Raw genomic sequence first — 62,894 nt, forward strand, 5'->3', positions numbered from 1 at the left:
GTAGGAACAGTACGCATGGAACTCCCTAGGAGGCTTCTAGAGGCTATTATCAGCTCTAAATGCAACCTTGATTGCTTGGGATCTATCAGATATATTTAGTAGCCCTTCTTGTGGTGTCACATGGAGTCTCAGATTTGTAAAGAAGAAGGACCATGACTCCATACTCTTAGACTTAAAAATAGCGAAGGCCACAGGGAGGATGTTACTGTTATCATCATGTGCAACTATAATTAGCAACACTCCACCATATTTTTGATACAAGTGCATGCCGTATATGGAGACGAATGGCTTACAATGCTTGAAAGCTTCAATTTAGGGAGGGTATGACCAGAACACCTTATTGAACTGACCGCAGTCGTGCACCATCAAATAGTCATCATAGTACGACATCGCACTGATGTTACATATCGTGCCAGGAAGACCATTCTACAATTCTTGGAGCAACTGTGGCACCTTGTACGACTCATCCTAATCATCATATATCTGTGCAATTGCTTTTTGTTTTACCATCCAAACCTTTCTGTACGACGACTTAAAGTGATAGCTCTATTTCACTGTACTCTGTAGAACAGGGATGATAACTGATGGATTGGACTGTATGACTGGCATGATGATTTTGCATACGAGGTTGCTGTCTAATTGTCGATGATTCTATGAGATAGTGGGGCTAGGAACATGTGTGGTCCGCCGAATTTACGCACCTCCCTAACCATTTTAAATATAGTTGAATTAAAATGTAACCACAATAACAACGACAAAGAAGACAAGAAACTAAGATACTATAACACTCACCAATATCCCAGATTCTGTCGAAATGCGACATGGAGACTCCAAGGACAACCATCCATAAATTATCGGCAACGTAAGTGGTGGTTTAATTGATCAGACTCGACAACTCGATACTTGGCACTTCTCCAAATGCGGTAATTCTTCACGCTTTGCATCACTGCCTCTTTGCTTCTGAATCTGTGGCCAACCCGAAACTCCACACCACTTTCGGTGTTGTAATCGTCGGCCCCCATATTTGAATACAGAGTTTCCTCGTGCATCGCATCAAATCCAATGTATGGTAGTGGTTGGGCATAGATGATAACTCTGGAATTGGACTCGGAGCTGGCAAAAGGTATGGAACTGATCCACCAACAAGAGTCTCTGGTATGAACTCATCATCGTTGTCATCATTAGAGGAACTACTTTCATGGCTATCGACAACGTACTCTTCGTCAGATTCATCATCCTTAACTTCTATGTCCTGCACTGGACTAGCAGAGTGCAACGGTCGTGGTGTCAGAGGAGGGTCATCCGGTACAAAGTTCGATCAGCCAGAACCACCACCACCAACATCACAAACCTCTGCAGAAAACTCCATCACTTGTTCAACCATAATTCTCCCGTGCACGTCAAACATTAGGCACACATGCTCATTGCCATCGAGCCAGAACGGACGAAACCGAAATACCCCATTTTACATCAGTGCTAACATCTTATACCCAACTCTACCAATCTCTTTTTTCTTCCCATTGCCGGCATGAGTCAATATCATACTCTTTAACTTGGACAATGAATTTGCTCTTCGAGTTCGGAATAGCGCAAGACTCTCACACTAAAATATAACCCTACTGTGACTGTTTCTCATCTAACAGTTTGGATATACCATCATGACAAAGAAACCACTGCCACTAGACATTTTTCCTAAGTTTTTCAAAGAAAAAAGGAAGAGAAAAAAATTGAGAGATTTATGAGGAATACCATCGGTTTCTTGATCCTTTTATGATTTTTGTTGTATTGTATCTTATTTATTGCGTAAACGTTTTACATTACCACGTATCTCATTTATACTATAAATGAGATAAATCACTTAATGAAAATTAGTAAATACTCTCAAAATAACGTATATTCGTAATTAAAATATTTATTTAAAAAAATCCTAAAACTGATAAATGAAATTAGATATTTTTGAAATTCTTTTTTTGGTGTCTAGATATTTTTGAAGATGCTATGAAAGAAATTGTCTTGACCAAAACATTAATTCTTTTTTGGTTCTCACGGTATCCCTGACCCGACAGGTTAAGGACTAATCCGTTGCGGATTTGAGCTCTATTTAAGAGTTTGACCAAAACATTCTTTTAATAGTAGAAAAATCGAAAAGAATTGTAGGCCGAAGCCCGAGTCTGAGCCGTATAAGAAAGGCCCATGGGCCAACAGTCTAATGCCAAAAACGATTCGAATACCAAAAAAGAAAATCCAAGTTTCTATTCAGTACTTCTTCGTTGTTCACTTGTTCCTCTTTCCACTTTCCACCACTCTCCCGAATCCTTGAGACGCTTCCCGAATCCTTCACGCGCTTGCCACACGAATAAGTACCCCCAACCCCTTCGCGTTCCCAAAAACCCTCTTCTTCATTCTGTTCGTGAATTTTAGAACCCTATTCGAAGTTTTCCCTCTTTTCTTGTCTTCTACCCTTTCTTCAATCGAGCAACAATGGCAAAAGAAGGACCTAACTGGGATGGATTACTCAAATGGAGCATTGCTAACTCCGATGGAACTCGCCCCACTCGCAATTTAAGGTACTTTCAATCTCTTCTTTTCTCTCTAAATATGTTCTTCTAGTTGAGTTGGCTCGTTATAGTAAGTTTTTCCCCCTTTGATGCAAAAAGGGAAGTCCATGTTTCAATATTATTAATTTATTTTTGCATGTTTTAATAGTATTGTTAATTTTTGCTTAATGGAGTAAAGTAGGGTTTTATGCTTTTAATCAATATGAAGTTGGAGAGCCTGAAGACTGAAGTTAAGAATCAATCAATCTATTCTGATTCTTTCATTGAATAATTTAGAAGCTTAGGGTGCCTTTCTTTAGGGTTTTTTATTTTCTGTTAGAATTTTGCCAAGACAAAAGAGTAAACAGGAGATGAAAACAGAAACAGAAAATGCTGAAAATAAAAATAGAAAATAAAAATGCATCACACCTTTATCTTTTCCGTGGCTTTTTTTTTCCTGCAAAGTCACGTACTTTTATCAATGAAGAGATTGATATTGATATTCAGCGGATTAGGGTGTGAGTTTCTTGATGTTATGAATATGTTTCTGTTGTTGAGAGGTATCAAGGTTTCATGTTTTGTAGCTATGGTTTATAACATGCATTGTTGTATTGAAAATTCTAGTATAAATGAAAGGGATACATTTATCTTTTGGAAGTTGAATATGGATGGGGATGGACCCAAATATTATGGTTTGCTATGTTGGTTTTGTAATTTTGAAATTAGAGGAATATTAGCATACGGTTGTAGACAAAGTTGTATCTCCTTTGTGAAAATTTAGTTAGTTTGGTATATTTTAAGAGGAAATTGTTGTTCTCACCTTATATGAATGAAGAGGTAAATTTGGGCGATAAGGGTCATAGTGTAGTCTATCTCGCAGGATCTCGGTGAAACCCAAGCAACACCAACCCCCCCCCCCCCCCCCCCCCCCCCCAAAAAAAAAAAGCAACTTCTGCGATGGTTTAAAAGGGGTATATGGGTAGTTTCACTCGAGATGATGATTGATCGTTGACATCTTAAATTAGGAATTATGACTTGGTGAGTTTATTACTATGATTCTTCATACATGGTTTATTTTTTCCCCTTTTTCAAAATAAAAAATAAAATTATATACAATAGGCATGCTATATATATCATAGGATTTCCCTCTAACGTTGTTCAAATGCCAGCCATCCCATGTCCTGGGATCCCAACATCCCAGTTTAGGTGATGTCCGGGGTGTGACGAGATCTGGGATTGGCTAGTATTACCAGGGTCTGATTTTGTTAATTTCTGTACTGTGTAGTGAAGAGGATCGGAGATGGTTTATGGAAGCGATGCAAGCACAGACCATTGATGTTGTAAAACGTATGAAAGAGATTACCCTTGTAATGCAGACTCCAGAGCAAGTCTTGGAATCTCAGGGTGTTACCCCTGCAGACATTGAAGGTATCTAACATGTGAAAGCTACATAAAAAATAAAATAAAATTTACATTTAACATTTTAGTGAGTCATTTTCTTTCTTTTTAAATCTTGTACTGACTTGGGGTTTATCTCTATCTAACTTTTTTTTTTTGACAGATTTGTTAGATGAGTTGCAAGAGCATGTTGAGTCGATTGATATGGCCAATGGTGAGTCTTTAGGATGCTTATAAACTTGGTCTGTTGTGTTGAAGAGTATAATGACACTGCTTAAGTGATTATTAATGTGTGAAGTACTTGACATGTGTCAGCTTATGCTTGATGTTCATATATCATCTTCTATGCATTATTCGCTGTATGATGCAGTGTCTCTCTTAAAATTTGGGCAATGAAGGGTCAATGGTAATTGGTAATCCGTTATTTGAGTTGTACTGGCTTTGCAAAAATAAATGTATTGAGTTTATATTCACGGTGTCATGACTCATGTTGTTTTCAGTTGATGTGGTTTTTGTTACGCTTCTGCAGAAAAATATTGTTTGTCCTCGTATTTTTCTATGTGAAGGCACTGCTGAAGTACCATTCTTCTGTTGTTAACCTTAACATCATTCCTTTTCTATGATTTTTGGTGCCTGTCTTATCTACGGCTGAATAATATGGCTCTATGTTTCTGATTGAAAGAAATGTATGTCTCACTTATTTTCCTGGTTTGGACATATTTCCCAGATCTCCATTCAATTGGTGGGTTGGTTCCGCTTCTTGGTTACCTCAAGAACTCCCATCCCAATATTCGTGCAAAGGCTGCTGATGTTGTAACCACGATAGTCCAGAATAATCCTCGTAGTCAGCAACTTGTTATGGAAGCAAATGGCTTTGAACCTCTTATTTCCAATTTCACTTCAGATCCTGATGTGAATGTTAGGACTCAGGCACTTGGAGCAATCTCTTGTATGTAGTATTTTTTCTTTTTAATTTTCTTTTCCCAGTTTTAGCATATTCCTTGTAATCTTCATTACGTGTTTTTGTGGATTACTTGACAGCACTGATTCGGCACAACAAATCTGGCATAGCTGCCTTTCGTCTTGCAAATGGTTATGCAGCCTTAAAAGATGCTCTAACTTCTGAAAATGTGAGGTTTCAAAGGTAATTAAGGTTTTTCCTGATGAGTTTGTTTGTATATAAATTTGTAATTTACCATATGATATCCATATTATTGGTCTGTAATTACAAAATGGAATAAATCTATACTGAAGTGTCTGACAGATTTTTGTTTCAACACTTTAGTACTTTAAATTCATACACTTCAACTTTTGGGAGATTTTCATCTTGAGACTTGAGTAAAAAGATTTAATGCATACATTTTAGTCCTTGAAAGATCAAATGCATGCAATTTGTCCTGAAAAGAGGATTTTTGTATGAGGACTGAAGTGTATGTAATTTAATGTTAGCGTTAGTTAAAATAGTTTTAGGGGTTAAGGTGTATGTATTTAATCTTTAAAGAACTAAAATGTTAAAGAAAAATGTTACAGGGGCTTTTCAAAGACCCAAGTGTCAAAACAAAAACTCTTGAACTACAGTGTTGATGTGCTCTTCTTTTACTTATTGACTATGCTTTTTTGATGCTCATTACTTGTGATGGAATCTAATACCTAGTCTTGGTCAATTTTCAATTTTATAGGAAGGCTCTCAACTTGATCCATTACCTTTTGAATGAGAATACTTCAGATTGCAGCATTGTAAATGAGCTAGGATTTCCACGGATACTGATGCACCTTGCCGCTAGTGAAGATTCAGATGTCCGAGAAGCGGCCCTCCGAGGACTTCTTGAGCTTACTCGTGACAAAAAAGAAGTTAAAAATGAAGCTTCCGCAGAAGATGATGAGAAAATGAAGCAACTTCTTCAAGAACGAATAAATGGAATCAGTTTGATGTCAGCTGAAGACCTTGGGGCGGCCAGGGAGGAGAGGCAGCTTGTGGATTCCCTCTGGAGCACTTGCTTCAACGAGCCGTCATCTCTTCGAGAAAAGGGTCTTCTTGTTTTGCCTGGAGAAGATAATGCAGCTGCCCCTCCTGATGTTGCCAGCAAATTTTTCGAGCCACCACTTCGATCTTCAGCCGCAAACCCCAATTCCAAGAGAGAATCCAAAAATGAAAAGAAGGAGGCTCCTTTGCTTATAGGGCCAGGGCCGCCTCCTCGGAACAGCGACAATCAAGGTAGTTAGAGTAATGCAAGTTTTTCAGATGGATACTTGTAAATGAAGCTTTTGTCCACTCATTTTTCATTGTCTTCTACACATTCATAGGCTTTAGATTAAGTAGTGACTTCCCTTTTCTCACCCAGATTCTCCTTTCATGGGGTGTTCTAAGTTGATAAGTTATTATTCTCCCTCAATTTGATTTGTGAGTTGTTGCGCCATCTTGCTGTATGAGTATTGACACATTCCGAAATTTTACTCATCTTTCTCTTGTCAGGGTTTCACCTGATCCGAGGAAAAATACAAGAACCAATGGAATGAAAACTAAACTTTATGTTATATACAAATATTTTTACATATTCTGTAAATCCAAAGTATTACATATTGGACCCATATTTTCTTTTTCAGATATTGATTTAGAAATATTTCAATATATGAACTTACTTGGATAGTATACAAAAAGTTTCTTCTTTACATACTTAGCATTGGCAGTAAATATTTTGAGGGTTTATTTGTTTAAATATTTTGGAGTTATTTTTGTTAATAACGTAAATTTTTAGATATTATTTTAATAGTTTAATTTATTATTTTATTTTTGTTTTTACAGTCATGTTACACACTCAAACACATGCGTTTCCAAGGCGCTTCCTCACCATTAAGAACGACTCTTCTTCTTTCTCGATAAAAATCATAACTGTCATTTTTTCTTCGCGTTTCTCTTCTTCATCTTTCTTCTTCTTTTTTTTTTTGTATTTTTCTTCTTTTTTTTTTCGCGTGTTTCATCTTTATCATTGTGTTTCTCCTCTTTCTTCTTTTAATTTTGTAACATTATGTATTTTTTCTTTGATTTTTTCCTCTAAAAAAAAATTATGAAAATATGAAATAAGATGATAAAGAACAACAGAAGATGAAGAGGAGGAAGATGAAGGGTTCTAAATTATGCAAATTAGAATAAAAATACACCCAAATATCTTCGTTTTACATCTAAATATCTTTGTGTTACACTAAAATATCTTTGTTTTACACCCAAATTTGCTATAAATACAGAAATAAGTTATATTACATGTACATTAAAATCAACCACCAAAGTCAGCCATCAATATAAAATACATACTGAAATACAAATAATACATCGATATAAATTTAAAATTAGATTTAGATGTTAATTAATACATGAAGTTATATTAGATATTTTAATTTTAATAAACATAAATTATCTTTAAAAAATTTCGCTTTAAATAATTTTAAAATTAATTTTATTTTTTAAAAGATACAATCACATACACATAATTTTTTTATTTATTAAACACAATTAAAAAGTTTGTACCTTTTTAAAAATACAACCACCTTTTCAAAAAGTTAGCTTAATTTGCAAGAGTTGTATTACCAAAAACTAATGTTTGGTTTGATAAAATTTTTTAAAGAGATACATGTATTTTTTAAAAGTATAAACTCCTCATTTTATGTTTATTTGGTAAATAAAAAAAATTATGTGCTTATGGTTGTAACTTTTAAAAGATTAAAATATTTTTGAAAGCAACTAAAGTAGAGCTTTTTAAAGTTGTCTTAAATTTTTAAGAGAAGTGCTAGGGTCAGCAACTTTTGTGATTTGTAGCCATCAAGTAGCTATTAATAATGTTTTTAATGGTGTGAGATTTCATCCAATAGTGTAGAATTACTCATTTTTCTTTTGTTAGTTACATGCTATTCAGAATTTAATAAAGCTGTTAGCCCTTAGACTTTTCCAATTTTCAAATTTAACGCTTAAATTTATGTCTTTTATAGTGTTTTTAAATTTTAAAAATTATTTTATCAAACATAATTGTTATTATTTGTGTTTATTAAAAATTATTTTTAATTTAATTTTTAAATATAAATACTATATTTTTTAAAAAATTATTTTTTATAAACTCTTTTATAACAGCACAGGTCCCAGGTGTAAGCGTGTCACCATACGTTTCTTCGTTTATTGCTGTTTGACAGTGACAAATGTGATATCATCCGTCACTTCAACACACTCACCATAATTATCTATTAATCATAATATTTTTCTCAAACATGAATCAGAATCACACTTGTTATAGTCATAGTAGTAGTTTTCTTTTTTTCTTTTTCAATATATACATTTTTGCAGCTTCTCCAGGGACGAACCATGGTGGTTCATTCTTCTCCCCTCTCTTTTCAAGTACTGTTTCTTGTTCTCACGATTTTGCTGCAGATAGAATCTCATCAGATTGAAGATGTTGCTGCAAAAGTTGAACACCTTCCTGGTTTTGATGGCCCACTCCCCTTTCACCTTGAAACTGGGTACGATCACCACTTTTGTGTAATTTTGATATACTTTTATTCTTTTGTTTATTATTTTTTATGAAAAATAACTAGAAATTCTAATTCATTCTTTAAAAAATTTAATTTTGATGTGTAAAATTGTTTTATATAGTTACTTATGTAAAAATAATCACTTTTTATATTGATTATGTGAAGGATCATTTAAAAAAAATGTGATTGGATAATTATGTATATGATTTGACATTATTAATGTATTAAAATTAATTTTTTTTTAATTGAAATTTTTTATTTTTATGTGTTAAAAATATATATTTTGAAATTTTCACTCATTTAAATATTGATAGGATATTTTTTTTGAATCAAAGAACTCAAGATAATATGATAGAGAAAAAAGAACATCAAGATATAAATAAAAAGGTTAATGATCAAATTAGTTCTTAAAAAATAAGTTTTTTTAAATTTGTCTTTGAATTATTTTATCAATCGAATTGGTTCTTTAAATATTACAAAATAATCACATCTGTCATTCCATTACTCTATTAATAATTTCTATCAATGATTGGTGATGCAAAATGTTAATTGACAGCATACATGATACCTAGCATGTCCAATTAGACGCCGACAAAATATGTTTATGAAAATTTATCTATAATTTCTATGTTATATTAGGATTAGGATTTATGTAATTGAAAAATAAACTAAATCGATAAACTTTTATAAACATATTTTGTTAGTGTCCAATTAGACATGTCAAATATCATGTATGTTGTTTCACATCATCAATAATTAGCAAAAATTATTAATAAAGTGAGAGGAAAACAAAATGTGGTGAATTTATAATCTTTGGATGAATAATTTGATTGATAAAATTTTTCATAAATGAATTTTAAAAAAATTCCATTTTTCAAGGACTAATTTGATCATTAACACTAATTTAATACAGATTCAACTTTCAATACGAGGTTTATGTTTTTTACAGGTACGTGGGATTGGGGGACACAGATGATGACTTGCAAGTATTTTACTATTTTATCAAGTCAGAAAATGATCCTAAAAATGATCCTCTTATGCTATGGCTAACTGGTGGTCCTGGTTGTTCTTCATTTTCTGGCCTTGTCTACCAAATTGGTAATACCACTCTTCATTCTTATACCTTTTCTTAAACTTTACACGTTTATGCATGTCTTCTTTAATCTCTATTTAGCCGAAATTTATCTGTAACGGTTTTATACTCAACACAAAATGTGCTAATCCAAACAAGATATTCACTGTCCTTATACTTAAGCAAAAATCTAGTGTGGATGATGCTGCATTTGAAATATGTGTCACTTGATCAAATTCAATCATATAAATATATAATAATTGTAGGTACTAATTTCTCATAAACAAAGTTTTGGGTTTTAGGTCTCGTGAATGGAAAAATAGTTTTGTGATTTCATTGTTTTACCCTGTTTGGTACAGGTCCGATAAAATTTAAAATTGAGGAATACAATGGGAGCTTACCTAATTTGGTCTTGAGGCCACAGTCATGGACAAAGGTAATGCAATTTATCCTCGAGAGTTATTGCATTTTTTTCTTGAACTATATCCAAATTTTGCAATGGTAATTTCTGTTCATTATTTAAGCATGTTGTTGTAAAATCTATGTATTAATTAATGTTGGTAGTGGATATAATATTTAGACAACTCCTAAAAGTTGTCTCTTTTATTTGGTAACTAATTCAAATAGTTTATAACTTTAGTTTGAAAGGTTTAACCAACCAAGAAGATTTATAACATTTTTGAAAGAATTCGTCTATAGACTTCACACCTGAGTTGCTCACAAACAAAGTTGTCCAACAAATAAAACAACCCCAAATAGTTGTTCACATCCTTTTTATGTGATTTTTTCTTTTACAAAAGAAAATGTTGTTGGAAAGTGTTGTTTTGCTAATCATTTCAATGTTTTTATTTTAGGTCTCTAGCATTATTTTTGCTGATTTGCCATTTGGAACAGGCTTCTCTTATGCCAAGAATGTCACCGCACATCGCAGTCATTCGAAATTAATTAACCATACCCATCAATTTATTAGGAAGGTAAAGTCTCTATGCTTGTGTTCATGTTAATTAACAGCTTAATGCTTCTTTTTTTTTCTTTTTGAGTAAAGTATCATTTTTATGGGATAAGTTTTATTTGTATCTCTAATGTTTAAATTGTTCTATTTGTATAAGTAATTCAATGTTATCCTGCCATTAATTATACTAATAGATCAGATTGTATTTTTCGATTATTCTCACATATTCATTCTCAATTAAGTCTCATTAAATGTATTCAATTTTAATATTGTATCCAAAATTTGTATTCATGTTCAATTATATCCTTAAAACAGTGAATTATATACATGTTGCAACGATTAGTTTCAATTTTTAATGAGTTATTATCCGGAGTGGATAATCAGTTTTGACCTAAACATTTGTATTCTAACTTCAAGAAGAGATTTTTAAAGCTCCAGCTAAAGTTCATAATGTGTAATTGACGGCAGGATAATATTGAATCACTTTTACCAACGTTAGGGATACAAATAAGATGATTTAAATATTAGGGACACAAATAGGACTTATCCTAAACATTGCTCTTTCTTTCTTGATTGTTGATAATGTAGTGTACTTTGAGCTTTATTTGGGAGATTCTTTATTATTAAGTTGTCATTACTTATGATGCTGCCCTTCTTAATGGTTGTAGTGGCTTCTGGAACACCCGGAATTTCTTTCAAAAAAATTTTACATGGGAGCTGATTCATATTCCGGTATTCCTGCCCCGGGTGTTGTTCAAGAAATTTTAAATGGTATAAATTTTTTATTGGCTCAAGTAATTACTATAAGAAATGGCTAATATCTTAATAATTTATTATAATCATCATGCTGAAAATGTTTCTTAATCATTTTAATTATCACTAATATTACTAATTATCTGTTGTTTTTCTTTTCCAAGTCATGATTGGTGTGTTTTTCTTTTGGACATTATAAGCTGGTTCACACTTCACACGCCTCAAGTTTTGCAAAACATGAGTCCTTTTACCTTATCTTTCATATAGGATATAGCTTCATTGGTTCTATATAATTAATACCAAAATAATATAATAATTCATAATAATCTTCTCTTAGAAGGTTTTATGAAATATCTTTTAGATAAGCTTAATTTTTTTTACCATTCATACACATATAAAGCTTTATTAACTCACACGATTTTGATTAAAGAACTGTTATTCAATTTCCTTGATTAACAGGAAATGATCAAGGTCTTCAACCCTGGATAAATCTCCAGGTTTGTCATCAGTTTGTTTGACCATTTTTTTATTGATGTTTTTTGTTATTGATAAATTAATATAAAAAGTGTGTTTTCACCATTAAAGATTGCCTAACATATAACTAAAATCTTTGGCCTTTTTACCTTAGTCTTTTAACATGGATTGAACATCCTTCAATTCTAGGCATTACAAACTCACCCGCCCCATATTCACACACACAATACCTAAGGATTTCATCCATTACTTGGCTAGCCAAGTATCGAGCCTGGTATACTTGTTGCAAGGCATATATGATGACCACTAGACCAATTCCTTGGGTGCGGTTAAGTGAGTTCTTAATGATAATCCTGATGCAAGTGGTTCAATTGAGTCCAAAAAAAAAAAAAACCCTTTTTTATTTTTATTTTATTTTTTTTATTTATTTTTTTTTTAAAAATTCATTTTGAATGCGGTGTGTTTGACAATATTTTTATTGGATTTGGTTAGTGTCCTTAAAACACATAGACACATACACAAATACACAAAAATACATAAACATAAAGATACACAAATTTTGTAATGTGTTTGGTAATAATGTACAAGACACGCATGTATAAATCAAATGTCAATTTTATCCTCTGTATCTTATACATTGGTAATTTTAAAAATAATTAGAGATGAAAAAGTCAAATTTTGTGTCATATGCATTGTGTCTCCCGTCTCAACTCTAAGGAGGAACACTAAATACATGTATTTTGTGTGTATGTATACTTCCGTGTCTATATAAATCCTTGTTTTGCCAAACAAACGCTGAACGTATACTGTCGTGTCTAACAATTAGTATCCATCTCAACAAATGAACACAACCTTATATAAACTATGAAGACTAATTAATTGGCTTAATTTTTCACAGGGTTATCTATTAGGAAACCCGATTACCACTGGAAAAGAGTCAAATGATAAGATGCAATATACTCATGGAATGGCACTTATTTCCGATGAACTCTATTTGGTAATATAGTTTAATTATTAAGTATTCAATGTTCATATAGTTATTTTTGTAATGTCCATTTAACAAAAATGTTCCAAGGAAACTCCAATGATCTCTAATTTTCTGTAATCTATGGACAGTCTTTGCAGAGAAATTGTAAAGGGGAGTATATTGATATAGATGCCAAAAATGAATTGTGTTTAAGAGACATGCAATACTATCAAGAGGCAAGTATTAATAATTATCCAAACTTTTTATTATTTTATTCACTTTTTTCCCTTTTTGTTTTAAAATAATTGTCGTTTTTACTTTCTATGTCAAAATACATTGATTTTCCAATGAAAACTAAAAATTAATTTAAAAGTTAAAACAAAGGAATACAACACGATTTTTGTTAAACTCATTAGAATGTTTTGGTAAACATTTTTTTTTATGTTCAGTGCCTTTCGGGGATTAATCCATCGTACATTTTGGGTGAAGATTGCAAAGTTGATTTTCTTATGGATGATGAAGGGACACAGGGGAGACTTTTGACTCAGAAGTTGGAGGGTCCTCTTAGTTCATATCTAACTGTGCCAACAGTGATCTGCCAAGTACTTTTGTCAATCATGTATATAGCTTATTTTTTTGAAAAGTTTTCAAGTATATTGGTATTTTAGTAATTTTTAACCGTTAATCTTAGTTATATATATTATATATATTTTTTATAATTAAGATGAACAGTTAAAAATTATTACACCAGTACACTTGAAAGTTTTTTATGCTCCAGTTGTGTGTATCACAAAAAGATGAAAACAGGAGATGTTATTTACACTGTTGTAGATTTAAAAAATCCAAGGCATGGGTTTTTTTACATTGTTTAACTTTTTTAACAAAAAATAACAAATTGAATGCTCTGATTTGCGATTTTAAAAATTAAAATTTTTTTTAACATTAAAATTGGATCCAATTTTTGTTTTCAAAAATAAAAAATTTAAAAATTAAAATCGAACCTTTCGATTTGTAGTAAATTGGATTATCTGATTCGATTAATATCAATTTTAAAAAAATTTTATATAAAAAAAACCTAAATTTTCAATAACAATATACTACACACATTTATTTTTTTTATTGTCCATGATATCCATCAATCCAACAGGCTAAATCCATATAAAAAAATTACTCCATACACGTTTTGAGTCCATTTTGATTTGAATCTGATTTTTCTGTGTTTTCTTTTGTAGAATTATTTTCTTACCACCCAATGGGCCAACTCCCAGAGTGTTCGCAAGGCATTGCATGTGAGAGAGGTATGCATGTGTAGTGTTTATGATCCAATAATAAATCTGCATTAACTTTCTTTGATATTATTGGATCAAACACTACTAAGGTAATTTCATTTCATAATTAACTAGTGTAAAGTAGTGTAAAGCAGCCGTGTACATAATCTATTTTACTATATTTTTTTATAATTTATTTATAAAAAGATTAATATATATCATTAATGGTTGAGAGAAACTGTTAATGAAGTAATAAAAAGACAAAAATAATAAATTTATAATCTTTAAAAAGCTAATTTAATTGATAAAATTTTTTAAGAATAAATTTGAAAAATAATTTAAAGTTAAATATTTTTCACATTGAATTAGTAGATTTTAATAATAATAAGTTAAGAATGACATATTAATATAGAAATAACGTAGCTTAGATCAGTGGCGGAGCTTGAAACAAAATTTTGGGGGGCCAGATAGAAGATATTTGTCAAGATACTTTTGATATGGATTTCATTTAAGATAAGCTCGCTTAATCTCATCTCTCTGATTTGGGTAATATTGCCAAATTTGAAGCCATTTTTCAGGGTATCGTTCTAAAGAATTAAGGTCAAACTTAACAGATGTAATTCTTTAAACTTTTGAAGGTCGTATCTTATTTTCTTTGTGATTTATTAAAGTAGAAGAACTATCTACAAGTGTTGATATTGTAAAAGTGATATGTTTTCCTTCTTGAATATTAGCCTTCTTCTTAAAAAATGCATCATCAACTCTTTGATTTTTTATGACTATTTTATATAAAAATTTGAATATATATCCGGTAAAATATGTAAAAAAGAAATTAGAAGGACAAATATTAAAATTTATAATATTTATTGAATTTTTTTATCAATTTATACAAATACAATAATATCAATACTTATTGAATATTCTAATATTTTTTATCATATAAAAAATTAAATTAAATAAACAGTAAAATATAAAATAAAATTAAATTACATAAATAAAAAATACCTAATTTTTTATATTTGAACTCAAAGGTAGAGTGAGTGTTGCTTATTGAATAGAGAGCTGCGAAGTGCGAATACAGTCAATTCAGTCCAAATCCAATATATTTTGAATGTTTAAAACAAAAAATTATTGTGCAATAAAAGCAAGAGATGAAGATTAAACTTTGGTATTTTAAGTCTGTTCATACCCTGGCCCAATAATAAAGGCCCAGGTCCAAAGGAAAAGCTTAATCCAGAAGATTGAGCCTTACTACGCACCGACTTGGTGTCAAGAAGTCAGTATTGACTACGATTTGTCTTAAAGAAGTCGGGCACGAGATTAGCTGGCAGGTAAACACTCATTCAAATGAGTAACCGCCCCTAAAATCTCTCTAACCACTTCTTCGAAACCATATCTTAACCTCCCTAAGATAAAGGGACGGTTAGCATCCTAAAAATATGGCACTACTCCAACGGTGGTTATTGGCTCACCACTATAAATACACTGACACCCCTCAGGTATCTCTAAGCCCAATACTCTCTAGACCTGCTCACACCCTTGCTAACTTAGGCATCGGAGTGTCTTTGCAGGTACCACCCCCCATTCACTCACGAACACAAGTCGGAAGGAGGTTCCAACGTGCAAACCAGCTCGGAAGCCACCATCCGCGGGCGATTGGGCCAACAAAAGCCATCTATCTTATTAATCTCCGGTTACCCACCGTAACATTGGCGCCGTTGCCGGGGAACCGAGAGATCATCCATCGATGGCGGATAGATCCCACGAAGAAGGCCATGTGGAGACAGATTCTGAACAAGAGAATCTGGACATAGGCAACAACGATGTGGAAATCGATAATCAACACAGGGAAGGTACTTCTGGAGTAAAGAACCCGAAAGTAAACTCCTCAGAAGGACACGAGTCAGAAAAAGAAGGACCACCCCATGTAAATGAACTTATGGGATTAGTCCACAGCCGCCTAGAGCAGTTAGAGCAGGAGCGAGAGCGGCAAAAGGAAACTGAAAAGAGCTTAAAAGAGGAGATAGAACGACGAAAAGAGTTAGAAAGAAAACTCTTAAAGTTGGAATCCTCCCTCAAAAGTCGCAACTCCCGCGACGAACAAGAAGAACCACCCTTAGGTGGGGAGGATCCCTTCAGTGAGGACATAATGAGGGCTAAAGTCCCGAGAAATTTCAAAAGCCTTGATATGGACCTCTATGACGGAACCACGGATCCTAAGCATCATCTAAGCAACTTCAAAAGTCGGATGTATCTAGCTGATGCTTCCGACGCTACACGATGCAAAGCTTTCCCGACCACTCTATCGAAAGCAGCGATGAAGTGGTTCGATAGCCTCCCCCCGAGGTCGGTTACTAGTTTTGAAGACCTCTCGAGGAAGTTTTTGATGAGGTTCTCAATCCAGAAAGACAAAGTGAAACATGCACCGAGCCTCCTGGGAATAAAACAAGAGGTCGGAGAATCTTTACAAACCTATATGGAAAGGTTCAACAAAGCATGTTTGGAGATTCAAGACCTACCCACCGAAGTAGTAATAATGGGGTTAGTCAATGGACTTAGAGAAGGTCCTTTCTCGCAGTCCATATCCAAAAGACACCCCACCTCCTTGAGTGATGTACAGGAAAGAGCTGAAAAGTACATCAACATGGAGGAAAACGCCAAATTAAGAGATCTGAGTTGGCGACCGGGGTCCCCTCCCTCAACAAAAGAGAGGGAAAGGGAAGCCAAGAAAAAGGAAGAACTCGGTCTCGAAAGGCCAAGAAAATATCACTCTTATACTCCTCTGAAAGTTTCTATAGTGGACGTATATAGAGAGATTTGTAACACAGAGAGATTGCCACCCCCTAGACCCATTAAAAATAAAAAAGGGGGAAGCCGCGACGACTACTGCGAGTACCATAAAATATATGGTCACTCCACAAACGATTGTTATGACCTTAAAAATGTGATAGAAAAACTGGCTAGAGAAGGTCGGCTTGATAGATATCTCATAGAAAGGTCGGACGGTCACGGAAAGAGAAAGCGAGACGACATGGATAGAAGAGACCCACCACCGCAAACTCCAGAAAGACATATCCATATGATCTCAGGAGGGTTCGCGGGAGGAGGACTTACCAAATCCTCTCGCAAAAGACATCTCAAAAGAGTTTATCAGGTCGGAGAAGAGTCATCCGACCTCCCTACCATTTCATTCACAAAAGAAGATGGGCAAGGAATAATCCCTGGACATGATGATCCAGTAGTGATAACCATGATCCTAGCAAATGCCCATCTCCACAGAACCCTAGTAGATCAAGGAAGCTCGGCGGACATCCTTTTTAAGCCCGCTTTCGACAAGCTAGGGTTAGATTAGAAAGAATTAAGAGCCTACCCCGACACCCTATACGGATTAGGGGACACGCCAATAAAACCACTAGAATTTTTGCCCCTTCACACTACTTTTGGAAAAGGGGAAAAATCAAAGACTCTGAGTATAGACTTCATAGTCATTGATGTAGGGTCAGCATATAATGCTTTAATCGGCAGAGCTACCCTCAATCGGCTCGGAGCAGTGGTATCTACCCCTCACCTCTGCATGAAATTCCCGACCTCAGCGGGAATAGCAACGGTAAGGGGAGATCAAAAGTTGGCAAGAAAGTGCTACAATGAAAGCCTAAATCTGAGAGGAAAAGGCAGAGAAGTTCACACGATAGAACTCGGGGGCGCAAGGGCCAAAGAAGAGCTGCGACCACAACCGGGAGGAAAAACCGAGGAAATACAGGTCGGTAAAGAGGAAGGGAAAAATACTCATATAGGAGCCCATCTAGGGGAAACCCTAAAACAAGGATTGGCTAAGCTCCTAAAAGATAACTCCGACCTCTTCGCTTGGAAAGCTTCGGACATGCCTGGGATAGATCCCGAGCTCATGTCCCACAAACTCTCGGTTTATCCAGGATCCCGACCTGTGCAGCAAAGAAGACGGAAGCTCGGCCCAGAACAAACCCTAATAGTAGAAGAACAAGTACAGGCACTCCTGGAAGCTGGCTTCATCAGAGAAGTCAAGTACCCAACATGTCTAGCCAATACAGTGTTAGTCAAAAAACAGAATGGCAAATGGAGAATGTGTGTCGACTACACCGACTTAAATAAGGCATGTCCCAAGGACCCTTATCCCCTACCAAATATTGATACCCTAGTGGATTCCAGCTCAGGTATCAATACTTATCGTTCATGGATGCCTACTCGGGATATAATCAAATCCCGATGTACGAGCCCGACCAGGAGAAAACATCATTCATCACACCCAGAGCTAACTTCTGCTACGTGGTCATGCCATTCGGATTAAAGAATGCAGGGGCCACATATCAAAGGTTGATGAATAAAGTGTTTTCCCCTCATCTGGGGAGTCTAATGGAAGTATACGTCGACGACATGCTGGTAAAGACCAAGAAGGAAGTCGACCTCTTGTCAGACCTCTCTCAAGTCTTTGACACCATAAGGCTGCACGGGATGAGACTAAACCCCGCAAAGTGCGCCTTCGCGGTGGAAGCAGGGAAATTTCTAGGGTTTATGCTAACACAAAGAGGGATCGAAGCTAACCCCGACAAGTGTAGAGCCATCCTAGAAATGAAAAGTCCGACTTGTTTGAGAGAAGTCCAGCAGCTAAACGGCCGACTTGCAGCTCTCTCCAGATTTTTGGCAGGCTCGGCATTGAAATCCCTGCCACTATTCTCCTTATTAAGAAAGGGATGCCAGTTTGAATGGACTCCTGAATGCGAGGAGGCATTCCAGGAGTTCAAAAAGTTTTTAAGCCAACCTCCTATTCTAACCCGACCAGTACCTGAGAAAGACCTCGTCCTGTACTTATCCGTAGCAAACAAGGCTGTCTCATCAGCCCTGATAAAAGAAGACGAGGTCGGACAACATCCAGTCTACTTCAACAGTAAAGTTCTACAAGGCCCTGAACTAAGGTACCACAAACTAGAAAAGTTTGCCTACTCCTTAGTAATAGCCTCACGAAGGCTACGACCCTACTTTCAGGCCCATACAATAAGAGTCCGTATGAACCAACCCATGAAGCAAATCCTCCAAAAGACGGATGTTGCAGGGAGAATGGTCCAATGGGCAATAGAGCTTTCCGAGTTCGACTTAAGATATGAAACTCGGACAGCGATCAAAGCTCAATGCCTCGCCGACTTCGTTGCAGAATACGCAGGGGAACAAGAGGAAAAACCAACTACATGGAAACTCTATGTAGATGGATCCTCCAACAAAACGGGAAGCGGCGCAGGCATAATATTGGTAGATGAAAGAGGAACCCAGATAGAGGTTTCTCTAAAATTTGAATTTCCAGCCTCAAATAATCAGGCAGAATATGAAGCCTTGATTGCTGGACTAAAACTAGCAGAAGAATCGGTGCTACAAAGGTGATGATACAGCGACTCGCAAGTGGTGACCAATAAGTGGAGAGTATCAGGAGGACCCAAATAGAAGAGGTACTTAAAAACTTTGGAATACCTTGGGCTTTGTAGAAACCGAGGTCAAACACATAACTCGGGATCTGAACAGCAGAGCAGACGCCCTATCTAAGTTAGCAAGTACCAAACCAGGAGGAATAACAGAAGCCTGATCCAAGAAACCTTCAGGAAGAAGGGGGATATCAACACCACTATTAAAGTGTGTACCGACCTCAAGAACTGACGAGGTGTTGGAGGAAGTACATAATGGAATCTGCGGAAACCATCTCGGAGCAAGGTCACTAGCCAGGAAAGTAATCCGAGCTGGGTTCTATTGGCCGACCTTGCAGAAAGATGCCACAGAATTTGTGAAAAAATGTCAACCATGTCAGATGCATGCAAATTTCCACGTGGCTCCACCAGAAGAGCTCATGTGTATCACTTCTCCATGGCCTTTTGCAAAATGGGGAATGGATTTGCTAGGTCCTTTTCCCCAAGCGCCAGAACAAGTCAAATACCTGATCGTGGGAATAGATTATTTCACAAAGTGATAGAAGCAGAACCATTGGCCACCATCACGCCCAAAGAAGTCGGAGGTTCCTCTACAAAAATATCATCACAAGATATGGGATACCTTATTCCATTACTACAGATAATGGACCCAATTCACCGACGCTACCTTCAGAAGCCTAGTAGCCAGTATGAAAATCAAACATCAGTTCACCTCGGTGGAGCACCCACAAGCCAATGGCAAGCCAAGGCAGCCACAAAGTCTACTGGCAGGGCTAAAGAAGAGATTGCAGGAAGCAAAAGGAGCTTGGGCTGAAGAGCTTCCTCAAGTGCTATGGGCTTACAGGACAACCCCCCAATCCGCCACTGGAGAAACGCCCTTCCGACTAGTCTATGGCGTGGAAGCAATGATACCAATAGAAATCAATGAGCAAAGCCCAAGGGTAATTCTCCACGATGAGATCGGAAATATACAGGGGCACAAAGAGGAGCTCGATCTGCTCCCCGAAGTTCGAGAAGATGCCCAGATAAGAGAAGCAGCATTAAAGCAGAGGATAACTACAAGGTACAACAAAAAAGTCATTCGAAGAACATTTGCCCCGGATGACTTGGTACTAATCAGAAACAACATTGGAGTCAACAAATCAGGAGAAGGAAAGCTCGCCGCAAATTGGAAGGGACCATACAAAGTCAACGAAGTTTTAGGAAAATGTTATTATAAATTAACCGACCTGAATGGTACCGAGTTCCCGAGGTCGTGGCATGCTTGTAACATGAAAATGTACTATAGTTAAAAGCGAACTCTACTCCCTGATGTACTCTTTTCCCAACTTCGTGATTTTTTCCCAAAAGGGTTTTTTCTGAAGAAGGGTTTTTAACGAGGCATCATAGTAGAGGCTAAGGGAAAATAGGCCATTAAAACCCTTAGTAGCAAGAAGGTACCTCCCCAATTAATAAAGATCTTTTCTCATCTACAATATCTCTTATAAATTTCTTTCTATTTTTTCTAAGTCTTTCTACGAAACGCGCCGACTTAAGCTTGACAAAACGTGAAAATCCCATGAACCGACCTAGATGGTCGTCAGGATAAAACGACGAGGTACAAGTCGGTGTAAAGAGGTTATATGAGTTGATCGTAAAAAACTCGGGAACAATCCGATTCATAAGTCGAAACGAGAACCCGAGTAGAAAAACTCGGAAATACTTCGACCCGTAAATCGGAATGAAGGACCGAGTAGAAGAAAAAACGCATCGCAAAAATAACCTAAGTCATAAAAACTCACTAAAGCAAAGTTGAGTACAAGGGATGATGAAAAGAGATTGAAAAACCTAGGAAAAAGTTTAAAGGCTGCCCCAAAAGTCCTTAAACAAAAGGCTCAGAAAAACAACAGCCAAGGGTTTCGAAAAGATCAAGGGGACTTCGAAAAATCCAGAAAAGCATACACGCATAAAGGTAACTTAAACCCTTATCCAAAAAAGGGTACTCATTTCGCTAACTTAGAAATCCCTTATTAAAAAAGGGTACTTATAAAATATTTTGTTTACGGCCTTAAAAGGCCAAAAGAAATTGTTCAACCAACCAACAAGAAATAAAAGAGCTTAAAAAAGGGGGGACTCACAGGCCGAGCCCCCATATAGCCATAAAAAAGTTATTTTTTCAGAGGAGTAGGCGGATCACCACCGCCAGAGTCGGGAAGAGCGCCATCAGGACCAGGAAGAGAGGCAGCCACAAAAGATGAAGAGGAAATCGGAGGAACAACTGAAGAACTCGGAGCGTCCTTAGAACGAGGAGGGGACTCAATGATCCTCTGCCCCCGAGTCTTCAATTCTGACTCGGAAACGATCACGGGGGCAGGAGGATCCACGATAGCACCATCAATAACAACTTTGTCAGGATGTAAAGGAGAAAGATCTAAGTCGGGAGCAATAACTCTGACTTGCTCCAGAAAAATCCTCCAAGACTCCTCGGCACCATCAGCAATAGAGTCCTCCAACTCGGCGTACGCGTTCCGAGAATTCAGCAAATCCTTTTTCACAGACACAAGATCTTGAAATAAACTCTGATAACTCTCCTGTGCTGTCTTCCTCAAGTTCGCCTCCATGTTACATTGGGCCCGCAGCTTGCTCTCCTTCTCCCGAAGGCTATCTCTCTCCGCCCTCAGTTTAGCTACCTCCTCCTTCAACTCCCTCTCCTGATCCTGGTAAGAAAGAAGCCTCCCCTCCAACTCTTCAACCTTTGAGGTTACCCCCAAAGAGCTGAGAGGAGTCTTCTCAAAAATGTCCAAAAGCTTCCCACAAACACCCGCCGCCCTAAAACTCTCCTCAGCCAGAGCGGTGAGGTGGTTTCGAACAGAAACATCATCCATACTTATGTGAGGATAGATGTTCTTTCGGACGAATGCGAGAGCATTCGCCTTAACCCCACCGTCAAAAGAAGAGCCAGACTCTAAAGTCTTGCGCTTCTTCTTCTCCAGCTCAGGAAGAAGTCGGGCGGAAGGGAGTGGTCGAGACAAAGTTGAAGAAATCACAATGGGCTGAGAGGGAGTCCCCACGTTTTGAGGAGGAGGAGGAGGAGGAGGAGGAGGAGGAGAGATGATTGCCCTGGCACCACCTGCCCTGGCCCGGGACTTCGCCTTAGCCTCCTGAACTCTCTGGTAAGATTCCTGAGCATTCTTCCTTGTCATGTCTGCAAAAGAAACAAATAGCAAAGATTACAAGTCGGCAAACCGAAAGTCGGCAGACATAAGTCGGAAATAAGAAATACATATACTACCTAGTTGCGACTGAACAAAGGTCGGCGATCCCTGGAGGAATTTCCTAGTGTCCAAGTATGGGGCCCTCCCCCACACTTCTCGGAAAAACCCCACAATGGCCGCCTCCACCTCGTCCAGGTCGTCTAGGCTGTACTTTTCACAAGGAGAAGCCTCTAGCCAGTATAAAGGAAAGCGAGGAGAGGAGTTGTCGTCCAGAAAAAAGGAATGGTGACCCTCTACAGCTTGCACTTTGAAAAAGTAATTTTTAAAGTCATGGAAGGACTCGTCAAAAAGGGTAAAAATTCTCCGACCTTGTATGGCTCGGAAGGAAACCCATTGTTGTTTATTGTTTAGCCCACTAAAGGGCTTAGTCATATGAAAAAGAAAGAAGAAAATCCTCAGAGAGGTCGGAAAGTCCAAAGCATGGTTAATAAACTGATAAATTTTCAAGAAACCCCAAGAGTTGGGGTGAAGTTGGGTAGGGGCAACTCGACAGTGGTGTAAAACAGATATTTCAAAATCTGAAAAAGGAAGAAAAACACTCAAACGGGTGATCATACATTCATACATAAAGAAAAAATGAGGGGCCGCCTCATTGGCCCTCCCAAAACAAACCCGGTCTTCCGGACCCGGGATTACCAACTCATATTTTGGCTCGTCCTCCTCCGAAGTACAAACCCTGTGGTGAGTACGAAGATGAGTAATAAACTCAGCATCGACCAAGGGTTCCTCCCCCAGGACCGTAACATCAACCCACTGAGAAAGAACATCTACGGAAGCCATTTTCTTTTTTCTTATAAAAGGTGACAGAAACCTACAAAAAGAAAAAGAAAGAAAAATCCAAAAAACACGGTCTCTAAAGGGAGGAGACACGAAGCCAAAATCTACAAACCAACCTATCTACCCGCAAAATAAAAGCATGCAAACACAAGGCATGTCATAAAAGAAGAAAAGCTAACCTTTATCCGAAAAGGTGAAGGTTGAAAGAAGCAGAAGTCTTCAAACGCAAGAATGCAGCACGAACTAAGAAAGAAGAAATTTGAAAGATTGCAGAAACGGAAAAATGAAAGAGAGGGAGAGTATTTATAAAAATGCTAAGGGGCATAATGGTAAAAATGGGGCAGTCATTAATGAGAGTGCACCGTTACCAAAGCCATCAATCCCTAAGTGCATCCCTAACGGACACGACGCTTGAATAGACGTAACTGTCAGAAACAAAAGGTCGCGAAAATCACGTCGGTTTAAAAACCCGTGTTTCCTCCGAGAAAGTCAGCTACGAACCCGAGTTAAATACTTGAACCCAAGCCCTAAAGGAATCTTGGGCTCAAGTAGGGGCACTGTTCATACCCTGGCCCAATAATAAAGGCCCAGGTCCAAAGGAAAAGCTTAATCCAGAAGATTGAGCCTTACTACGCACCGACTTGGTGTCAAGAAGTCGGTATTGACTACGATTTGTCTTAAAGAAGTCGGGCACGAGATTAGCTGGCAGGTAAACACTCATTCAAATGAGTAACCACCCCTAAAATCTCTCTAACCACTTCTTCGAAACCATATCTTAACCTCTCTAAGATAAAGGGACGGTTAGCATCCTAAAAATATGGCACTACTCCAACGGTGGTTATTGGCTCACCACTATAAATACACTGACACCCCTCATGTATCTCTAAGCCCAATACTCTCTAGACCTGCTCACACCCTTGCTAACTTAGGCATCGGAGTGTCTTTGCAGGTACCACCCCCCATTCACTCACGAACACAAGTCGGAAGGAGGTTCCAACGTGCAAACCAGCTCGGAAGCCACCATCCGCGGGCGATTGGGCCAACAAAAGCCAGCTATCTTATTAATCTCCGGTTACCCACCGTAACTAAGTCATAATAAAATATTTGAGCCAACTTAACTATTTTTTATTTTTTAAAAAAGTATTACTAATTTTTTTAATAAAAGTTTGGGGGGGCCATGGCCACCCTTTGTCTGAACTAAGCTCCGTGACTGGCTTAGATACTACAAAGATGAAATTAGACATTTTTAAATACTCTTCCATAAACTATGTTATTTGTTTTAGTAGAATTACTTAAATTGTCATTAGAAATGATAATTTTAAGTTCATATTTGTTGATGAATCTTGAGCCTGCCACATAATGTTGCAATGAGTAAAAATCAATTACTTAAAAAAGTAAGTCTACATGATTCAAAAATTGTACTTGACTTTTATTAATTGTCATATCATAAGAGAACATCAAATTGAGATAAATAAAATAAATTGAGATATATAAATTTCTTATCTAATTCCCTCTATAATTACTGAAAGTATTTATATAAAATCTTCATCGAAGACATCTGTTATTACTTTGAAAAGTTAATTATTAAACTGTCAATTTTGTTTTCCAAATGTCAGTTGTTTAATTTTACAGTGACCTTTTCTATCAACTTTGGAACTTTGGAGTGAAAGTAGATTTTTAATTCTTTTTTTTTTTTACTTTTATAATTGTACGAAATCAGACTCGTGCAAAATCGCAAGATTGTTAATAATTGAACTTATTTGATAAAATTAACTATTTTATATAATAAAGATAATTTTATAGATTACACAGTAGGCAAGCCATAGAAATGTATATTGCTAGCATAATTGTTTTCTTTTTATTCATCTTCAACAGAAATAATTTCTTCCAGTGTAATATTTTCATTCTTCAACATGCTTCTTGTAATGGTTTTTACATTGCTTTATTACTACAATCTTCCATCCAAAATCTGAAACAAAAATATTAAATACTTAAACTGAAACTCAAATTATAGAAAAAAAAAACCTAATGATTATTATAATCATCATTTTTCACGGCAAATGATATGACATTTACAAAACAATAGATTATATAAACCTCAATCATTCACCTATCTACCATTCATATATCGAGACACCAAATATAATATTAAAAATCACAATTATCTCTTTAAATATTATTTTCCTTAATTATTAAATTAAGAATTAACCTTTTCTTCAAATGTGAGCATTATGCTATATAATATATATAAAGAACTACTCTTACCCTTATCAAGGTAAATATTAGCATCAAATACCATTTATACCGCAGAAAAAAATATATAATTTCAAACTCATCAATTCTCGTTAACATTAGCAAAGGAAATGTCTTAATTAGACAAAAAAAAGTATTGTAGACTTACTCCTCTTTATTCTTCTAAAGCATAAGCGTTCTACTCCTTAGAAAGAGAAGTAATTTGTTCAAGTCCAATTCCAAAGTCATCAAATGGATGTGCAGGTTTCAGTGTTGTTGTTATTGAATAATTCAAAATATAAATTGAAAGTTCATCACAACTAATAAGTAACTTATGTTGCTGATTGAAAAATTATATGTAGTTATATGAATTTAGGCTTGTTGTCATAATAATTGAATTGTACAATAGTAGCTAGTTAATATATAGTAATCCATAAATAATAGTTTCACTTAAAGTGAAAGCAACAACATTGCCAAGTATTATCTCACTAAGATTATTATTTAAATAAAAATAAATCTAGAGAAAAGCAAGCTTATTATCTTCATGCTACTCTTCTTCATTATTATGGGTGAATTCATTAATTTCTTGTTTTGTAATAATAAAAGTTACGGTTCTCAAGGGACGTACCTCTTTTCCCCAAAGCTAAGCTTAATTACTATCTTCATGCTACTCTTCTTCATCACCATGCATATCATCCTTACCACTTCTAAACTTTGCACGTAAATATTTTTTTTATCTAATCACCGATGAAAAATCACACATCATTAATCAGCAACATTATATCTCAAGTCCTGAATAAAATATATTTTAAAAACTTGCAAAAACAATAGAGTGCGGTAAACAATAATTTTGATTTTCAATGTTAAATGAATATATATATTTATACTTTATCATGTGTTCAATTTGGCATCTCATTGTAAGAACAAATGAAAAACTCTTTCAATAGAGCAAGATAGGCTAGAAGAAAAGAGCATCAAATATGAAAAAAAAAATCATCAGAAATACTATACAAAAAAAACCTTGGTAAAAGAATGCCTGCAGCCGTATTCAGTTATTCACATATCAAATCATCAATCTCATCTATCAAATAGATTCGCCCAAGCTATCTAAATAGAAATAGTTATAGTTTAGCTAGACAATCTACAAATTATATTATTTATTGAACAAATATAACACAACATTTTAATGAAACCAAGTGCTTTTCAAGAAAACTAAGCTAAAAGAACAACTGCTTTCACCAAAATCATATAGTGATTCTCATATATGGTGCCATTCCAGCAGTGGCACATATTCTCGATTCAAAAACATGTTTTAAATAAATTTCCCTTATTTACTGCTCTATAATAATGGATAATTGCATAACTAAATTACATATCACAAATTAGTAGTCACAATAATAAAATGGAGTCATGATTTGAGTAACTTATTCTTGGTAAGATAAAGTTATGAAGCTCAAACAATATCATAGTGAGGAAATGATGGGAGAAAGTAAACAATAAACCTAAGAAATTTCACAACATATTGCCTAGTTTAAGATATGACTAATTTTGTGGTGTACACAAAGCTTTTTCATCAAATATAATACACTATAATTTATACGAGATACAAAGAGAAAAGAAAGGATCAACCTCTCTTACTTCATTTAACAAGGCAATAAAAACTAAACAAAAGTAGATTGTTTGAGTATGTAAATTTGTCATGAGAATAACAATAGCTATATGGTCAACAGCAATATAAAAGTTATTAACCCTACTCTTTTAATTTGGTCAGAGTGATTAAAATATCTAAGATAGGAAATAAGAATGAATTGATAATGAGATATAAGTGATGGCGGATTTAATGTGTCAAGAATGAGAATATACTTTAAAAAAGATTATTTAAATTTTTAATTGCAACTGCAAACAAAATAAAAATTTAATCAAATAATTAGATACTTTTTAAAAAATATAACAAAATAGAATAAAATATTATTGAATCTGATGTAAAGAGTAATTAAAAAAAATAATAAAATATTATAAAATCTGATTTGAAGAGCAATTTTCAAAAGCTTTATCTACTTAAAATGTGAGTACATGAAATACATTTATTTTAGTCCTTTTGAAACAATCTCTATCATGTAGTGTAATGTAAATGAGAAGAACAACTTCATCTTCAATTATTACACATAATTGTTGTAACCAACGAAGAATTAGGTAATAACAATATAATTGTCTACCTTACTCCAAATAAGTACATTTTTTGACTATTTGCAACTAAAAATTGCAGCTAATTATCAATATAAAATTTGGTCAATATATAGTATATGAAAAAGAAATCACTCAATAAGCTTAATAATAATGTTTAGTTACTTTGCCATCAGCTTCAATTTATGAAATATCTATTGAAAAATGGAAACAAAACTATTGTGAAATAGTTTTCTTTCAAAATTTTATTTTTATTTTATTCAGATAAACATTTTAAAAATTAGTAAGAGAAAACAACGTACCGACCTATAAAAATTTATTTTATATCCTACACCTGATCATTTTGAATGTCTCTCTTATCCGCCAAATTCATCATTTTCACATATTATTTATCTTGCAATGATCTAATAAATTCGTATCAAAGAGAACAAATATCATACTATAATATTTAAAGTAGATTTCTTTTATTCTATTATTTTTTTAGTAAATTCTAATTTAAAGTAGATTATTTATGAAGTACTATTTATAAAGGAAAAAAAAAAGAAACTTGACCTCTTCATCATTGACCTTGAACTCCCAAGCCTTTAGAAACATGAGAAGATTTATATCCCTGCTTTCATCTCCTTTGCTTAGCAGAAGTGGTATCCCACAAAGAGACACATCCTTCTCCACTCCAACACTTTTCTTCTCTGATTCTATTTTTTCTCTTGCTCCTTCACTGGTTCCACACCCTCTTTAACAGAACCTTTCTTTTAACTTCTTCTTCGTTATTATTCCCTTCAGTTGCTTCATTGATCTTCTTTGGCTCTTCTATCTTTTCATCAAACAGGTTGTGTCCCAAGATAGCTTATTTAAGTTTAGCCTTTAGATAGATAGCACGTGGGGACTCCAAAAATTTCAATCACTTTACTGATAGTTCTTCCTGAAAAGCATGTATAATGTGATTAAAGAAATAAAAATAGTAAAAATAAAAATGTAAGCACAAACTTCTCTGAGAATTAATGAAACAATGAAAGGTCCATCAAAGATTGTTTATCTCAGATTAAAAAAATGAATTTTTTAAAAATTTTTTCACAGTGTTAAAGCTAAATAATAATTTTCAAAAAAACCCAAAGGTTAAAAAAGATGGATGTGGTTGAGAAAGCTAACCCATTCTACACAACGTAGGAGGGTCCTTCTACAAATCATTGAGCTCCTTCAAGATGCGCCTCGACACCGTATCTGAACATTACATACACGAAAGTAATAGATCAAGAATCATTCAAGCTCAAAAATTGAATATGAGATCCATTCTGAGTTCATTAACTATGCTAAAGAAGCACTTTCTCAGTTTCATTGATTTTGCATGAACACAACGATTTGGTAACTATTCTAACTCTTAAAAATTAAATTACCTCTGCAACACTGCCAACGATAGCCATCCATGATGAGTTACTGTGCGAACGGATGGAGCTTCGGTTTTTGCAAACAGATGAAAAGTCTCTACCGACAATTCCTCTGTTTGCATCGCGAGCAAAGTTTTTGTGTTTGCTCCGGTGATAGTGCAGAGCTTCGGTACTGGCAGATGGAGAGACGAATGGAGAGAGATTTGATGAGGGAGGAGTGCTTTTGAATTTTGAAATACAGTGGCCCCTAACAAATGTTCGGATTAGGGTTTTGCCATTCAATTTATATGTACACAACATAATTTAAATTTGACATCTAAACAATTGTTACTTACTTTGATGCCCTTATCCTTTCACTGCCCCACATGTCGATTATAAAGGCTTCTTCAAACAGGTTGTGTCCCAAGATAGCTTCTTCAAGCTTAGTCTTTAGATAGATAGCATGTGGGGACTCCAAAAATTCCAATAATTTTGTTGATAGTTCTTCCTAGAAGCATGTATAATGTGATTAAAGAGATAAAAATAGTAAAAATGAAAAAATAAGAACCAACATCTCTGAGAATCAATGAAACAATGAGAGGGCCTTCAAAGATTGCTTATCTCGGATTAGAAATTTTTCCACAGTGTTAAAGCTAAATAATAATTTTCAAAATAACCCAAAGGATAAAAAGATGGATGTGGTAAAGGAAGCTAACCTATTCTACACAACGTAGGAGGGTCCTTCAGCAAATCTTTGAGCTCCTTCAAGATGAGTTCCGACGCCATATCTGAATATTACAAATATTAAAGTAATAGATCAAGAGTAATTCAAGTTGTAAAACTAAATCTGAGATCCATTCTGAATTCATTAACTGTGCAAAAGAAACACTTTCTTAGTTTCATTCATTTTACATAAACACAACGATTTGTGTAAATATTCTAATTCTTAAACAATAAATTACCTCTGCAACATCACCAATGACAGCCATCCATGATGAGTAATTGTACGAACTGATGGAGCTTTGGTTTTCGCGAACAGATGAAAAGTCTCTACCGACGGTTCCTCTGTTTGTATCGCGAGCAAAGTTTCTGTGTTTGCTCCGGTGATAGTGTAGAGCTTTGGTACTGGAAGATGGAGAGACGGATAGAGAGAGATCTGAGGAGGGAGGGATGTTTTTAAATTTTGAAATACAGTGGCCGCAAACAAATGTTTTGATTAGGGTTTTGTCATTCAATTTATATTTACACAACACAGTTTAAATTTGACTTCTAAACAACTGTTATTTACTTTGATGCCTTTATCCTTTCACTGCGCCACATGTCGATTATAAAGGCTTCCTCAAACATGTTGTGTCCCAAGATAGCTTCTTCAAGCTTTGCCTTTAGATAGATAGTATATGGGGCCTCCAAAAATTTCAATCACTTTACTAATAGTTCTTCTTGAAAGCATGTATAATGGGATTAAAGAGATGCAAATAGTAAAAATTAAAAAGTAAGCACCAACTTCTCTGAGAATCAATGAAATAATGAAAAGGCCATAAAAGATTGCTTATCTCAGATTAGAAAAATAAAAATTTTTTAAAGTTTACCACAGTGTTAAAGCTAAATAATAATTTTCAAAATAACCCAAAGGATAAAAAAGATGGATGTGGTTGAGAAAGCTAACCCATTTTACACAACGTAGGAGTGTCCTTCTGCAAATCTTTTAACTCCTTCAAGATACGCTCCGACGCCGTATCTGAATATTACATACACTAAAGTAATAGATGAAGAATCATTCAAGCTCTAAAACTGAATATTAGATTCATTCTGAGTTCATTAACGGTGCTAAAGAAACACTTTCTCAGTTTCATTGATTTTGCATAAACACAACGATTTGGTAACTATTCTAACTTTTAAAAAATAAATTACCTCCGTAACACCGCCAACGACAGCCATCCATGATGAGTTACTGTGCGAACCGATGGAGCTTTGGTTTTCGCAAACAGATGAAAAGTCTCTACCGACGGTTCCTCTATTTGCTTCGCGAGCAAAGTTTTTGTGTTTGCTCCGGTGATAGTGAAGAGCTTCGGAACTGGCAGATGGAGAGACGAATGGAGAGAGATCTGGGGAGAGAGGTATGTTTTTGAATTTTGAAATACAGTGGCCGCTAACAAATGTTCAGATTAGGGTTTTGTCATTCAATTTATATGTACAACACACAGTTTAAATTTGGCATCTAAAAACCTGTTATTTACTTTGATGCCCTTATCCTTTCACTGCGCCACATGTCGATTATAAAGGCTTCTTCAAAAAGGGTTGTGTCCCAAGATAGCTTCTTCAAGCTTAGCCTTTAGATAGACAGTATGTGGGGTCTCCAAAAATTTCAATCACTTTACTGATAGTTCTTCCTGAAAGTATGTATAATGTGATTAAAGAGATGAAAACAGTAAAAAATGAAAAAGTAAGCTCCAACTTCTCTGAGAATCAATGAAACAATGAAAGAGCCATCAAAGATAGCTTAGCTCAGATTAGAAAAATGAAAATTTTTTAAATTTTTCCTCAGTGTTAAAGCAAGATAATAATTTTCAAAATAACCCAAAGGATAAAATAGATGGATGTGGTTAAGAAAGCTAACCCATTCTACACAATGTAGGAGGATCCTTCTGCAAATCTTTGAGCTCCTTCAAGATGCGCTCCGACGCCGTATCTGAACATTACATACACTAAAGTAACAGATGAAGAATCATTCAAGCTCTAAAACTGAATATGAGATCATTCTGAGTTCATTAACTGTGCTAAAGAAACACTTTCTCAGTTTCATTGATTTTACATAAAGACAACGATTTAGTAACTATTCTAACTTTTAAAAAATAAATTACCTCTGCAACACCGCCAATGACAGCCATCCATGATGAATAACTGTGGGAACGGATGGAGCTTCGGTTTTCACGAACAGATGAAAAGTCTCTACGGAAGGTTCTTCTGTTTGCATTGCGAGCAAAGTTTCTGTGTTTGCTCCGGTGATAGTGCAGAGCTTCGGTACTGGAAGATGGAGAGACGGATGGAGAGATCTGGAGAGGGAGGTGTGTTTTTGAATTTCGAAATACAGTGGCTGCTAACAAATATTCAGATTAGGATTTTGTCATTCAATTTATATGTAAACAACACAGTTTAAATTTGGCATTTAAAAGCCTGTTATTTACTTTGATGCCCTTATCCTTTCACTGCGCCACATGTCAATTATAAAGGCTTCTTCAAAAAGGGTTGTGTCCTAAGATAGCTTCTTCAAGCTTAGCCTTTAGATAGATAGTATGGGGGGCCTCCAAAAATTTCAATCACTTTACTGATAGTTCTTTCTGAAAGCATGTATAATGTGATTAAAGAGATGAAAACAGTAAAAAATGAAAAAGTAAGCACCAACTTCTCTGAGAATCAATGAAACAATGAAAGGGCCATCAAAGATAGCTTATCTCAGATTAGAAAAATGAAAAATTTTTAAATTTTTCCTCAATGATAAAGCTAAATAATAATTTTTAAAATAACCCAAAGGATAAAATAGATGGATGTGGTTAAGGAAGCTAACCCATTCTACACAACGTAGGAGGGTCCTTCTGCAAATTTTTGAGCTCCTTCAAGATGCGCTCCGACGCCGTATCTTAACATTACATAGAGTAAAGTAACAGATGAAGAATCATTCGAGCTCTAAAACTGAATATGAGATCTATTCTGAGTTCATTAACTGTGCTAAAGAAATACTTTTCCAGTTTCATTGATTTTGCATAAAGACAACGATTTGGAAACAATTCTAACTTTTAAAAAATAAGTTACCTCTGCAACACCACCAACGACAGCCATCCATGATGAATAACTGTGCGAACGGATGGAGCTTCGATTTTCGCGAACAGATAAAAAGTCTCTACTGAAGGTTCCTCTGTTTGCGTCGCGAGCAAAGTTTCTGTGTTTGCTCCGGTGATAGTGCAGAGCTTCGGTACTGGAAGATGGAGAGACGGATGGAGAGAGATCTGGGGAGGGAGGCGTGTTTTTGAATTTTAAAATACAGTGGCCGCTAACAAATATTCAGATTAGGATTTTGTCATTCAATTTATATGTACACAACACAGTTTAAATTTGGCATCTAAAAACCTGTTACTTACTTTGATGCCCTTATCCTTTCACTGCGCCACATGTCAATTATAAAGGCTTCTTCAAATGTCCTAAGATAGCTTCTTCAAGCTTAGCCTTTAGATAGATAGTATGTGGGGCGTCCAAAAATTTCAATCACTTTACTGATAGTTCTTTCTGAAATCATGTATAATGTGATTAAAGAGATGAAAACAGTAAAAAATGAAAAAGTAAGCTCCAACTTCTCTGAGAATCAATGAAACAATGAAAGAGCCATCAAAGATAGCTTATCTCAGATTAGAAAAATGAAAATTTTTTAAATTTTCCCTCAGTGTTAAAGCTAGATAATAATTTTCAAAATAACTCAAAGGATAAAATAGATGGATGTGGTTAAGGAAGCTAACCCATTCTACACAACGTAGGAGGGTCCTTCTGCAAATCTTTGAGCTCCTTCAAGATGCGCTCCGACGCCGTATCTGAACATTACATACAGTAAAGTAACAGATGAAGAATCATTCAAGCTCTAAAACTGAATATGAGATCCATTCTGTGTTCATTAACTGTGCTAAAGAAACACTTTTCCAGTTTCATTGATTTTGCATAAAGACAACGATTTGGAAACTATTCTATCTTTTAAAAAATAAATTACCTCTGCAACACCACCAACGACAGCCATCCATGATGAATAACTGTGCGAATGGATAGAGCTTCGGTTTTCGCAAACAGATGAAAAGTCTCTACCGAAGGTTCCTCTATTTGCGTCGCGAGCAAAGTTTCTATGTTTGCTCCGGTGATAGTGCAGAGCTTCGGTACTAAAAGATGGAGAGACGGATGGAGAGAGATCTAGGGAGCGAGGTGTGTTTTTGAATTTTGAAATACAGTGGCCGCTAACAAATATTCAGATTAGGGTTTTGTCATTCAATTTATATGTACACAACACAGTTTAAATTTGGCATCTAAAAACCTGTTACTTAATTTGATGCCCTTATCCTTTCACTATGCCACATGTCAATTATAAAGGCTTCTTCAAAAAGGGTTGTGTCCCAAGATAGCTTCTTCAATATTAGCCTTTAGATAGATAGTATGTGGGGCCTCCAAAAATTTCAATCACTTTACTGATAGTTCTTCCTGAAAGCATGTATAATGTGATTAAAGAGATGAAAACAGTAAAAAATTAAAAAGTAAATACCAACTTATCTGAGAATCAATGAAACAATGAAAGGGCCATAAAAGATTGCTTATCTCAGATTAGAAAAATGAAAATTTCTTAAATTTTCCCTCAGTGTTAAAGCTAAATAATAATTTTCAAAAGAACCCAAAGGATAAAACAGATGGATGTGGTTAAGGAAGCTAACCCATTCTACACAACGTAGGAGGGTCCTCTTGTAAATCTTTGACCTCCTTGAAGATGTGCTCCGACTCCGTATCTGAACATTGCATACACTAAGGTAATAGATCAAGAATCATTCAAGCTCTAAAACTGAATATGAGATCCTTTCTGAGTTCATTAAATGTGCTAAAGAAACACTTTGTCAGTTTCATTAACTTTGCATAAACACAACGATTTGGTAACTATTCTAACTCTTATAAAATAAATTACATCTGCAATACCAGCCATCTATGATGAGTAACAGTGTGAATGGATGGAGGTTTGCTTTTTGCAAGCAGATGAAAAGTCTCTACCAATGGTTCCTCTGTTTGCATCGCGAGTAAAGTTTCTTGTGTTTGCTCTAGTTATAGTGCAATGCTTCGGTACTAGCAGATAGAGAGACGGATGGAGAGAGATCTGATGAGGGAGGAGTGCTTTTGAATTTCGAAATACAGTGGCTGTTAACAAATTATCAGATTAGGGTTTTGTCATACAATTTATATGTACACAACACAGTTTAAATTTGTCATATAAATAACTGTTATTTACTTTGATGCCCTTATCCTTTCACTGTGCCACATGTCAATTATAAAGGCTTCTTCAAACAGGTTGTGTCCCAAGATAGCTTCTTCAAGCTTAGCCTTTAGATAGATAGCTTGTGGGGACTCCAAAAATTCTAATCACTTTACTAATAGTTCTTTCTGAAAGCTTGTATAATTTGATTAAAGAGATGAAAACAATAAAAATGAAAAAGTAAGCACCAACTTCTCTGTAAAATAATAAAATAATGAAAGGGCCATCAAAGATTGCTTATCTCAGATTAGAAAAATGAAAATTTTTTAAATTTTTCCATAGTGTTAAAGCTAAATAGTAATTTTCAAAATAACCGAAAGGATAAAAAGGATGGATGTGGTTGAGGAAGCTAACCCATTATACACAACATAGGAGGGTCCTTCTGCAAATATTTGAGCTCATTCAAGATGCCCTCCGACGCCGTATCTGAACATTACATATATTAAAGTAATAGATCAAGAATCATTCAAGCTCTAAAACTGAATCTGAAATCCATTCTGAGTTCATTAACTATGCTAAAGAAACACTTTCTCAGTTTCAATGATTTTGCATAAACACAACGATTTGTGTAACTATTCTGACTCTTAAAAATAAATTACCTCCGCAACACCGCTAACAACAGCCACCCATGATGAGTAACTGAGCGAACGGATGGAGCTTCGATTTTTTCGAACAGATAAAAAGTCTCTACCGACGGTTTCTCTGTTTGTATCGCAAGCAAAGTTTCTGTGTTTGCTTCGGTGATAGTACAGAGCTTCAGTTCTGGCAGATGGAGAGACGGATGGAAAGAGATTTGATGAGGGAGGAGTGTTTTTGAATTTTGAAATACAGTGGCTGCTAAAAAATATTCAGATTAGGGTTTTGTCATTCAATTTATATGAGCATAACACAGTTTAAATTTGACATCTAAACAACTGTTATTTACTTTGATGCCCTTATCCTTTCACTATGCCACATGTCGATTATAAAGGCTTCTTCAAACAGGTTGTGTCCCAAGATAGCTTCTTCAAGCTTAGCCTTTAGATAGATAGCATGTGGGAACTCCAAAACTTCCAATCACTTTACTTATAGTTCTTCCTGAAAGCATGTATAATGTGATTAAAGAGATGAAAATTGTAAAAATGAAAAAGTTGCACCAACTTTTTTGAGAATCAATAAAACAATGAAAGGGCCATCAAAGATTGCTTATCTCAGATTAGAAAATTGAAAATTTTTTTAATTTTTCCGCACTGTGAAAGCAAAAAAATAATTTTCAAAATAACCCAAAGGATAAAAAAGATGGATGTGGTTGAGGAAGCTAACCCATTCTAGACAATATAGGAGGGTCCTTCTACAAATCTTTGAGCTCCTTCAAGATGCGCTCCGACGCCGTATCTGAACATTACATACATTAAAGTAATAGATCAAGAGTCATTCAAGATCTAAAACTGAATCTGAGATCCATTCTGAGTTCATTAACTGTGCTAAAGAAACACTTTCTGGGTTTTATTGATTTTGCATAAACACAATGATTTGGAGCTTTTGTTTTCGCAAACAGATGAAAATTCTCTACCGACAATTCCTCTGTTTGCATCGCGAGCAAAGTTTCTGTGTTTGCTCCAATGATAGTGCAGAGCTTCGATACTGGCAGATGGAGAGAGGGAAGGAAAGAGATCTGATGAGGGAGGAGTGGTTTTGAATTTTGAAATACAGTGGCCGCTAACAAATATTCATATTAGGATTTTGTCATTCAATTTATATGCGCACAACACAGTTTAAATTTGACATCTAAGTAACTGTTATTTACTTTGATGCCCTTATCCTTTCACTGTGCCACATGTCGATTATAAAGGCTTCTTCAAATAGGTTGTGTCCCAAGATAGCTTCTTCAAGCTTAGCCTTTAGATAGATAGCTTGTGAGGACTCCAAAACTTCCAATTAATTTACTAATAGTTCTTCCTGAAAGCATGTATAATATGATTAAAGAGATGAAAATAGTAAAATGAAAAAGTAAGCACCAACTTTTCTGAGAATCAATGAAACAATGAAAGGGCCATCAAAGATTGCTTATCTCATATTAGAAAATTGAATTTTTTTTTAATATTTCCACAGTGTGAAAGCAAAAAAATAATTTTCAAAATAACCCAAAGGATAAAAAAGATGGATGTGGTTGAGGAAGCTAAACCATTCTAGACAACGTAGGAGGGTCCTTCTGCAAATCTTTGAGCTCCTTTAAGATGCGCTCCGACACTATATCTGAACATTACATACATTAAAGTAATAGATCAAGAGTCATTCAAGCTGTAAAATTGAATCTGAGATCCATTCTGAGTTCATTAACTGTGCTAAAGAAACACTTTCTCAGTTTCTTGATTTTGCATAAACACAACAATTTGTGTAATTATTCTAAGTCTTAAAATATAAATTGCTCCTGCAACACCGCCAACGACAGCCATCCATGATGAGTAACTGTGTGAACAGACGGAACTTTGGTTTTCGCAAACAGATGAAAAGTCTCTATCGACGGTTCCTCTGTTTGCATCACGAGCAAAGTTTCTGTGTTTGCTCCAGTGAAAGTGCAGAGCTTCGGCACTGGAAAATGGAAAGACGGGTGGAAAAAGATCTGATGAGGGAGGAGTGTTTTTGAATTTTAAAATACAGTGGCCGCCAACAAATGTTCAGATTAGGGTTTTGTCATTCAATTTATACGTACACAATACAGTTTAAATTTGATATCTAAACAACTGTCATTTACTTTAATGCCCTTATTTTCTCACTGCGCCACATATCGATTATAAAAGTTGGACACTTGTCAAACAATGAATCATGTACTGCTCTCCTATTATATATAGAGAGATAGTTCAATCCAGCTGCTGAATTTATCCGTTAGTATTTTTTAACAATCAACACATATTTTCTTAAAAGAAATGTTAGGAGGTTAATATTTTTTGTCAATATTATTTTGTTTTTATACAGTTAGAATTTAGGGTTTAGAATTTACTATATATATACTTTTGTTGGCTAAATAATGTTGGCCAAAACTAATACATTTTGTTAATTATATAGCATTGTTCTTTTCTTTAACATTATTCAATATAGCTTTCTTTCCATTAGTATTTCTTAACAACAAACACGTATTTTCTTGGTTTTTATAATTAAAAATTAACTTAAATATATAATTAATTCATAATAACCTACATCACCAAAGAAGCCTAAGCACTAAGCATTTAATGGATATATCAAAGCTAAATGCATGCTTCACAGGAAATAGGAAAATGGAAACGGTGTTACACTACTGATTTTGACTTCGACATCACTAGCAGCTTCGAATTTCATGTAAATCTCAGTACAAAAGGCTACCGTTCCTTGATATTCAGGTAAGGTTTCTAGACGCTTCGAGTTTGAAATAACAATTTCAGTATCTTTTTTTTCGCTTTAATTTCTTGGGATATTGGCAACCAAGCTGATTTCATGGGGCAATAATTATTGTTTTGACAGCGGCGATCACGACTTAGTTGTTCCTTTCTTGTCGACTCAAGCATGGATAAGAGCTCTAAACTACTCCATTCTCGATGATTGGAGGCCATGGCTTGTAAATGGCCAAGTTGCAGGGTATGCATGAATCTTTTAGTTTTTATATTTTATAATAAAGTGACAAATAAACTTTTGAATATTTACATTTTAAAGAAGTTAATTTCAAAAGTAAAAAAATACCAATAAAATATTTTATTATAATAAATGTGGACAAGTCAATTTAAATTAAGATCTTATATCCTAATTATAAAAGTTAATTTAGAAGTAATGTGTCTATATCTGTTAGTATAAAAAATTTTATTCGGTATTTATTTTTTTTTGAGCACTAATGTGTTCGAAGTATAAATCTTTAAAGATTTATTTATCATTTTATTCTTTATGATATGATATATATTGAAGCTAGTTTTATAGTGCTTATGTTTGTGGTTACTATGGTAGTTACCATTCTGTGTAAATTGAGTTAATAATCATTTTAATTAAAGCTTATGACTATAACGATGTGAAGTTTACGGTGAGGGTATAGTGAGTTATTTAACCTACGAAGATCAGTGATATATGCAATATAGGTTTATAAAAGTACTAGATGCACATAAAAAATCAGTTATCAAATCAGTCGTTATATATTTATGTATAAATATATGTGTTGTTTATTTTATTTTTTATGTATATTTTATATTTAGATAAGTATTTTAAATTAATGACTGATTTTGTAGCTAACTTTTGGTGTACATGCAGCATGACTGGTATATATATTTATTCTTTCAACAATACATTAGTACCCTGTATCTTATTTTTGCGTATTTGTTTTGTATAATCGTCGAAAGCAATTGTTTACATAACATTATTATTTTTTCGGTTTTGCTAAGTAGACAATGATTTTTGTGAACAATGTGAACAATAGATTTTAAAATTGACCTAATAAAATAAAAAAATATTTCACCTCTAAATTACCTCCTAAACCTTAATATTAGGATAACCATCCGCATATCTAGTGAATTGAACATCCAGCTATTGTTAACTGTGCATGAGTAAATCAAATAAAAAAAAAATAATCATTCAATTAAAAATCAATATAATCATCTGCATACCTATTGAATTGAACATCTGACATATCTATTGTTCACATTATTTAGTATTCTCATCGTATCTCCATACTTTTCCTTTCTTAAAACACTCCAAGACATTGAGCATGTATAGATAATTTGTCTCTTGAACAGGTTTACAAGGACTTACTCAAATCAAATGACGTTTGCAACTGTGAAGGTAAAAAAAAAAACATTAATTCTTTAATTTAGATTAAAAAAAAGTACTTTTTTTTTTCTTTTGTGGTGTCTCTCTATTTTGGAAATTTGTCCATTTCTTTTTTTCTTCATATGTAATAATAGGGTGGAGGGCATACAGCTGCTGAGTACAAACCAGATGAATGTTTAGCCATGTTCTCTAGGTGGCTCTCTAATGCCCCTTTATGACTTTAATAACTAAAATGTTACAAAACTAGTTACACATGAGATGATGCTCATTCATCTATGACTACTTGTAAAATATCAAATAATATAATGTAACTATTCTGTGTACTAAGTGTTCAACTATATTCAGGACGGATCCACTCTTTAGGGTGTGGGGGCAAGCGTCCCCTCTACAATTTAAAATTTTATTGAGTAGTATATAATAATAATATTTATTTGTCCTCACTAAATTATTAAATTTGACCCACAATAATTTTTTATTCAACTTTCGATACTTGATAGCCAATTTAAGAAGGTCATATTAGATGTCCATTATAATGATCAAGTTTCAAATTTAAATAAGATTGTTGTTCTTTCTTAGAAATCGACTCGAAAGAATATTATCTATCCATTTGTATTTCTTCTTTTAAAATTAGCTTTAGTTTTTTTCATAATAACTACACTAATTAAATGAACTTTTTCAACTATGAATAATATCATCAAGAGCTAATTGTATGAAAGTTGGGTTTTAAATGATTGTTTAACGACATATACAAAAAAATATTTTAATTATATTGTCAAGGTTTTAAAATATGAAATATAAAAAATTAAATTTTAAATTATATGTTATTATTTAAATTACTATTTTAGTATTTTAATTTGTAATTAGATATTTTGAAACCTAATCATATTTTACAATAACAAAATATAATTATAACAACAATTATGCTACGTATACATAAAATAATCACTTGTACAGAATAAATCTTAAAATACAAATTTTGAAATATAAAATATACATTAAAAATAAGTTAAATGATATATTTATTTATACACAAATTTATAGTAGATAATTTAATAGCTAATTTTTTATGTAAACGTAATATTTTTATTATAAAAATTATATATATTTCGCCCCCTGACGATCGAATTTCCTATCGGTAAAGAAATTTATAAATATAATCGCGTTGTAAGTATAGTTTCTAAACCAACAGAAAATTCTTTCGTACAAAAGTTTTGGTTGTCACAAGTAACAAACCCCTTTGAAATTGATAACCGAAGTATTTAAACCTCGAGTCGTCTTTTCAAGGAATTACAGGGAGGTATGATTTATTATTGGTTATGGAAAAATGTATGTTTTGGAATTTTTTTAAATAAAGGAATAAGTAATTTAAATGACAAGAAAAATAAATTAATAATCAGAAAATCTCTTGGCAAGGTATGATAATTGGAAATCCCATCCTAGTTATCCTTATCAGGTGTGATGAGTATTGTCTGTTGCTCCCACTTAATTAACCCTTACTAAATAAAAGAAAGTCAAGTGAACCAATTAATTTGATTTCTCAAGTCTTAGTCAACTCCTAAGGAAAGACTAGCTTTAGAGGGATCCAAATTAACCAGCAACTTCAAATATTAATCAACTGCTGAGTTTGATAACTCAAGTGTCACCAATTACTCAACCAAAGCCAAAAGGGAAAAATCCAAATTATTTATATAATAAATAAAAAAAAGCAATCATAAGTCTGAAATACCTCAAATCACTACAAGAAAAATACCCATTCAGCCACACTTTTTTTAAGCTACATTTGAAAAGCGTAGCCTATTCATAGAATAGGCTACGCTTTTCTCCGTGTTGCCTTTTTATAAGAGAAAAGGATACACAAATGCGGCATCATTTAAAAAGCGTAGCCTTAGGTATTATAGAAATCACTTATAAAGCGTAGCCATAGGTTGATATCTATAGGTTCACTTTTCATATCAAAGGAGACGCTTTTAAAGGGTAGCCTATTTGTTAAGTTTTGGGTGCACTTTAAAAGCGTAGCCTAATGTATCTAGGCCAAATGCACCCAAACACTTAGTAATTTTTCTTTTCCTTATCACCAAATCACACTCACCTTCGAATACCCTCACTTTCGCCTTCTGATCAGAAAAAAGTTTCGCCCCTCACCTTTGCAAATCACCTTCGAATTAATTGTTGAAAACCCTTCCCTAACACACCCACACACTCACACTCATTCTCACCATCACTCACCACTGCCACCACGCCCCCTTTCACAAACACACACCCAGATCCGAGAGAAAGAGTGAACCAGAGGGAGGAGAGGAGGGAGACGGAGATGAGAGAGCGCGATCGAGAGAATATAGAGTGAGAGGGGGTCACCGCCGCAACGTCGCTGCAGCCGCCGCCATTGCCGTCGCAGAGCAGGGAGCCCGGAGGGGAGAGAGAGACGATTTGCAGACGAGATGGAGAGAGAGGACGAAGATGCGACGCAAGAGAGGAGGCTGTTCCGCCGTGCACTGTCGTCGCTCCTGGGGTCGATTGAAGCCGCCGCCGCAGCTAGGGCTTGCCGTGCTCCTGTCCGTACTCCTAACCTCTGTCTCTCTCTCTCCCTCTTCAACTTTCATTTCATTCTCATTTCAATTTTAGTTTCGATATCTCTGTAGGCAACAATATATTTTAGAAGTTGTATTGGATTGGAAGAGAGGGAAGGGGAGTGTTTGAACTTTCAATTTCATTAATTTTTGCTGAATTTCTGTGCCTGTGGGTGAATACTGGATTGTGAAGGATGGTTAGGATTGTGAATACAGAAGTTTGGACCTCTTCATATATGGTATCCCTTCTTTTTTTAATTCCCACAAGAGCTTAGGATTGGTTAAACAGAGCAAATTGAAACTTTGAATGTTCCCCTCATGCAGGGAACAATGCTGATCGATTCCTGCATTGGAGCACTAGGTTCCAAATTGTTCTAGGCGTGGAAAGGGGATTGCAGTACCTTCATGAGGATTCACATCTAAGAATTGTTCACCAAGACATCAAAGCAAGCAACATTCTTCTTGATCATAAGTTTCATCCCAAGATTGGAGACTTTGGCCTTGCCAGGTTCTTCCCTGAAGACCAAGCTTATCTTAGCACACAATTCGCTGGAACATTGTAAGTCCAATTATTAAATATTTTAATTACTATGTATGCTAGCTGCATATTCACCATGTTACTCATGTTATATTTCAGTTTTCTATTTATGTTTTTTTTTTGTCATAAATTGGATAGCCTATAATTTTGAGTATTATAATATCACAACACACACCTATACTACACACACAGTTATACACAAAATATTAAGAGTTCTCATCCACTATTGACCCTAATCAAGTCTCAAACCTGAGTACGCAACACATATCATAGGGGAGTGGTGTGAGCTTATGAATGAATCTGGTTTGCCATGTTACCAGGTTTAGTTATTAAGTAATTGAGCTGAGCTGTAAGTTTGACAAATGAAATGGTTTCCTGCCAGCGCCAAAAGGGTTGTTTTCGCCGGAGCCAGAACATTATCGAGGACCAAAGCTAAAAGTTGCCATCATTGGAGCTGGGCTTTCTGGCATATCAACTACAGTGAAACTCTTGGATCAAGGACACGAGGTTTAGCTCCTTTAATCTTTAATATCACACTTCCTCCATTTCATATTTTATAAGTCATTTTGATACTTTGATTTATGAATATATGTGAAAAGTCAAAGCGACTTATCAGTATGGAACGAAGAAAATGTTATTTTGAAATTGGATGTTATGGTGTACATGGTAAACTTGATTTTTGAAGCAAAGGGGAGTGATTTGGTCAGTTTCTTAACACAATTATGGTGTTAAATTTATTAGGATATTCTAGCTAATGCATTTTATCTAGTATGTTTACTTCTAATTGCTCTCGATCAGGTGGATATATATGAGTCGAGGACTTTTATTGGTGGGAAAGTTGGTTCTGTTGTTGATAAGAAAAGAAACCAAATTGAAATGGGATTTCTTACAAATAGAAGTTGGTAAACAGACTTGATTGATCCCGTCTTTGAAATTCTCCAACCCCTCTGTTTATTTATGGTCTGAGAAGTTAAAAAATATTAAATATATAACCCTAGGAAACTTTGTCTAAGCAAAATTGATCAATTTTTCATGCCCATTGTGTTTAGGATTTGAAAAGCAAAATATTAAATATATTGAAGTGCCTGTCTTTTCCTTAGGGACATTACCATCCTAAAATTCTGAAAGCCTTAACAGAGCAGGCAGAAAAGCTGACGCTGAGCTCTCGAGCCTTTTACAATGATCGGTTTCCACCATTTGCTGAGCATTTGACAAGTATGCTTGGTTATGATATGGTTCTTCCCATGAACACTGGTGCTGAAGGAGTGGAAACAGCTCTGAAATTAGCAAGAAAGTGGGGTTATGAAAAGAAAAGAATTCCCAAAGATGAGGTATAACAATGAGATCATCTTAACAGTAGTCATATCTTAATGTTTTACATTTTCCAAGGTTGAGGTTGAAGTGAATGTTTGCTTAGTGTGGGTCTGTGGCCTAGTACACAAGGAATATCTCATGACATGCTAAGCTGAAATCCACAATACTTTATGACTTTATTTTTCCTCCCCCAACCCCGTTTTCTCTGTGGATATTAATAGTATTTGCAAAACTAAAGGGAGAAATGCTTTAGCTATGGCCTGAAGAATCTGTTTTGACATATGTTCTCAATAAATATTTTGGAAACTAAATGCTTGTAAGATGTATTGGTACTCCTCCTCTGCAAAGATAAAATGAAGGAAGTCTACTCTTCAAAATATAGCATCTTCTTTTCTGTTTATGAGATGCAGATTTGAATTTTCCTGGTGTTTGTCTATTTATGTTCACGGATACTTGTGGCAGGCTATTATTGTGTCATGTTGTGGCTGCTTCCATGGCCGTACACTAGCTGTTATATCTATGAGTTGTGACAATGAAGCTACCCGGGGTTCTGGTCCTTTATTGCCTGGCCATCTTAAAGTTGATTTTGGTGATGCAGAAGCCCTTGAAAGAATTTTTAAAGGTTCTTAGTGCTCCCATACTTTGCTTTACATTTTCATCACTATATTTTAGTTTAAATTGACTGATCTTTGATTTTTTTTTTCTGTGAAAAAATTCAGAAAAAGGAGAACACATAGCTGGCTTTCTTTTGGAACCCATCCAGGGTGAAGCTGGGGTATGATCTTTTGAGAACACTTAATCTGCTTGGCAACACTCACCTTGTTGGTTGAATTGAAAATTGAGATGCTAAAGAAGTTGCTATATACATTATACCCTGATGTTATAGTTTGATGGTGTTATTTCCGGTCTCACCATTTGATTGTTTTATATTATGTTTACATGCAGTGGGAAATCCTTGTTGCTTCTTCAAATTCTTTGGCTAAGAAAAAGATAGGTGTGCTTATAGATTTCATTTTGGTCAAGAGCCATGACATTCGGTTGAATATTCATATTTTTATTATGTTCTGATTTCTCAAAGTACATATCTCGGTTGCATCTTTTGATAGGTTTTTCCTGTGAGTGCAGTTCTTGCAGACAAGGATGTAATGCTTTGTATAAAACCAGGAGAGCATGGAAGGTTTGATTTTATCATACAAATGCTTTTTATAAATGGTCTTTATTATGATTCCTTTATTTACATTTTCTTACCGATAGTTGTGACTGTTGTCTGAAGTTTTATACTTCTGTTTACCACTTGGCAATATTTTTTAGTCTTCTGTATAGGTCGAGTAATTTCATTTATTGAAATGAAAGCAAATTTGTTTATTAATTAAACAAGAGAAGAATGCTGAACTTCTTTGTATATTATTGATTACAGTACCTTTGGCGGGAATCCATTGGCCAGTGCTGAACTTCTTAAATCCTATGATTATAAAGTTTTACCTAAAGGAGCTAAAGCTACTGTCTCTCTATGGTTCAGGTACAAAACTTAATTATTTTGTTGTATAATTAATTTACCTAGCTATCTATCTTTTGCTTTATAATATCAATTTTAATATATCATTCTGAATTTGAAATCACCTTTGTCAGTTGCATTTGATGAAGATTTTGAAGCTCAACTAGCTGACAACAATGATGCAAGACTGGAAGTGTCTCTATTGGCGAGGAGCCCTGACCAAGAGCTGACTGAAGTTAGTAACTCAATAGTTGAACAAGTTGGCTTATAGTCCCTCCCCCCCCCCCCCCCCCCACAACAAAAATGTCCTTAACATGATGATATTTCTATGATAATAGAAGAACATACTGATTTGCAATTTATTATAAGTGTGTTATTTCTTTGAATTTCTTGAAGCTCATAACTTTGTAGTAAATCGCCACTTCTCTTACCAGGCATTTATAAGTATAATTATTATAAGTGTATTATAAGTATAATTATGTATTTATTTTTATTTTATAATATTCAACTCATTTAAATAAAAATGCAGAATTATTGTATATGTAATCATATTATTAACTATTATGTTGTATTAATAATTATTAGATATATATAGAAAAAAAATGAGACCTAAGGCTACACTTATATATAGTAGCTGTAGTATACAAAAAAAAGAGGGACCTAAGGCTACGCTTATAAAAAGTAGCTATGGTATACAATGTGGCTACCCTTTACAAGTGATGCAGTAGCGTTGAAAAGCGTAGCCTATTCTGGAAAAATGAAAGCTGAAAAGCGTAGCCTTTGGTCCTGGACAGCATCACTTGAAAAGCGTAGCCTATTCCTAAACGTCAAAAGCGTAGCCCTTGGTGCAGAAAAGCGTAGCCTTTGAGAATAGGCAACGGCTGAATAGGAATCACCCCAAAAAGCGTAGCCGTAGCCCAAAAAGCGTAGCCGTAGCCTAAGGCATCATTTTTTTTCACTTTTAGCTACACTTTTCAAGTGTACCTGAATGGGTGTTTTTCTTGTAGTGAATTGAATTAATAAAGATATCAAATGTAACATGAAAAAGTTCATAAATTAAATTGGGAAAATAAATAAAAGGAACATTAAACCTGGAAAGTGAGAAGAAGAAATCCTAAATCCTTTAAGAGGAATCCTAATCCTAAATCCTAAGAGAGAGGTTCTCTCTCTCTAAAAACTACATCTAAATTATGAAAAGTGTGACTTATGAATGAATGTATGTTGTATGAAGTATGGATGCATTCCCTCACTTTATAGTCTCTAATATGTATTTTTTAGGCCAAAAACTGGGTCAAAAACAGTCCAGAAATCGCTGCTGGTTCGTATAGGTCGCGGCAAAGCGACGTGGAGGCGTCGTCCACGCGTTTGCGTGGATTGAAATTCGCAGATGCGACGCGTGCATGTCATCCACGCGTCCGCGTCGCCTAACTTCGGAGCAGCTATGGCAAATTATATATCGTTGTGAAGCCCCGAACTTTAGCTTTCCAACGCAACTGAAACTGCGTCATTTGGACCTCTGTAACTCAAGTTATGACCATTTGAGTGCAAAGAGGTCAGGCTGGACAGCTTAGCAATTTCTTCGACTTCTTGTATTCCTTCCACTTTTGCATGCTTCTTTTCCATCCTCTAAGCCATTCTTGCCCTGTAATCCCTGAAATCACTTAACACACATTACACGGCATCGAATGGTAATAAGAGAGGATTAAACATAGCAAAATTAAAGCCCAAAGAAGCATGTTTTCAATCATAGCATAAAATCCGAAAGGAAAACGTAAAACATGCAAATCATATAAATAAGTGGGTAAATAGTTGATAAAAATCACTCAATTGAGCACAAGATAAATCATGAAATAGTGGTTTATCACCCCACTATCAAAATTTTCTAGATCCGTCACTGACTATATTCTATACTAATAGAGAATTTCATCCCTATTGTGGAGAACTATTGTCTCCGAATCTTGAGGAACAAAATAATTGCTACTTTATTAGAACAATTTCAACAGATGGGATTATAGGATTGCTAATATGAAACTGAGCTGCAGAATTATGCAGCAAAGAAGATTGAAAGAAACAGAGAAAACTAAGATGATTTTGTATTGATAAGAGTTGTAATTCACACTAGTATTTGAGTATATCTCAATCTATCTAGTATCTATCACTCAAAAGTCAAAATTATCTAGAGATCACAGACTAACAAATTACAATTTTGACTTGTTCCTTTAAGTCCCCAATATGTTAAATCAGTGACAACCATATTAACTTATGTGACCCTCGTTATGAAAGCAACTCAGATTCTTGGGTTGCAAGAAACAAGAATGAAAGAAAAACAGCAAGAAGTTTATCAAGGAAAACAAGAGAATCTATCGATGTATCTATTCTTATTATATAAAAGTTGATACTTAAGTTTTTCTATATCGTGTTTAAATCATATTTTTCTTTTTAATAATTCCATGTCAACAATTTTGCTTATTTGACAAAACTTGAAAATTAACCAATCATCTTTTAGTAAAAAATTAAAAAAATGCTTATCTATTATTATTCAATTAAAATATAAAATACTAACTAAATACAATAAATATACATTAAAAGTATCATAATAATAATTATAAAAATTTTCAGTTACAAATATTAAAATTCTACAATTTACACATGTTAATACTCTTACTACTATATTATTTGATCTATTTATGCATCCTACATAAGACTCTACTACTCTTTATTTCTTAGTCTCTCATACCAATTAACAAAAATTCTTTCAAATAAGTCTAAATTTACCACATTTGCTTACTAAATACATTCAAATATATTATGATTATAAAATTATGACATTTTTAGTATTTTTCATTCTCATTTATTTTTTTAAATCCAAATAAGTTTAAATTTGGCACATCTCTTTACTAGGTATATTTAAATATATCATTATTATAAAACTAATTTATATTTTTGGTGTTTCTTATTCTCATTTATTTTTTAATTTTTTTAATTATTTACAATCCAAAGAACACCATATAAAAAGACATAGTATGACAACTAAAACAAATATAAAAATAAAAGCAACAAATGAATATGTAGTTTTATACCACTCTAATATAAAAGATTTATGTCTTTTTTAAAAATACATAAATTCAAAATTTTAAAATAATAAATTATATTTTAATTTATATTATATTTTAATTAAATAATTACATGAAATTATATACAAATTTTTAAATAAATATTCTGCAAATTACTTTTAATATAATACAATTCAAATTCAATATTAATTTACATATTATTTAATCAATTTTTAAATAATATAATACTTATTAAAATATACGATATAATATAATTAATTTACCTCTATATGCACATCGCACTAAATCTCACTCTAGTTCTTAATAATACTTCAACATTGATTCAGAAAATGGAATACAAGATATATATCATAACTATCAGCACTAAGACTCCAAACTAGCTGAACTAATTAAATAACTCAACTTACAACAACCAAAACTGCTCATAACAGAATCATAATTATACTGCACCGGATTCTGTTTCCACAATTACTAACCTATCATTTCCTGGTGGGATATATATGCACTACTTGTAGCAGGTTCTTATTCACTTTGCCTCTCACAAATTGAATATTCATCTGAAAATGTTTTGTTTTATCATGAAGAACTGAATTTGCTAAAAATAATTACCAATGTGTCAAAAGGAAACTGTGCGCAGTAATATACATATGTGAAGATTAAGTGAGGCAACAGGATCTTGGTAAGATATGGCTTGAAGGAGTCCAAAGTGACAATGGATGGCTTAATGTTAAAATTATAAAACTCTAATAAATAACTTTTTTTGCAATTTTAATATTTTTGTAGGGACACTTGCTTATAACAGTGGCATTCATTGTTGTACAGCTATTGCTAACAAAGATGGTTATTGGGAGGTTTTTGTAGAGTCTAAGATTTTTGTAGTGCTTATAAATTACTGTTGGAAGTTACAGATGAAAAGTCATTGCTAATATCAAGCATGTTAATATTGATACTAACCTTTTTTTAACTTAGATTTATACCACTTTCAAACTCTTATTCAAAATCGTCTATTGTAAAAGTGCACAGTGAAACCGAAGTTACCTTAAAATCAATATCCTAAAATGGAGTTTCATGTTATATCAATTATATGGTAATCATGCTAGACAAAATATTTAGATCACTATCATCAATTTCACTCCAAATACATTTTTAAAAAAAATTATATTCTGGATATTAAATATACTCTAGCCTTTATAACAGGCCTATTACCAAGCTTAAATGCAAGACTAACAGGAATCCTAATAATCTAACCAGCAAAAATCTTTCCATTTGAAAGTCTCACTACACTATCCACGTATTTTTTTATGGAACTCTACTCCATGACTTGCCTAAAAATGACTAGGTGCATGGTTGAGTGTTAATGCTTACCAAACAAGTACTCATTCATCTTGGGATGGACAATGACAAAATACTTTTTGTAAGATTCAAGGATATACTTGGCATGGTGAACTGAGACAATGGAGGTAGCTGAGATATGGTAGTTGCCACAGCCACACTATTTAAGCACATGTGCTGACCTCTCAAAGTTTTGCATCGTCACCCAGTTAGAAGGTGATCAGATAGAACTCTTCGCAGCAATGCTACCATCTCCCGTCATGATTTCTCAACATCAAGAAAAAGAAGACGACGACAAAAGAAAGCACGCTAAACATTTGGGATTAGGGTTATATATTGGGAAAAGAAGAAAGAGATGATGAACACAAAAGAAAGTACGCTGAACATTTGGGATTAGGGTTATATATTGGAGGACGGATTAACTTGGGTCCAAATTGAAATACATTCACGTCGCCTAGCCGTTAGATCGTCCAACGTGGTAAAAGATGACCACATCAGCACTCCAATAGCTGACTCAACACTGGAAGGGACATCTAGGACCATTACAATGCCCAAAACTCTATCCGAAAGACCACTAAAATAAAATTGAAATCTCGAAGACCAAATCGGATAATTACTTAAATTTTAGGAACCATTATAGGAATTTACTCGTCAAATTTCTATACCACCATTTCTGATTGTCTGATTTATTTTATACTACTTCCACACCTAATATAACATCTCTCTACTCAATAAGCTTGCATAACATCCAATCTTCTCAGTATCAAAATTAACAAGTGTCATTCTCCTCCTATAATTTGTCTATATTATTTATTTATTCTTTAAAAGAGTAAACACCCAACCTAGTCTTTGTCCATTTCAAAATAGGACAAGGCAATCTCTGTCAACAAAAATATACCCAATCCGGCGCTTGTCCCTGACTAAAGTAAGCCAAGGAGGCCCTTCCGTCATCTCCCCTCATCAAAGTTGACGAAAGAGTCTTACGTAGCAGTTAACATCACTGATGTGAGCGGTTAGTTAGAGTTAAGTGCCATGTTGGCTTAGGAAGAATGGATAGGGGGTTGATTTATCTTCTTGCATCCTCCAAAAATAACGCCATTTCTAAGACTGCAAAACAAAAGATTGCAAGGTCACATAGAGCCCTAAGCCCTAAGCCTTAACTCTTATTTACAAAATTACCAAACTCTTGTCCTTTTTTCGTGCAAAAATAGAAACACTCGACAGAGCAGCTTACATGATATCAAAAGAATTCAACAAATTAGAGTACATGACATCAAAAAAATTCAACAAATTAAGGTACATGATATCAAAAGAATTCAACAAAACTGAGTATAATTTTTTTTTTTAAAATAAGACTTAGATGTGACCTTTTGTTGATCTGATATGAAATTTAGGCAAGCTTAGTGCAATCTTCTAGATTTTGTTAAAGTAGTGTCAAGAACCACTTTCATGTATCTTTACACTCATCAAGAACAACAACATATGCAATAACAAAAAAGTAGTTATTGACATCTTGCTACACTGCAGATAATAGCTGGCCACCGTAGAAACCTTTAAGAAAACACTCATCTAATCTGATTAGAGGTTCACACCCATCTCTAAATCTTTTTTTACATGTATCCAAATTTATGTATAATCTATCAAAAAATGGCAATGACTCTGGCTGAGGTATGACTTCCATTAAAGCTGTATTCCTAGGATTATTCTGATGCAATTCCCACAGATAATCACAGATCTTCCCATATTAAACTTGTTCATTACCTATAAATATCTCTCTAGCAGCCTCGATGACCTGTTTATTATTTTACCACTTAGATACATATTGTAATCTTTAATGATATATTTCATAGTCTGTTTAGGCTTTAACTCAGGTTGAGTAAGTAGCATCTTGACCAATTTTAATGTTACCAATGCCTATAGGCTAGATTGCTACCATAGTCTCTAGCACAATTATAATTATTCACCAAAATCTTTACCTTATAACTATCCTCTGCACTGTTCCAAAAAATCAGAATCAACCAAAAACAGTGCTTACTTGCATATATTGCCCTAACCCTCTTCTTTCATTCTTTAAATATACTACATCCTTCTTTTTAAACACAAAATAGTCCTTTAGAACATTTTTGAAATTCTCCATTGTAAAGAATGTCTGTCCAACTTTAAATTCGATCACTCCATACTTTGTCTCCACATTGAATGTATCAAATGCATTCTTTTCTTCATCATCATTTGACACTAGACTATTAAATGCTTCACTTTAATACTCATATGGCCTCTCATAACTAGAGTCTAACTCAACTGCAATTATTTCAGAATTTGCACCCGCCAAATTTTTTTCTAAAGCATTTTTAGACCCATCACCACTGCCTATATCAAGGTCATCACCCCCATCCATTGTCACACTACCTCCTCCATGTGTCTTCTTCCTCCTAGAATACTTCTTTGAAGCATTTTTCTTGGCTATTCTAGGACAAAAAGTAAGGCCACTCTTACTTGGACCAGTATTATCATTTTTTTACTTGGGTCAATCTTATCCGCAATCTTTGGGTCATCTTTATCATCTTTTACCTTAGCATTTGGACCCTGACTAACTCTCTTCTTTGGTGTAGCTATCTTTTTCTTCTTCTTCAACCTCTCATTCTTTCTCTGCTTCTCACTATTTTCACTACTATTTGCATCTTCGTATCCAGGAGGAGGAGACTTGTAAGACTCATTCTCAGTTATTTCATATCCATCATTTGAGAATGATGAGTCACTCAAAATAATATTCTCAACTTGCTTCTCACAGTCCACAACTTCAGGTACACTAACTGGGGTGATCAAAGTAGAAGTGAATTTCATTTGTCTCTTTATTTCTACTCTTGTTATCCCTCATCTTATTTATCTTAGAATCACTCTTCATTACATGTGAGCTAGATTCTAAGTCAGGAGCTATGCTATCAACCAAAATATATAGTCTTATAATCTGTGTAACTAAGCTCCCTCAATAAAGCTTCTAAATAAAAAAAGTTCACCAAATCAATATCAAGAGGTGGCCATTTCTTTTACTTTCTTGTTAACATAGACTAATTTACCTTGTGAATTCTTTTTAAAAGATCCTCCATGATGAAAAATAGGAACTACTTTAAATTTGTCCATCTACAGATATCTACACCTAATTAAATTCTACTTCATGACCCTAATTATCTAACTATGATAGTGATTTAAATCAATCACAAGTAATATTATTTATCTAACAAATTAATTAACCAACTTCGAACACCATCCACGCAAAAAAAATTAAAAAGAATGCATATTTACTAAACACTCCAACATCAACATGCAATTGCGGAAGAAAGAATGAATACTACTAAACTTTGAAACCATAAAATCCCTCACCAACCTGAAAGATGGTGACACCAGATGGACAAACACTTAGTGCTATCAGTTGCACGGTTAGAATCGTCGACTGAGCCCTATCAGTGGCCTTGTCAGCAACCTACTCTGCACAACCGCCAACTGCTCCATCAAGTATTTCTATTTTTGTGCGAAGAAGAGGTCAAGGGTTTGGTAATTCTATAAATAAGGGTTAGGGTTTGGGGGTTTATATATGACCTTATGATGTTTTGTTTTGTAGTTTTAACAACGGCATCATTTTTGGAAGGTGCATGGAGACAAATCGACCCCTATCGATTCTTCCTAATTCATCATGGCACTTAACTCTAACTAACTTTTCATATCGATAACGTTAACTCCGTTAACTTTGATAAGGGGAGATGACGGAGGAGCCGTCTTGACTCACTTTAATAAGGAATAAAGGTTGGGTCGGATGTCTTTTATTGACATGGATTGTCTCATTCTATCTTAGATAAAGACTGAGTTGAGTGTTTGCTCTTCTTTAAAAGTATGAAAAAGTCCATGATATAGATTTAAAAAAAATCTACATGTGTTGATAATTTGATATAGTTTTTTTTTAATTAAGAGTGAGACTCAAACCCAAAACCTCTAAATGAGAATGAAAAGATTTTTCCATTTGAGCTATAATATATCTTTGTAGTGTTCATAAATTACTGTTGGAAGTTACAAATAAAAAGTCATTGCTAAAAGGTTTCAAACTAAAAATCAAGTATGTTAATATTGATACTAACCCTTTTCTAACTTAGATCTATACCACTTTTAAATTCAGATTTAAAATCGTCTATTGTAAAAGTGCATAATGAAACTGAAGTTAACTTGGAATCAATAACTTAAAATGGAGTTTCATGTTATATCACTAGCATGGTAATCATGCTAGACAAAATATTTGGATCACTCTCATCAATCCCACTCCAAATACATTTTCAAAAAGAATTATATTCTGGATATCAAATATACTCTAGCCTCTATAACAGACCCATTACCAAGCTTGAATCCAAGACTAACAGGGAACCCTAATGATCTGACCAGCAGGAATCTTTCCATTTGAAAATCTCACTACACTGTTCACGTATTTTTTTATGGAACTTTATTCCATGACTTGCCTCAAAATAACTAGGTGCATGGTTAAGTATTAATATTAGCAAGTTAAGCAACAATATAGCCTTTGCTATTCCGAAAACCACATTGTAGAACTCACTCCTAGGATGGTTTTCTGCTTGGACTTGATTGTGCTGCTCTATGTTACCAAACAAGGACTCCTCCATCTTGGGATGGACAATGGCAAAATACTTTTTGTAGCAGAACTTACCAAAGAGGCATGTCAATAAGATACTAAGGAGCTCAACAGGATCTATTGACTTCATGTCGCAATATTAAGTGAAGTAATCACGACTAAATTGGTTAGGATTGAGGAGGTAAGAGAGGCTGTCATTCATGTAAGGTCCCACATTGGTTGGAGAGGGGAACGAAGCATGCCTTATAAGGGTGTGGATACCTCTTCCTAGCATGACGCATTTTAACGAGTGAGTGTGGGAGGTTTCGGCTATCATTCCTATCGTCAAAGGCAAAACTGTGAGGCCTTGTGTGCCAAAGCGGACAATATCGTGTTAGCGGGTGGTTTGGGCTGTTACAGATGGTATCAGAGTCGGAACCCGGATCAATGTGCCAGCGAGGGCGCTGGACTCCCTTAGGGGGGTGGATTGTAAGGTCCCACATTGGTTGGGAAGGAGAACGAAGCATGCCTTATAAGGGTGTGGATACATCTCCCTAGCATGGCGCATTTTGACGAGTGAGTGTGGGGGTTTCGGCTATCATTCCTATCATCAAAGGCGAAACCGTGAGGCCTTGTGTGCCAAAACGGACAATATCGTGCTAGCGGATGGTCTGGGCTGTTACAATTCATGTAGAAGGTCTCATGGTCAAATTCTTAGAAGATTTTTCTAGAGATGTACGATTCAAGGGTATACTTTGCATGGTCAACTGAGACAATGGAAGTGGCTGAGGTATGGTAGTTGCCACAGCCATACCATTTAAGCACATGTGCTGACTTTTCATAGTTTTGCGTCATCACCCAACAGGCATTAAAAGGTGATCGGATAGAGCTCTTTGCAGCAGTGCTACTATCTCTCGTCATGGTTTCTCAACATCAAGAAGAAGAAGAAGACGACAAAAGAAAGTACGCTAAACATTTGGAATTAGGATTATATATTGGGGGAAAGAAGAAAGAGATGAAGAACACAAAAGAAAGCACACTGAACATTTGGGTTTAGGGTTATATATTAGAAGAGGGATTAAATTGGGTCCAAATTGAAATGTATTCACGTCGCCTAGCCGTTAGACCGTCCAACGTGGTAAAAAATGGCCACATCAACACTCCAATAGCTGACTCAATACTGGAAGGGACATCTAGGACCATTACAGTGCCCGAAACTCTATCCGAAAGACCACTAAAATAAAATTGGGATATCGAAAACCAAATTGGATAATTGCGTAAGTTTTAAGATCCACTATAAGAATTTACTCGACAAATTTCTGTACCACCATTTATGATTGTCTGATTTATTTTATACTTTCATCCACACCTAATATAACACTTTTCTACTCAATAAGCTTGCATAACATCCAATCTCATCAGTATCAAAATTAACAAGTGTCATTCTCCTTCTATAATTTGTCTATATTATTTTTTTTCTTTGAAAGAGTAAACATCCAACCTAGTCCTTGTCTATTTCAAAATGAGACAAGGCAATTTTCATCAATAAAATATACCCAATCCGGCCCCTATTCCAGAATATAGTAAGCCAAAGAGGTCCTTCCATCATCTTCCTTCACCAAAGTTGACAAAAGAGTCTTACATGGCAGTTAACATCGCTGATATGAGCGGTTAGTCAGAAATAAGTGCCATGTTGGCTTAGGAAGAATGGATAGAGGTTGATTTATCTCCTTGCATCCTCCAAAAAAAAAAAATACCGTTTCTAAAACTGCAAAACAAAACATTGCAAGGTTACATATAGCCCTCAAGCCTTAACCCTTATTTATAGATTTACCAAACTCTTATCCTATTTTTTGCGCAAAAATAGAAACACTCGACAGAGCAGCTTACATGCCAGAGTATATGACATTAAATAAATTAGCTAAATTAGGGTACATGATATCAAAAGAATTCAACAAATCAGAGTACATGACATAAAAAAATTCAACAAATCAAGGTACATGATATCAAAAGAATTCAACAGAACTGGGTATAAGTTTTTTATTAAAAAAAATAAGAGTTAGATGTGACATTTTGTTGATCCGATATGAAATTTAGGCCAAATTTAGTGCAATCTCCTAGATCTTGTTAAAGTAGTGTCAAGAACCACTTTCTTATATTTTTACACTCATCAGGAACTACAATATATGCAATAACAAAAGGGTAGTTATTGACATCTTGCTGCATTGCAAATAATAGCTGACTGCCATAGTAACCTTTAAAACAACACTCATCTAATCCGATTACAGGTTTGCACCGATCTCTCAATCCTTTTTTACATGTATCCACATTTATGTATCATCTATCAAAAAGTGGCAGTGATTCTAACTGATTTATGACTTCCATCAAAGCTGCATTCCTAGGATTATTCTGATGCAATTCCTGCAGATAATCACAGATCTTTCCATATTAAATTTGTTCATTACCTATAACTATTTCTCTAGCAGCTTTTAATGACCTATTTATCATTTTACCACTTAAATGCATATTGTAATCTTCAATCATGTAGTTCATAGTCTGTTTTGGTTTTCAATTAGGTTGAGTAAGTAGCATTATGATCAATTTTGGTGTTACCCAATGCCTATCCGCTATATTACTATTATAGTCTCTAGCACAATTATGCTTTTTCACCAAAATTTTCACCTGATAACTACCCTCTGCACTGTTTCAAGAAGTCAGAATCAACTTAGGACAATGCTCACTTGCATATGTTGCCCTAATCCTCTTCTTTCATTATTTAGATATACTACATCCTTCTTTGTAAACACAAAATAGTCCTTTAAAATATTCTTAAAATTCTCCATTGTAATGAATGTCTACCAAACTTTAAATTCAACCTCTTCATACTTTGTCTCCTCATTGAATGCATCAAATGCAGTCCTTTCTTCATCATCATTTGACACTAGACTATTAAATGCTTCACTTTAATACTCATATAACCTGTCATAATCGGAGTCTAACTCAACTTCAATTATTCAGAATTTGCACCCGCCAAATTTTTTTAAAAGTATTTTTAGACCCATCACCATTGCCTATATCAAGCTCATCACCCCATCTATTGTCACACTACCTCCTCCATGTGTCTTCTTCCTCCCAGAATACTTTTTTGAAGTTCTTTTCTTGGCTGTCCTAGGACAAAAAGTAGGGCCACTCTTACTTAGATCAGCATTATCATTTTTTTTACTTGGGTCAATCTTATCCACAATTTTTGAGTCATCCTTATCATCTTTTACCTCAACATTTGAGTCCTGACTAGCTCTCTTTTTTGGTGTAGCCATCTTTTTCTTCTTCTCTAACCTCTCATTCTTTCTCTGCTCTTCACTGTCTTCATTACTATCTGCATCTTCATATCCAAGAGGAGGAGACTTGTAAGGCTTATCCTCAATTGTTTCATATCTATCACTTGAGAATGATAAGTCACTCAAAATAATATTCTCAACTTGCTTCTCACAATCCACAACTTCAGGTACACTAATCGGGGTGATCAAAGTAGAAGTAATTTCATTTGTCTCTTTATTTCTACTCTTGTTATCCCCCATCTTATTTATCTTAGCATCACCCTTCATTACATGTAAGTCATATTCTAAGTCAGGAGTCATGCTATCAAACCAAAATATAGTCTTGTAATTTGTGTAACTAAGCTCCCTTAGTAAATCTTTTAAATAAAAGAAGTTCACCAAATCAATATTAAGAGATGGCCATTTCTTTTACTTTCTCGTTAACATAGTCTAATTCACCTTGTGAATTCTTCTTAAAATATACTCTATGATAAAAAAAGCAGAAACTACTTTAAATTTGTCCATCTACAAATATCTACACCTAATCAAATTTTACTTCATGACACTTATAATCTAACTATGATAGTTATCTAAATCAATCACAAGTAATATTATATATGTAACAAATTAATTAACCAACTTCGAACACCATCCATGCAAAAAAAATTAAAAAGAATGCATTTTTATTGAACACTCCAACATCAACATGCAATTGGGGAAGAAAGAATAAATACTACTAAACTTTTAAACCTTAAAATCTCTAACTAATCTGAAAGATGGTGACACCAGCTGCCTCTACTTAGTGCCGTCAGTGACTTCGTCAGTTGAACGATTAGAATCGTTGTCTGTGTAAAATCCAGAATTTTTTAAAAGTCTTATTATGAACTAATTTCAAATTATATATTTATTTACAGTTTTAATTTCAAAAACAATTTTATTAAAGATAATTAAAGACAGTTTTGATTAATTCGATTTGAAATAAATTAAGTTTTTAACCAAACTCTATAATTATGGATTATTTTTCTATTTACAATTTAAAGTTTTAGAAATATAAAGAATAATAATATTTGACTATTTAAATTAAAATTTTATAATTTTTGAATAACTTTTTATATTTAAATTATAAAATTAGTAGTTGTAAAATAATAAGATTTTATATGATAATATTTTTATAAATAAATACTTTAGGTTTTGTTAGTAAAAAAAATTAATTATATTGTATTATATTTTCAATTAGAGTATTTGAATGAAAACTAAATAGCAATTTGATACAACAAATAATATTTTCAAAATAGTTTTAAGGATTCAATTAGTTTTTAAATTAAACCTCAAAATTTTCAATTCCAAATACAAACCCTAACCCTAATTAACACACATTTTTTCCTTTTCCTAACTGAAACCCTAGCCACCCACACTCATCACCAACACCCACACACACACACTACCCACACACGCACGCAGAAAGAAGGAAGAAAGAAAAAGAAAAGGGGATCGTGGAAACGGCCTCGAGGAAGAAGAAATGGATGAGAGGAGAGGGGAGCCGCAGGAAAGGGATAAGGGGGAAGAGAGGGAGACGGAGCTGGTGGGAATCACTGCCGCCGTCACCGCCGATGTGCCTTCAAGAGGGAAATCTGAGAGGACAAGCACAGAGTTGAGGGAGCAGAGAAGCCGCGCCACGCCGCCGCTACACAACGCCTCGCCGCCACCGTCGCGTCATCGTCGGATCTTGGAGGGAGACTATGCCACCGAGCCAGTTCTACCACCACTGCCACGTCCAGCCACCGTCGCTTGCTCCGTCGCCGCTTCTGGAGGTGGGTGGCCGAGCCTCTGCTACCGGAGAACGCCACTGTCGCCGTCGAAATCCACTGCCGGTAAGGGTTTTAAGTTTAATTTTCATTTCTTATGAGATTCTGGAAGTTTATTGTCGCTGCATGTTGGTTTCAGTCGCCGTTGCTGGAATCTGGTCGCTGCTGCTGCTTGAGGTGGCTTCTGGAGCTACCGCCAAACCGGTTCAGAGGCCTCTGTTGCTTTGTTTTCGTATTACAGTAAGTACTTACGTTTCGAAAACCCCGCGTTAGTGTTTTGTTTCATCTAATAAAGTCTTGCGATATTGATGTATTATGAGTTAGTAACCGAGGTTGCATGTTGTGTTTTAAAGCTGTTTATGCTGCTACGAAAGTGTGCGGGACTGTGATTTGAAGCTGCCGTTGAATTCGGGTCGAGACGAAAAGAATTATGTGAGGCGTTTGGGTTTTGGTTTCAACTTATCGAGGTAGGAACTTTTTCAGAAAACTAAACTTTATAATTCGGAGTTGCTATATATGGATATTGATGTGAATAATGTACTTCTGGTGATTGTATAAGTCTTATGTATTGTTTGGTTGTCATGGATGAATATGAATGCTTGTTTGACTGGATTATTGTTTGATTTTATGAAACGGACAGTTCTTGAAGCGTTTCTTTAAAGTTATTTTTTTAAAGTTTTGAAATTGAGTTTAACTCGTTGGAAATTGATTTGAGTTTGAATTGGTTTTCTTAAAATATGAAAACGGTATGCACTTTTGGATTCAGCTTGATTTTGAACTGATTTGGTTTTGAACCCGTTGAAGAGGGTTGCGAAATGGTTTGGTTAGGACTTAGAAAGACTGGAGAGAGTCTAAATTTTAGGGGAGGTGCTGCCAAAATTCCTATAAAATCTGAGTGTTTATTTGAAATGTTATTTAAAAAATTATGAATTCAAGGCCTTTACTATTTTACTTGGAGAATTGTGAATTTAAGACTTTTATTATCTTTACCTGAATTATTTATGGAAGTGATGAAATTAAGTTTTGAAAAGAATTATTGAAAAGAGAATTATGACTTAGCCTTGCTTCCTAAGAAAAATATTATGTTTTTGGGTGCAAGCTATTCGAAAGATATTTATGCTTTAAAGTTGTCTTAAAGGTGAAAATGGTTTCTGTTTTTGAATTTGACTTAGAGTTTTAGTGACTTTGAAAGAACTTGGATTTCGATTGACAAATCTCATTTTTCGACATTTTAGGAAAGGTTTAAAGCATTCTTTGAATTCTGGTTTAGCCAAACTAAAATAATTTCTAAGCCGTTGGGAACAGTTCAGATTTTTGTCATGGGATTGAAATTGGTTTTGGTTCAAGTAAAAGAAATGGTTTTGAAAATGTGTTTGGAGTAATTGATTACACGACTCGATTTGGCTTAGATTCTATTTTTATTACTAAAATCAAGAAGCTAAGGTTTTAAATATTTTAAACGAATTTGAAGAAATGAGTTATATTATTCTCTCCTAAAAATCTTGAGACTCTCCTGAAGAATTTTTGTTACCAAAGCCTGTTTTAGGATGAATAATTTTGAATCTCTCAGAAGAGACTTTTAATTTCATTTCTATTTAAACAATGTTTTGTGTGGTATTAGTTACTGTTTCCCTAGCCTTTTTACCCTTCACAATTTGTAAGAAGGATAGGATTTGTTTTATGTAAAGCTTGTAAGTTAATACTATGTATATGTATGTGTATGGTTGTAAGTGTGGACTTATGCTTTGTTCTAAACGGTCTTTTGAAAAATATGGTTTAAGTTTTAAACAGGCTCATATTTTAGTAATAAATATTTTAAAAATTGTCGTAATACCCGAGCTATCAGAGTTGCTCAACCGGAAGCATAACAGTTAGGTTGTTATAGTCTGGGCCCTGTCAGTGGCCTTGTCAGCAACCTATTCAGCACAACTGCCAACTGCTCCATCAAGTGTTTCTATTTTTCATGCAAAGAAGAAGACAAGGGATTGGTAATCTATAAATAAGGGTTAGGATTTGGGCGGTTACATATGACCTTGCGATGTTTTGTTTTGCAGTTTTAGCAACGACGTCAATTTTGAAAGATGCAGGGAGACAAATTGACCCCTGTCGATTCTTTCTAATACAACATGACACTTAACTCTAACTAACTTTCCATATCAGTGACGTTAACTGCGATATAAGACTCTTCCATTAGCTTTGATGAGGGGAAATGACGGAGGAGCCATCTTGACTCACTTTAGTAAGGAATAAAGGCTGGGTCGAATGTATTTTATTGACATGGATTGTCTTATCCTATTTTAGATAAGGACTGAGTTGAGTATTTGCACTTCTTTAAAAGTATGAAAAAGTCTATGATATAGATTTAAAAAAAATTTCATGTATTGATAATTTGATATAGCTTTTTTTTTAATTAAGACTGGGACTCGAACCTAAGACCTCTAAATAAGAATGGAAAAATTATGTCATTTGAAGTATAATGTAGTTTGGATGGACGATTTATATTATATTAATAGTTGGAAATGCAGCCACCGACACATTTCAGATTATATTTTCTTTCAATCAGGTTAATGAGGCGTTTAGTATTAATGATGGGTATTTTTGCTTCTTTTTTTTTTGGCCAGATATATAGTTGTTTTACTTTTTTCTCGCACAAGAAAATAAAATAAACGTATGTAATTGTTGGCTTTAACGTAAAAGAATGTAGGATTTTTTATATAAATTAAATAATTCTATTATTTACCGATTTGAATAATTTTTAGCGTTTTTACCAAATTGCATCGCATCTCACAATTTATTCACAGAATAAACGAATTAACTATACACGTATTTTATTTATACT

At 34.5% G+C, this 62,894-nt stretch overlaps 3 protein-coding genes and 1 long non-coding RNA gene across 6 annotated transcripts; all 4 read left to right on the plus strand.

Moving 5' to 3' along the window:
• Nucleotides 1-2,288: 2,288 nt before the first annotated feature.
• LOC130961799 (hsp70 nucleotide exchange factor FES1) lies at nucleotides 2,289-6,511 on the plus strand. Its single transcript, XM_057887810.1, has 6 exons — nucleotides 2,289-2,567; nucleotides 3,823-3,965; nucleotides 4,099-4,149; nucleotides 4,663-4,884; nucleotides 4,977-5,079; nucleotides 5,615-6,511. Exons 1-6 carry the CDS (start codon nucleotides 2,482-2,484, stop codon nucleotides 6,156-6,158), a joined length of 1,149 nt encoding a protein of 382 aa, XP_057743793.1. The 5' UTR covers nucleotides 2,289-2,481; the 3' UTR covers nucleotides 6,159-6,511.
• Nucleotides 6,512-8,183: 1,672 nt separating this feature from the next.
• On the plus strand, nucleotides 8,184-40,342 carry LOC130957892 (serine carboxypeptidase-like 2). 3 transcript variants are annotated; one of them, XM_057884737.1, is made up of 14 exons: nucleotides 8,184-8,438; nucleotides 9,400-9,548; nucleotides 9,882-9,958; nucleotides 10,377-10,496; nucleotides 11,143-11,245; nucleotides 11,687-11,724; nucleotides 12,600-12,698; nucleotides 12,818-12,904; nucleotides 13,118-13,270; nucleotides 13,901-13,966; nucleotides 38,484-38,596; nucleotides 38,718-38,831; nucleotides 39,971-40,016; nucleotides 40,139-40,342. In XM_057884737.1, the coding sequence occupies exons 1-14, from the start codon at nucleotides 8,284-8,286 to the stop codon at nucleotides 40,220-40,222; spliced, it is 1,404 nt and encodes a 467-aa protein (XP_057740720.1). In that variant the 5' UTR covers nucleotides 8,184-8,283; the 3' UTR covers nucleotides 40,223-40,342. The 3 variants fall into 3 exon arrangements, with proteins under 3 accessions (XP_057740720.1, XP_057740728.1, XP_057740737.1); XM_057884745.1 differs by lacking the exon at nucleotides 13,118-13,270; XM_057884754.1 differs by lacking the exon at nucleotides 8,184-8,438 and having other exon boundaries at nucleotides 9,399-9,548; nucleotides 10,417-10,496.
• A 2,115-nt stretch (nucleotides 40,343-42,457) lies between these two features.
• Nucleotides 42,458-43,129, plus strand: LOC130957919 (uncharacterized). The gene is made up of 3 exons (XR_009077302.1): nucleotides 42,458-42,556; nucleotides 42,644-42,810; nucleotides 42,896-43,129. It is a non-coding gene; the product is annotated as an uncharacterized LOC130957919 (long non-coding RNA).
• A 290-nt stretch (nucleotides 43,130-43,419) lies between these two features.
• On the plus strand, nucleotides 43,420-46,187 carry LOC130963172 (ornithine aminotransferase, mitochondrial-like). The gene is made up of 9 exons (XM_057889319.1): nucleotides 43,420-43,429; nucleotides 43,492-43,616; nucleotides 44,210-44,440; nucleotides 44,886-45,045; nucleotides 45,143-45,198; nucleotides 45,369-45,440; nucleotides 45,530-45,600; nucleotides 45,841-45,942; nucleotides 46,053-46,187. The coding sequence occupies exons 1-9, from the start codon at nucleotides 43,420-43,422 to the stop codon at nucleotides 46,060-46,062; spliced, it is 837 nt and encodes a 278-aa protein (XP_057745302.1). The 3' UTR covers nucleotides 46,063-46,187.
• Nucleotides 46,188-62,894: the final 16,707 nt, after the last annotated feature.

This window comes from Arachis stenosperma, chromosome 2 (genome assembly GCF_014773155.1).
Source record: "Arachis stenosperma cultivar V10309 chromosome 2, arast.V10309.gnm1.PFL2, whole genome shotgun sequence".
Lineage (NCBI taxonomy): Eukaryota > Viridiplantae > Streptophyta > Magnoliopsida > Fabales > Fabaceae > Arachis > Arachis stenosperma.

Coding starts and splice junctions, on each gene's coding strand:
- LOC130957892 (XM_057884737.1), top strand. CDS start 8,284: ATGGTGGTTCATTCTTCTCCCCTCTCTTTTCAAGTACTGTTTCTTGTT. Junction 12,905..13,117: donor ACATGCAATACTATCAAGAG/GCAAGTATTAAT, acceptor TTTTATGTTCAG/TGCCTTTCGGGGATTAATCC. Junction 38,832..39,970: donor GTAAATGGCCAAGTTGCAGG/GTATGCATGAAT, acceptor TCTCTTGAACAG/GTTTACAAGGACTTACTCAA.
- LOC130963172 (XM_057889319.1), top strand. Junction 45,046..45,142: donor CCTTGAAAGAATTTTTAAAG/GTTCTTAGTGCT, acceptor GAAAAAATTCAG/AAAAAGGAGAACACATAGCT. Junction 45,199..45,368: donor CCATCCAGGGTGAAGCTGGG/GTATGATCTTTT, acceptor GTTTACATGCAG/TGGGAAATCCTTGTTGCTTC.
- LOC130961799 (XM_057887810.1), top strand. CDS start 2,482: ATGGCAAAAGAAGGACCTAACTGGGATGGATTACTCAAATGGAGCATT. Junction 4,885..4,976: donor GGCACTTGGAGCAATCTCTT/GTATGTAGTATT, acceptor ATTACTTGACAG/CACTGATTCGGCACAACAAA. Junction 5,080..5,614: donor GAAAATGTGAGGTTTCAAAG/GTAATTAAGGTT, acceptor TCAATTTTATAG/GAAGGCTCTCAACTTGATCC.